This window comes from Heterodontus francisci, unplaced genomic scaffold (genome assembly GCF_036365525.1).
Source record: "Heterodontus francisci isolate sHetFra1 unplaced genomic scaffold, sHetFra1.hap1 HAP1_SCAFFOLD_316, whole genome shotgun sequence".
Taxonomy (NCBI): Eukaryota; Metazoa; Chordata; class Chondrichthyes; order Heterodontiformes; family Heterodontidae; genus Heterodontus; species Heterodontus francisci.
In genome coordinates this window covers 36,094-104,307 of record NW_027141189.1, presented here as the reverse complement: position 1 = coordinate 104,307, position 68,214 = coordinate 36,094, and the positions used below count along the sequence as shown (strand labels likewise).

General features: G+C 48.6%; 2 protein-coding genes and 1 pseudogene across 2 annotated transcripts; 2 read left to right on the top strand and 1 right to left on the bottom strand.

Moving 5' to 3' along the window:
* The first annotated feature begins 21,576 nt into the window (after window positions 1–21,576).
* LOC137362441 (uncharacterized protein PF3D7_1120000-like) lies at window positions 21,577–25,911 on the top strand. The gene is made up of 3 exons (XM_068026832.1): window positions 21,577–21,825; window positions 23,709–23,777; window positions 25,786–25,911. The coding sequence occupies exons 1-3, from the start codon at window positions 21,577–21,579 to the stop codon at window positions 25,909–25,911; spliced, it is 444 nt and encodes a 147-aa protein (XP_067882933.1).
* A 2,045-nt stretch (window positions 25,912–27,956) lies between these two features.
* LOC137362440 (uncharacterized) lies at window positions 27,957–32,929 on the bottom strand (annotated as a pseudogene).
* Window positions 32,930–55,862: 22,933 nt separating this feature from the next.
* Window positions 55,863–58,570, top strand: LOC137362439 (uncharacterized protein PF3D7_1120000-like). The gene is made up of 4 exons (XM_068026831.1): window positions 55,863–56,006; window positions 57,387–57,581; window positions 57,906–58,043; window positions 58,397–58,570. Exons 1-4 carry the CDS (start codon window positions 55,863–55,865, stop codon window positions 58,568–58,570), a joined length of 651 nt encoding a protein of 216 aa, XP_067882932.1.
* Window positions 58,571–68,214: the final 9,644 nt, after the last annotated feature.

The following is a 68,214-nucleotide window of genomic DNA, read 5'->3' as shown; positions in this document are numbered from 1 at the left end:
ATGGAGATGAAGCAGGAGGTGATTAGGTTGAAGCAGGAGGTGATGAAGTTGAAGCAGGAGGTGATGGAGTTGAAGCAGGAGGTGATGAAATTGAAGCAGGAGGTGATGGAGTTGAATCAGGACGTGATGGAGTTGAAGCAGGATGTGATGGAGTTGAAGCCGGAGGTGAAGGAGTTGAAGCAGGAGGTGATGGAGTTGAAGCAGGAGGTGATATAGTTGAAGCAGTAGGTGATGGAGTTGAAGCAGGAGGTAATGCAGTTGAAGCAGAAGGTGATGGAGCAGAAGCAGGAGGTGATGGAGATGAAGCAGGAGGTGAAGAAGTTGAAGCAGGAGATGATGCAGTTGAAGCAGGAGGTGATGGAGTTCAAGCAGGAGGTGAGGGAGTTGAAGCAGGAGGTGATGAAGTTGAAGCAGGATGTGATGGAGTTCAAGCAGTAGGTGATGGAGTTGAAGCAGGAGGTAATGGAGTTGAAGCAGGAGGTGATGGAGTTGAAGCATGAGGTGATGGAGTTGAAGCAGGAGGTGAGGGAGTTGAAGCAGGAGGAGAGGTAGTTGAAGGAGGATGTGATGGATTTCAAGCAGGATGTGATGGAGTTGAAGCAGGAGATAATGCAGTTGAAGCAGGATGTGATGGAGTTGAATCATGAGGTGATGGAGTTGAAGAAGGAGCTGAGGGAGTGGAAGCAGGAGATGATGCAGTTGAAGCAGGAGGTGATGGAGCTGAAGCAGGAGGTGATGGAGTTGAAGCAGGAGTTGATGGAGATGAAGCAGGAGGTGATGAAGCTGAAGCAGGAGGTGATGAAGTTGAAGCAGGATGTGATGGAGTTGAATCAGGAGGTGATGGAGCAGAAGCAGGAGGTAATGGAGATGAAGCAGGAGGTGAAGATGTTGAAGCAGGAGATGATGCAGTTGAAGCAGGAGGAGATGGAGTTCAAGCAGGAGGTGAGGGACTTGAAGCAGGAGGTGATGACGTTGAAGCAGGATGTGATGGAGTTGAAGCAGGAGGTGATGGAGTTGAAGCAGGAGGTAATGGAGTTGAAGCAGGAGGTGATGGAGTTGAAGCATGAGGTGATGGAGTTGAAGCAGGAGGTGAGGGAGCTGAAGCAGGAGGACAGGGAGTTGAAGCAGGATGTGATGGATTTCAAGCAGGATGTGATGGAGTTGAAGCAGGAGGTAATGCAGTTGAAGCAGGAGGTGATGGAGTTGAAGCAGGAGGTGAGGGAGTTGAAGCAGGAGGTGAGGGAGTTGAAGCAGGAGGTGAAGAGGTTGAAGCAGGAGATGATGCAGATGAAGCAGGAGGAGATGGAGTTCAAGCAGGAAGTGAGGGAGTTGTAGCAGGAGGTGATGAAGTTATAGCAGGATGTGCGGATTTCAAGCAGGAGGTGATGGAGTTGAAGCAGGAGGTAATGGAGTTGAAGCAGGAGGTGATGAAGTTGAAGCATGAGTTGATGGAGTTGAAGCAGGAGGTGAGGGAGTTGAAGCAGGAGGAGAGGGAGTTGAAGCAGGATTTGATTGATTTCAAGCAGGATGTGATGGAGTTGAAGCAGGAGGTAATGCAGTTGAAGCAGGAGGAGATGGAGTTGAAGCATGAGGTGATGGAGTTGAAGAAGGAGGTGAGAGAGTGGAAGCAGGAGGTGATGCAGTTGAAGCAGGAGGTGATGGAGTTGAAGCAGGAGGTGATGGAGTTGAAGCAGGAGGTGAAGGAGATGAAGCAGGAGATGATGCAGTTGAAGCAGGAGGTGATGGAGTTGAATCAAGACGTGATGGAGTTGAAGCAGGATGTGATGGAGTTGAAGCCGGAGGTGAAGGAGTTGAATCAGGATGTGATGGAGCTGATGCAGGAGGTGATGGAGGTGAAGCAGGAGGTGATGGAGTTGAAGCAGTAGGTGATGGAGTTGACGCAGGAGGTAATGCAGTTGAAGCAGGAGGTGATGGAGCAGAAGCAGGAGGTGATGGAGATGAAGCAGGAGGTGAAGATGTTGAAGCAGGAGATGATGCAGTTGAAGCAGGAGGTGATGGAGTTCAAGCAGGAGGTGAGGGAGTTGAAGCAGGAGGTGATGACGTTGAAGCAGGACGTGATGGAGTTCAAGCAGCAGGTGATGGAGTTGAAGCAGGAGGTAATGGAGTTGAAGCAGGAGGTGATGGAGTTGAAGCATGAGGTGATGGAGTTGAAGCAGGAGGTGAGGGAGCTGAAGCAGGAGGAGAGGGAGTTGAAGCAGGATGTGATGGATTTCAAGCAGGACGTGATGGAGTTGAAGCAGGAGGTAATGCAGTTGAAGCAGGAGGTGATGGAGTTGAAGCAGGAGGTGAGGGAGTTGAAGCAGGAGGTGAAGAAGTTGAAGCAGGAGATGATGCAGTTGAAGCAGGAGGTGATGGAGTTCAAGCAGGAAGTGAGGGAGTTGTAGCAGGAGGTGATGAAGTTGAAGCAGGATGTGATGGATTTCAAGCAGGAGGTGATGCAGTTGAAGCAGGAGGTAATGGAGTTGAAGCAGGAGGTGATGAAGTTGAAGCATGAGTTGATGGAGTTGAAGCAGGAGGTCAGGGAGTTGAAGCAGGAGGAGAGGGAGTTGAAGCAGGATTTGATTGATTTCAAGCAGGATGTGATGGAGTTGAAGCAGGAGGTAATGCAGTTGAAGCAGGAGGTGATGGAGTTGAAGCATGAGGTGATGGAGTTGAAGAAGGAGGTGAGGGAGTGGAAGCAGGAGGTGATGCAGTTGAAGCAGGAGGTGATGGAGTTGAAGCAGGAGGTGATGGAGTTGAAGCAGGAGGTGATGAAGTTGAAGCAGGAGGTGATGAAGTTGAAGCAGGAGGTTATGAAGTTGAAGCAGGAGGTGATGGAGTTGAAGCAGGAGGTGATGAAGTTGAAGCAGGAGGTGATGGAGTTGAATCACGACGTGATGGAGTTGAAGCAGGACGTGATGGAGTTGAAGCCGGAGGTGATGTAGTTGATGCAGGAGGTGATGGAGTTGAAGCAAGAGGTGATGGAGTTGAAGCAGGAGGTGATGAAGTTGAATCAGGAGGTGATGGAGTTGAAGCAGGATGTAATGGAGTTGAAGCAGGAGGTGAAGAAGTTGAAGCAGGAGATGATGCAGTTGAAGCAGGATGAGATGGATTTCAAGCAGGAGGTGATGGAGTTGAAGCAGGAGGTAATGGAGTTGAAGCAGGATGTGATGGAGTTGAAGCATGAGATGATGGAGTTGAAGCAGGAGGTGAGTGAGTTGAAGCAGGAGGAGAGGGAGTTGAAGCAGGATGTGATGGATTTCAAGCAGGATGTGATGGAGTTGAAACGGAGGTAATGCAGTTGAAGCAGGAGGTGATGGAGTTGAAGCATGAGGTGATGGAGTTGAAGTAGGAGGTGAGGGAGTGGAAGCAGGAGGTGATGCAGTTGAAGCAGGAGGTGATGGAGTTGAAGAAGGAGGTGATGGAGTTGAAGCAGGAGGTGATGGAGTGGAAGAAGGAGGTGAGGGAGTTGAAGCAGGAGGTGATGCAGTTGAAGCAGGAGGTGATGGAGATGAAGCAGGAGGTGAAGAAGTTGAAGCAGGAGGTGATGAAGTTGAAGCAGGAGGTGATGGAGTTGAATCAGGAGGTGATGGAGTTGAAGAAGGAGGTGAGGGAGTGGAAGAAAGAGGTGAGGGAGTGGAAGCAGGAGGTGATGCAGTTGAAGCTGGAGGTGATGGAGTTGAAGCAGGAGGTGATGGAGTTGAAGCAGGAGGTGGTGGAGATGAAGCAGGAGGTGATGAAGTTGAAGCAGGTGGTGATGAAGTTGAAGCAGGAGGTGATGGAGTTGAAGCAGGAGGTGATGAAGTTGAAGCACGAGGTGATGGAGTTGAATCAGGACGTGATGGAGTTGAAGCAGGAGGTGAGGGAGTTGAAGCAGCAGGTGATGGAGTTGAAGCAGGAGGTGATGCAGTTCAAGCAGTAGGTGAGGGAGTTGAAGCAGGAGGTGATGAAGTTGAAGCAGGATGTGATGGATTTCAAGCAGGAGGTGATGGAGTTGAAGCAGGAGGTGAGGGAGTTGAAGCAGGAGGAGAGGGAGTTGAAGCAGGATGTGATGGATTTCAAGCAGGATGTGATGGAGTTGAAGCAGGAGTTAATGCAGTTGAAGCAGGAGGTGATGGAGTTGAAGCATGAGGTGATGGAGGTGAACAAGGAGGTGAGGGAGTGGAAGCAGGAGGTGATGCAGTGGAAGCAGGAGGTGATGGAGTTGAAGCAGGAGGTGATGGAGTTGAAGCAGGAGTTGATGGAGATGAAGCAGGAGGTGATGAAGTTGAAGCAGGAGGTGATGAAGTTGAAGCAGGAGGTGATGGAGTTGAAGCAGGAGGTGATGAAGTTGAAGCAGGAGGTGATGGAGGTGAATAAGGACGTGATAGAATTGAAGCAGGATGTGATGGAGTTGAAGCAGGAGGTGATGCAGTTGAAGCAGGAGGTGATGTAGTTGAAGCAGTAGGTGAGGGAGTTGAAGCAGGAGGTGATGGAGGTGAAGCAGGAGGTTATGGAGTTGAAGCAGGATGTAATGGAGTTGAAGCAGGGGGTGATGGATTTGAAGCAGGAGGTGATGGAGTTGAAGCAGGAGGTGATGCACTTGAAGCAGGAGGTGATGGAGTTGAAGCAGGAGGTGATGGAGTTGAAGCAGGATGTGATGCAGTACAAGCAGTAGGTGAGGGAGTTGAAGCAGGAGGTGATGAAGTTGAAGCAGGATGTGATGGATTTCAAGCAGGAGGTGATGGAGTTGAAGCAGGAGGTAATGATTTGAAGCAGGAGGTGATGGAGTTGATGCATGAGATGATGGAGTTGAAGCAGGAGGTGAGGGAGTTGAAGCAGGAGGTGATGGAGTTGAAGCAGGATGTGATGCAGTACAAGCAGTAGGTGAGGGAGTTGAAGCAGGAGGTGATGAAGTTGAAGCAGGATGTGATGGATTTCAAGCAGGAGGTGATGGAGTTGAAGCAGGATGTAATGGAGTTGAAGCAGGAGGTGAAGAAGTTGAAGCAGGAGATGATGCAGTTGAAGCAGGATGAGATGGATTTCAAGCAGGAGGTGATGGAGTTGAAGCAGGAGGTAATGGAGTTGAAGCAGGATGTGATGGAGTTGAAGCATGAGATGATGGAGTTGAAGCAGGAGGTGAGTGAGTTGAAGCAGGAGGAGAGGGAGTTGAAGCAGGATGTGATGGATTTCAAGCAGGATGTGATGGAGTTGAAACGGAGGTAATGCAGTTGAAGCAGGAGGTGATGGAGTTGAAGCATGAGGTGATGGAGTTGAAGTAGGAGGTGAGGGAGTGGAAGCAGGAGGTGATGCAGTTGAAGCAGGAGGTGATGGAGTTGAAGAAGGAGGTGATGGAGTTGAAGCAGGAGGTGATGGAGTGGAAGAAGGAGGTGAGGGAGTTGAAGCAGGAGGTGATGCAGTTGAAGCAGGAGGTGATGGAGATGAAGCAGGAGGTGAAGAAGTTGAAGCAGGAGGTGATGAAGTTGAAGCAGGAGGTGATGGAGTTGAATCAGGAGGTGATGGAGTTGAAGAAGGAGGTGAGGGAGTGGAAGAAAGAGGTGAGGGAGTGGAAGCAGGAGGTGATGCAGTTGAAGCTGGAGGTGATGGAGTTGAAGCAGGAGGTGATGGAGTTGAAGCAGGAGGTGGTGGAGATGAAGCAGGAGGTGATGAAGTTGAAGCAGGTGGTGATGAAGTTGAAGCAGCAGGTGATGGAGTTGAAGCAGGAGGTGATGCAGTTCAAGCAGTAGGTGAGGGAGTTGAAGCAGGAGGTGATGAAGTTGAAGCAGGATGTGATGGATTTCAAGCAGGAGGTGATGGAGTTGAAGCAGGAGGTGAGGGAGTTGAAGCAGGAGGAGAGGGAGTTGAAGCAGGATGTGATGGATTTCAAGCAGGATGTGATGGAGTTGAAGCAGGAGTTAATGCAGTTGAAGCAGGAGGTGATGGAGTTGAAGCATGAGGTGATGGAGGTGAACAAGGAGGTGAGGGAGTGGAAGCAGGAGGTGATGCAGTTGAAGCAGGAGGTGATGGAGTTGAAGCAGGAGGTGATGGAGTTGAAGCAGGAGTTGATGGAGATGAAGCAGGAGGTGATGAAGTTGAAGCAGGAGGTGATGAAGTTGAAGCAGGAGGTGATGGAGTTGAAGCAGGAGGTGATGAAGTTGAAGCAGGAGGTGATGGAGGTGAATAAGGACGTGATAGAATTGAAGCAGGATGTGATGGAGTTGAAGCAGGAGGTGATGCAGTTGAAGCAGGAGGTGATGTAGTTGAAGCAGTAGGTGAGGGAGTTGAAGCAGGAGGTGATGGAGGTGAAGCAGGAGGTTATGGAGTTGAAGCAGGATGTAATGGAGTTGAAGCAGGGGGTGATGGATTTGAAGCAGGAGGTGATGGAGTTGAAGCAGGAGGTGATGCACTTGAAGCAGGAGGTGATGGAGTTGAAGCAGGAGGTGATGGAGTTGAAGCAGGATGTGATGCAGTACAAGCAGTAGGTGAGGGAGTTGAAGCAGGAGGTGATGAAGTTGAAGCAGGATGTGATGGATTTCAAGCAGGAGGTGATGGAGTTGAAGCAGGAGGTAATGATTTGAAGCAGGAGGTGATGGAGTTGATGCATGAGATGATGGAGTTGAAGCAGGAGGTGAGGGAGTTGAAGCAGGAGGTGATGGAGGTGAAGAAGGAGGTGAGGGAGTGGAAGCAGGCGGTGATGCAGTTGAAGCAGGAGGTGATGGAGTTGAAGCAGGAGGAGATGGAGTTGAAGCAGGAGGTGACAGAGATGAAGCAGGAGGTGATGAAGTTGAAGCAGGAGATGATGAAGTTGAAGCAGGAGGTGATGGAGTTGAAGCAGGAGGTGATGAAGTTGAAGCAGGAGGTGATGGAGGTGAATAAGGACGTGATAGAATTGAAGCAGGATGTGATGGAGTTGAAGCCGGAGGTGATGGAGTTGAAGCAGGGGGTGATGGAGTTGAAGCAGGAGGTGAGGGAGTTGAAGCAGGAGGTGATCGAGGTGAAGCAGGAGGTTATGGAGTTGAAGCAGGATGTAATTGAGTTGAAGCATGAGGTGATGAAGTTGAAGCAGGAGGTTATGGAGTTGAAGCAGGATGTAATGGAGTTGATGCAGGGGGTGATGGAGTTGAAGCAGGAGGTGATGGAGTTGAAGCAGGAGGTGATGCACTTGAAGCAGGAGGTGATGGAGTTGAAGCAGGAGGTGATGCACTTGAAGCAGAGGGTGATGGAGTTGAAGCAGTAGGTGATGGAGTTGAAGCAGGAGATGATGGAGTTAAAGCAGGATGTGATGGAGTTGAAGCATGGGGTGATGGAGTTGAAGCAGGAGGTGATGGAGTTGAAACATGAGGTGATGAATTTGAAGGAGGAGGTTATGGAGTTGAAGCAGGATGTGATGGAGTTGAAGCAGGAGGTGATGGAGTTGAAGCAGGGGGTGATGGAATTGAAGCAGGAGGTGATAAAGTTGAAGCATGATGAGATGGAGTTGAAACATGATGTGATGAAGTTGAAGCAGGAGGTTATGGAGATGAAGCAGGAGGTGATGGAGTTGAAGCAGGGGGTGATGAAGTTGAAGCAGGAGGTGATGAAGTTGAAGCAGGATGTGATGGAGTTGAAGCAGGATGTGATGGAGTTGAAGCAGGAGGTGATGGAGTTGAAGCAGGAGGTGATTAAGTTGAAGCAGGAGGTGATGGAGTTGAAACATGAGGTGATGAAGTTGAAGCAGGAGGTTATGGAGTTGAAGCAGGATGTGATGGAATTGAAGCAGGGGGTGATGGAGTTGAAGCAGGAGGTGATGGAGTTGAAACATGAGGTGATGAATTTGAAGCAGGAGGTTATGGAGTTGAAGCAGGATGTGATGGAGTTGAAGCAGGAGGTGATGGAGTTGAGGCAGGAGGTGATGGAGCTAAGCAGGAGGTGATGGAGCTGAAGCAGGGGGTAATGAAGTTGAAGCAGGACATGATGGAGTTGAAGCAGGAGGTGATTGAGTTGAAGCAGGAGGTGATGGAGTTGAAGCAGGGGGTAATGAAGTTGAAGCAGGATGTGATGCAATTGAAGCAGGAGGTGATGGAGTTGAAGCAGGAGGTGATGGAATTGAAGCAGGATGTGATGCAGCTGAAGCAGGAGGTGATGCAGTTGAAGCAGGAGATGATGGAGTTGAAGCAGGAGGTGAGGGATTTGAAGCAGGAGGTGATGGAGTTGAAGCAGGAGGTAATGCAGTTGAAGCAGGAGGTGATGGAGCAGAAGCAGGAGGTGATGGAGATGAAGCAGGAGGTGAAGATGTTGAAGCAGGAGATGATGCAGTTGAAGCAGGAGGTGATGGAGTTCAAGCAGGAGGTGAGGGAGTTGAAGCAGGAGGTGATGACGTTGAAGCAGGACGTGATGGAGTTCAAGCAGCAGGTGATGGAGTTGAAGCAGGAGGTAATGGAGTTGAAGCAGGAGGTGATGGAGTTGAAGCATGAGGTGATGGAGTTGAAGCAGGAGGTGAGGGAGCTGAAGCAGGAGGAGAGGGAGTTGAAGCAGGATGTGATGGATTTCAAGCAGGACGTGATGGAGTTGAAGCAGGAGGTAATGCAGTTGAAGCAGGAGGTGATGGAGTTGAAGCAGGAGGTGAGGGAGTTGAAGCAGGAGGTGAAGAAGTTGAAGCAGGAGATGATGCAGTTGAAGCAGGAGGTGATGGAGTTCAAGCAGGAAGTGAGGGAGTTGTAGCAGGAGGTGATAAAGTTGAAGCAGGATGTGATGGATTTCAAGCAGGAGGTGATGCAGTTGAAGCAGGAGGTAATGGAGTTGAAGCAGGAGGTGATGAAGTTGAAGCATGAGTTGATGGAGTTGAAGCAGGAGGTCAGGGAGTTGAAGCAGGAGGAGAGGGAGTTGACGCAGGATTTGATTGATTTCAAGCAGGATGTGATGGAGTTGAAGCAGGAGGTAATGCAGTTGAAGCAGGAGGTGATGGAGTTGAAGCATGAGGTGATGGAGTTGAAGAAGGAGGTGAGGGAGTGGAAGCAGGAGGTGATGCAGTTGAAGCAGGATGTGATGGAGTTGAAGCAGGATGTGATGGAGTTCAAGCAGCAGGTGATGGAGTTGAAGCAGGAGGTAATGGAGTTGAAGCAGGAGGTGATGGAGTTGAAGCAGGAGGTGAGGGAGCTGAAGCAGGAGGAGAGGGAGTTGAAGCAGGATGTGATGGATTTCAAGCAGGACGTGATGGAGTTGAAGCAGGAGGTAATGCAGTTGAAGCAGGAGGTGATGGAGTTGAAGCAGGAGGTGAGGGAGTTGAAGCAGGAGGTGAAGAAGTTGAAGCAGGAGATGATGCAGTTGAAGCAGGAGGTGATGGAGTTCAAGCAGGAAGTGTGGGAGTTGTTGCAGGAGGTGATGAAGTTGAAGCAGGATGTGATGGATTTCAAGCATTAGGTGATGCAGTTGAAGCAGGAGGTAATGGAGTTGAAGCAGGAGGTGATGAAGTTGAAGCATGAGTTGATGGAGTTGAAGCAGGAGGTCAGGGAGTTGAAGCAGGAGGAGAGGGAGTTGAAGCAGGATTTGATTGATTTCAAGCAGGATGTGATGGAGTTGAAGCAGGAGGTAATGCAGTTGAAGCAGGAGGTGATGGAGTTGAAGCATGAGGTGATGGAGTTGAAGAAGGAGGTGAGGGAGTGGAAGCAGGAGGTGATGCAGTTGAAGCAGGAGATGATGGAGTTGAAGCAGGAGGTGATGGAGTTGAAGCAGGAGGTGATGAAGTTGAAGCAGGAGGTGATGAAGTTGAAGCAGGAGGTTATGAAGTTGAAGCAGGAGGTGATGGAGTTGAAGCAGGAGGTGATGAAGTTTAAGCAGGAGGTGATGGAGTTGAATCACGACGTGATGGAGTTGAAGCAGGACGTGATGGAGTTGAAGCCGGAGGTGATGTAGTTGATGCAGGAGGTGATGGAGGTGAAGCAGGAGATGAGGGAGTTGAAGCAGGAAGTGATGGAGTTGAAGCAAGAGGTGATGGAGTTGAAGCAGGAGGTGATGAAGTTGAATCAGGAGGTGATGGAGTTGAAGCAGGATGTAATGGAGTTGAAGCAGGAGGTGAAGAAGTTGAAGCAGGAGATGATGCAGTTGAAGCAGGATGAGATGGATTTCAAGCAGGAGGTGATGGAGTTGAAGCAGGAGGTAATGGAGTTGAAGCAGGATGTGATGGAGTTGAAGCATGAGATGATGGAGTTGAAGCAGGAGGTGAGTGAGTTGAAGCAGGAGGAGAGGGAGTTGAAGCAGGATGTGATGGATTTCAAGCAGGATGTGATGGAGTTGAAACGGAGGTAATGCAGTTGAAGCAGGAGGTGATGGAGTTGAAGCATGAGGTGATGGAGTTGAAGTAGGAGGTGAGGGAGTGGAAGCAGGAGGTGATGCAGTTGAAGCAGGAGGTGATGGAGTTGAAGCAGGAGGTGATGGAGTTGAAGCAGGAGGTGATGGAGTGGAAGAAGGAGGTGAGGGAGTTGAAGCAGGAGGTGATGCAGTTGAAGCAGGAGGTGATGGAGATGAAGCAGGAGGTGAAGAAGTTGAAGCAGGAGGTGATGAAGTTGAAGCAGGAGGTGATGGAGTTGAATCAGGAGGTGATGGAGTTGAAGCATGAGGTGATGGAGTTGAAGAAGGAGGTGAGGGAGTGGAAGAAAGAGGTGAGGGAGTGGAAGCAGGAGGTGATGCAGTTGAAGCTGGAGGTGATGGAGTTGAAGCAGGAGGAGATGGAGTTGAAGCAGGAGGTGGTGGAGATGAAGCAGGAGGTGATGAAGTTGAAGCAGGTGGTGATGAAGTTGAAGCAGGAGGTGATGGAGTTGAAGCAGGAGGTGATGAAGTTGAGGCACGAGGTGATGGAGTTGAATCAGGACGTGATGGAGTTGAAGCAGGAGGTGAGGGAGTTGAAGCAGCAGGTGATGGAGTTGAAGCAGGAGGTGATGCAGTTCAAGCAGTAGGTGAGGGAGTTGAAGCAGGAGGTGATGAAGTTGAAGCAGGATGTGATGGATTTCAAGCAGGAGGTGATGGAGTTGAAGCAGGAGGTGATGGAGTTGATGCATGAGATGATGGAGTTGAAGCAGGAGGTGAGGGAGTTGAAGCAGGAGGAGAGGGAGTTGAAGCAGGATGTGATGGATTTCAAGCAGGATGTGATGGAGTTGAAGCAGGAGGTAATGCAGTTGAAGCAGGAGGTGATGGAGTTGAAGCATGAGGTGATGGAGGTGAACAAGGAGGTGAGGGAGTGGAAGCAGGAGGTGATGGAGTTGAAGCAGGAGGTGATGGAGTTGAAGCAGGAGTTGATGGAGATGAAGCAGGAGGTGATGAAGTTGAAGCAGGAGGTGATGAAGTTGAAGCAGGAGGTGATGGAGTTGAAGCAGGAGGTGATGAAGTTGAAGCAGGAGGTGATGGAGGTGAATAAGGACGTGATAGAATTGAAGCAGGAGGTGATGGAGGTGAAGCAGGAGGTTATGGAGTTGAAGCAGGATGTAATGGAGTTGAAGCAGGGGGTGATGGAGTTGAAGCAGGAGGTGATGGAGTGGAAGAAGGAGGTGAGGGAGTTGAAGCAGGAGGTGATGCAGTTGAAGCAGGAGGTGATGGAGATGAAGCAGGAGGTGAAGAAGTTGAAGCAGGAGGTGATGAAGTTGAAGCAGGAGGTGATGGAGTTGAATCAGGAGGTGATGGAGTTGAAGAAGGAGGTGAGGGAGTGGAAGAAAGAGGTGAGGGAGTGGAAGCAGGAGGTGATGCAGTTGAAGCTGGAGGTGATGGAGTTGAAGCAGGAGGTGATGGAGTTGAAGCAGGAGGTGGTGGAGATGAAGCAGGAGGTGATGAAGTTGAAGCAGGTGGTGATGAAGTTGAAGCAGCAGGTGATGGAGTTGAAGCAGGAGGTGATGCAGTTCAAGCAGTAGGTGAGGGAGTTGAAGCAGGAGGTGATGAAGTTGAAGCAGGATGTGATGGATTTCAAGCAGGAGGTGATGGAGTTGAAGCAGGAGGTGAGGGAGTTGAAGCAGGAGGAGAGGGAGTTGAAGCAGGATGTGATGGATTTCAAGCAGGATGTGATGGAGTTGAAGCAGGAGTTAATGCAGTTGAAGCAGGAGGTGATGGAGTTGAAGCATGAGGTGATGGAGGTGAACAAGGAGGTGAGGGAGTGGAAGCAGGAGGTGATGCAGTTGAAGCAGGAGGTGATGGAGTTGAAGCAGGAGGTGATGGAGTTGAAGCAGGAGTTGATGGAGATGAAGCAGGAGGTGATGAAGTTGAAGCAGGAGGTGATGAAGTTGAAGCAGGAGGTGATGGAGTTGAAGCAGGAGGTGATGAAGTTGAAGCAGGAGGTGATGGAGGTGAATAAGGACGTGATAGAATTGAAGCAGGATGTGATGGAGTTGAAGCAGGAGGTGATGCAGTTGAAGCAGGAGGTGATGTAGTTGAAGCAGTAGGTGAGGGAGTTGAAGCAGGAGGTGATGGAGGTGAAGCAGGAGGTTATGGAGTTGAAGCAGGATGTAATGGAGTTGAAGCAGGGGGTGATGGATTTGAAGCAGGAGGTGATGGAGTTGAAGCAGGAGGTGATGCACTTGAAGCAGGAGGTGATGGAGTTGAAGCAGGAGGTGATGGAGTTGAAGCAGGATGTGATGCAGTACAAGCAGTAGGTGAGGGAGTTGAAGCAGGAGGTGATGAAGTTGAAGCAGGATGTGATGGATTTCAAGCAGGAGGTGATGGAGTTGAAGCAGGAGGTAATGATTTGAAGCAGGAGGTGATGGAGTTGATGCATGAGATGATGGAGTTGAAGCAGGAGGTGAGGGAGTTGAAGCAGGAGGTGATGGAGGTGAAGAAGGAGGTGAGGGAGTGGAAGCAGGCGGTGATGCAGTTGAAGCAGGAGGTGATGGAGTTGAAGCAGGAGGTGATGGAGTTGAAGCAGGAGGTGACAGAGATGAAGCAGGAGGTGATGAAGTTGAAGCAGGAGATGATGAAGTTGAAGCAGGAGGTGATGGAGTTGAAGCAGGAGGTGATGAAGTTGAAGCAGGAGGTGATGGAGGTGAATAAGGACGTGATAGAATTGAAGCAGGATGTGATGGAGTTGAAGCCGGAGGTGATGGAGTTGAAGCAGGGGGTGATGGAGTTGAAGCAGGAGGTGAGGGAGTTGAAGCAGGAGGTGATCGAGGTGAAGCAGGAGGTTATGGAGTTGAAGCAGGATGTAATTGAGTTGAAGCATGAGGTGATGAAGTTGAAGCAGGAGGTTATGGAGTTGAAGCAGGATGTAATGGAGTTGATGCAGGGGGTGATGGAGTTGAAGCAGGAGGTGATGGAGTTGAAGCAGGAGGTGATGCACTTGAAGCAGGAGGTGATGGAGTTGAAGCAGGAGGTGATGCACTTGAAGCAGAGGGTGATGGAGTTGAAGCAGTAGGTGATGGAGTTGAAGCAGGAGATGATGGAGTTAAAGCAGGATGTGATGGAGTTGAAGCATGGGGTGATGGAGTTGAAGCAGGAGGTGATGGAGTTGAAACATGAGGTGATGAATTTGAAGGAGGAGGTTATGGAGTTGAAGCAGGATGTGATGGAGTTGAAGCAGGAGGTGATGGAGTTGAAGCAGGGGGTGATGGAATTGAAGCAGGAGGTGATAAAGTTGAAGCATGATGAGATGGAGTTGAAACATGATGTGATGAAGTTGAAGCAGGAGGTTATGGAGATGAAGCAGGAGGTGATGGAGTTGAAGCAGGGGGTGATGAAGTTGAAGCAGGAGGTGATGAAGTTGAAGCAGGATGTGATGGAGTTGAAGCAGGATGTGATGGAGTTGAAGCAGGAGGTGATGGAGTTGAAGCAGGAGGTGATTAAGTTGAAGCAGGAGGTGATGGAGTTGAAACATGAGGTGATGAAGTTGAAGCAGGAGGTTATGGAGTTGAAGCAGGATGTGATGGAATTGAAGCAGGGGGTGATGGAGTTGAAGCAGGAGGTGATGGAGTTGAAACATGAGGTGATGAATTTGAAGCAGGAGGTTATGGAGTTGAAGCAGGATGTGATGGAGTTGAAGCAGGAGGTGATGGAGTTGAGGCAGGAGGTGATGGAGCTAAGCAGGAGGTGATGGAGCTGAAGCAGGGGGTAATGAAGTTGAAGCAGGACATGATGGAGTTGAAGCAGGAGGTGATTGAGTTGAAGCAGGAGGTGATGGAGTTGAAGCAGGGGGTAATGAAGTTGAAGCAGGATGTGATGCAATTGAAGCAGGAGGTGATGGAGTTGAAGCAGGAGGTGATGGAATTGAAGCAGGATGTGATGCAGCTGAAGCAGGAGGTGATGCAGTTGAAGCAGGAGATGATGGAGTTGAAGCAGGAGGTGAGGGATTTGAAGCAGGAGGTGATGGAGTTGAAGCAGGAGGTAATGCAGTTGAAGCAGGAGGTGATGGAGCAGAAGCAGGAGGTGATGGAGATGAAGCAGGAGGTGAAGATGTTGAAGCAGGAGATGATGCAGTTGAAGCAGGAGGTGATGGAGTTCAAGCAGGAGGTGAGGGAGTTGAAGCAGGAGGTGATGACGTTGAAGCAGGACGTGATGGAGTTCAAGCAGCAGGTGATGGAGTTGAAGCAGGAGGTAATGGAGTTGAAGCAGGAGGTGATGGAGTTGAAGCATGAGGTGATGGAGTTGAAGCAGGAGGTGAGGGAGCTGAAGCAGGAGGAGAGGGAGTTGAAGCAGGATGTGATGGATTTCAAGCAGGACGTGATGGAGTTGAAGCAGGAGGTAATGCAGTTGAAGCAGGAGGTGATGGAGTTGAAGCAGGAGGTGAGGGAGTTGAAGCAGGAGGTGAAGAAGTTGAAGCAGGAGATGATGCAGTTGAAGCAGGAGGTGATGGAGTTCAAGCAGGAAGTGAGGGAGTTGTAGCAGGAGGTGATAAAGTTGAAGCAGGATGTGATGGATTTCAAGCAGGAGGTGATGCAGTTGAAGCAGGAGGTAATGGAGTTGAAGCAGGAGGTGATGAAGTTGAAGCATGAGTTGATGGAGTTGAAGCAGGAGGTCAGGGAGTTGAAGCAGGAGGAGAGGGAGTTGACGCAGGATTTGATTGATTTCAAGCAGGATGTGATGGAGTTGAAGCAGGAGGTAATGCAGTTGAAGCAGGAGGTGATGGAGTTGAAGCATGAGGTGATGGAGTTGAAGAAGGAGGTGAGGGAGTGGAAGCAGGAGGTGATGCAGTTGAAGCAGGATGTGATGGAGTTGAAGCAGGATGTGATGGAGTTCAAGCAGCAGGTGATGGAGTTGAAGCAGGAGGTAATGGAGTTGAAGCAGGAGGTGATGGAGTTGAAGCATGAGGTGATGGAGTTGAAGCAGGAGGTGAGGGAGCTGAAGCAGGAGGAGAGGGAGTTGAAGCAGGATGTGATGGATTTCAAGCAGGACGTGATGGAGTTGAAGCAGGAGGTAATGCAGTTGAAGCAGGAGGTGATGGAGTTGAAGCAGGAGGTGAGGGAGTTGAAGCAGGAGGTGAAGAAGTTGAAGCAGGAGATGATGCAGTTGAAGCAGGAGGTGATGGAGTTCAAGCAGGAAGTGTGGGAGTTGTTGCAGGAGGTGATGAAGTTGAAGCAGGATGTGATGGATTTCAAGCAGGAGGTGATGCAGTTGAAGCAGGAGGTAATGGAGTTGAAGCAGGAGGTGATGAAGTTGAAGCATGAGTTGATGGAGTTGAAGCAGGAGGTCAGGGAGTTGAAGCAGGAGGAGAGGGAGTTGAAGCAGGATTTGATTGATTTCAAGCAGGATGTGATGGAGTTGAAGCAGGAGGTAATGCAGTTGAAGCAGGAGGTGATGGAGTTGAAGCATGAGGTGATGGAGTTGAAGAAGGAGGTGAGGGAGTGGAAGCAGGAGGTGATGCAGTTGAAGCAGGAGATGATGGAGTTGAAGCAGGAGGTGATGGAGTTGAAGCAGGAGGTGATGAAGTTGAAGCAGGAGGTGATGAAGTTGAAGCAGGAGGTTATGAAGTTGAAGCAGGAGGTGATGGAGTTGAAGCAGGAGGTGATGAAGTTTAAGCAGGAGGTGATGGAGTTGAATCACGACGTGATGGAGTTGAAGCAGGACGTGATGGAGTTGAAGCCGGAGGTGATGTAGTTGATGCAGGAGGTGATGGAGGTGAAGCAGGAGATGAGGGAGTTGAAGCAGGAAGTGATGGAGTTGAAGCAAGAGGTGATGGAGTTGAAGCAGGAGGTGATGAAGTTGAATCAGGAGGTGATGGAGTTGAAGCAGGATGTAATGGAGTTGAAGCAGGAGGTGAAGAAGTTGAAGCAGGAGATGATGCAGTTGAAGCAGGATGAGATGGATTTCAAGCAGGAGGTGATGGAGTTGAAGCAGGAGGTAATGGAGTTGAAGCAGGATGTGATGGAGTTGAAGCATGAGATGATGGAGTTGAAGCAGGAGGTGAGTGAGTTGAAGCAGGAGGAGAGGGAGTTGAAGCAGGATGTGATGGATTTCAAGCAGGATGTGATGGAGTTGAAACGGAGGTAATGCAGTTGAAGCAGGAGGTGATGGAGTTGAAGCATGAGGTGATGGAGTTGAAGTAGGAGGTGAGGGAGTGGAAGCAGGAGGTGATGCAGTTGAAGCAGGAGGTGATGGAGTTGAAGCAGGAGGTGATGGAGTTGAAGCAGGAGGTGATGGAGTGGAAGAAGGAGGTGAGGGAGTTGAAGCAGGAGGTGATGCAGTTGAAGCAGGAGGTGATGGAGATGAAGCAGGAGGTGAAGAAGTTGAAGCAGGAGGTGATGAAGTTGAAGCAGGAGGTGATGGAGTTGAATCAGGAGGTGATGGAGTTGAAGCATGAGGTGATGGAGTTGAAGAAGGAGGTGAGGGAGTGGAAGAAAGAGGTGAGGGAGTGGAAGCAGGAGGTGATGCAGTTGAAGCTGGAGGTGATGGAGTTGAAGCAGGAGGAGATGGAGTTGAAGCAGGAGGTGGTGGAGATGAAGCAGGAGGTGATGAAGTTGAAGCAGGTGGTGATGAAGTTGAAGCAGGAGGTGATGGAGTTGAAGCAGGAGGTGATGAAGTTGAGGCACGAGGTGATGGAGTTGAATCAGGACGTGATGGAGTTGAAGCAGGAGGTGAGGGAGTTGAAGCAGCAGGTGATGGAGTTGAAGCAGGAGGTGATGCAGTTCAAGCAGTAGGTGAGGGAGTTGAAGCAGGAGGTGATGAAGTTGAAGCAGGATGTGATGGATTTCAAGCAGGAGGTGATGGAGTTGAAGCAGGAGGTGATGGAGTTGATGCATGAGATGATGGAGTTGAAGCAGGAGGTGAGGGAGTTGAAGCAGGAGGAGAGGGAGTTGAAGCAGGATGTGATGGATTTCAAGCAGGATGTGATGGAGTTGAAGCAGGAGGTAATGCAGTTGAAGCAGGAGGTGATGGAGTTGAAGCATGAGGTGATGGAGGTGAACAAGGAGGTGAGGGAGTGGAAGCAGGAGGTGATGGAGTTGAAGCAGGAGGTGATGGAGTTGAAGCAGGAGTTGATGGAGATGAAGCAGGAGGTGATGAAGTTGAAGCAGGAGGTGATGAAGTTGAAGCAGGAGGTGATGGAGTTGAAGCAGGAGGTGATGAAGTTGAAGCAGGAGGTGATGGAGGTGAATAAGGACGTGATAGAATTGAAGCAGGAGGTGATGGAGGTGAAGCAGGAGGTTATGGAGTTGAAGCAGGATGTAATGGAGTTGAAGCAGGGGGTGATGGAGTTGAAGCAGGAGGTGATGGAGTTGAAGCAGGAGGTGATGGAGTTGAAGCAGGGGGTAATGAAGTTGAAGCAGGATGTGATGCAATTGAAGCAGGAGGTGATGGAGTTGAAGCAGGAGGTGATGGAATTGAAGCAGGATGTGATGCAGCTGAAGCAGGAGGTGATGCAGTTGAAGCAGGAGATGATGGAGTTGAAGCAGGAGGTGAGGGATTTGAAGCAGGAGGTGATGGAGTTGAAGAAGTAGGTGATGGAGTTTGAGCAGGAGGTAATGCAGTTGAAGCAGGAGGTGATGGAGCAGAAGCAGGAGGTGATGGAGATGAAGCAGGAGGTGAAGATGTTGAAGCAGGAGATGATGCAGTTGAAGCAGGAGGTGATGGAGTTCAAGCAGGAGGTGAGGGAGTTGAAGCAGGAGGTGATGACGTTGAAGCAGTACGTGATGGAGTTCAAGCAGCAGGTGATGGAGTTGAAGCAGGAGGTAATGGAGTTGAAGCAGGAGGTGATGGAGTTGAAGCATGAGGTGATGGAGTTGAAGCAGGAGGTGAGGGAGCTGAAGCAGGAGGAGAGGGAGTTGAAGCAGGATGTGATGGATTTCAAGCAGGACGTGATGGAGTTGAAGCAGGAGGTAATGCAGTTGAAGCAGGAGGTGATGGAGTTGAAGCAGGAGGTGAGGGAGTTGAAGCAGGAGGTGAAGAAGTTGAAGCAGGAGATGATGCAGTTGAAGCAGGAGGTGATGGAGTTCAAGCAGGAAGTGAGGGAGTTGTAGCAGGAGGTGATGAAGTTGAAGCAGGATGTGATGGATTTCAAGCAGGAGGTGATGCAGTTGAAGCAGGAGGTAATGGAGTTGAAGCAGGAGGTGATGAAGTTGAAGCATGAGTTGATGGAGTTGAAGCAGGAGGTCAGGGAGTTGAAGCAGGAGGAGAGGGAGTTGAAGCAGGATTTGATTGATTTCAAGCAGGATGTGATGGAGTTGAAGCAGGAGGTAATGCAGTTGAAGCAGGAGGTGATGGAGATGAAGCATGAGGTGATGGAGTTGAAGAAGGAGGTGAGGGAGTGGAAGCAGGAGGTGATGCAGTTGAAGCAGGATGTGATGGAGTTGAAGCAGGATGTGATGGAGTTCAAGCAGCAGGTGATGGAGTTGAAGCAGGAGGTAATGGAGTTGAAGCAGGAGGTGATGGAGTTGAAGCATGAGGTGATGGAGTTGAAGCAGGAGGTGAGGGAGCTGAAGCAGGAGGAGAGGGAGTTGAAGCAGGATGTGATGGATTTCAAGCAGGACGTGATGGAGTTGAAGCAGGAGGTAATGCAGTTGAAGCAGGAGGTGATGGAGTTGAAGCAGGAGGTGAGGGAGTTGAAGCAGGAGGTGAAGAAGTTGAAGCAGGAGATGATGCAGTTGAAGCAGGAGGTGATGGAGTTCAAGCAGGAAGTGAGGGAGTTGTTGCAGGAGGTGATGAAGTTGAAGCAGGATGTGATGGATTTCAAGCAGGAGGTGATGGAGTTGAAGCATGAGGTGATGGAGTTGAAGCAGGAGGTGATGAAGTTGAAGCATGAGTTGATGGAGTTGAAGCAGGAGGTCAGGGAGTTGAAGCAGGAGGAGAGGGAGTTGAAGCAGGATTTGATTGATTTCAAGCAGGATGTGATGGAGTTGAAGCAGGAGGTAATGCAGTTGAAGAAGGAGGTGAGGGAGTGGAAGCAGGAGGTGATGCAGTTGAAGCAGGAGGTGATGGAGTTGAAGCAGGAGGTGATGGAGTTGAAGCAGGAGGTGATGAAGTTGAAGCAGGAGGTGATGAAGTTGAAGCAGGAGGTTATGAAGTTGAAGCAGGAGGTGATGGAGTTGAAGCAGGAGGTGATGAAGTTGAAGCAGGAGGTGATGGAGTTGAATCACGACGTGATGGAGTTGAAGCAGGACGTGATGGAGTTGAAGCCGGAGGTGATGTAGTTGATGCAGGAGGTGATGGAGGTGAAGCAGGAGATGAGGGAGTTGAAGCAGGAAGTGATGGAGTTGAAGCAAGAGGTGATGGAGTTGAAGCAGGAGGTGATGAAGTTGAATCAGGAGGTGATGGATTTGAAGCAGGATGTAATGGAGTTGAAGCAGGAGGTGAAGAAGTTGAAGCAGGAGATGATGCAGTTGAAGCAGGATGAGATGGATTTCAAGCAGGAGGTGATGGAGTTGAAGCAGGAGGTAATGGAGTTGAAGCAGGATGTGATGGAGTTGAAGCATGAGATGATGGAGTTGAAGCAGGAGGTGAGTGAGTTGAAGCAGGAGGAGAGGGAGTTGAAGCAGGATGTGATGGATTTCAAGCAGGATGTGATGGAGTTGAAACGGAGGTAATGCAGTTGAAGCAGGAGGTGATGGAGTTGAAGCATGAGGTGATGGAGTTGAAGTAGGAGGTGAGGGAGTGGAAGCAGGAGGTGATGCAGTTGAAGCAGGAGGTGATGGAGTTGAAGCAGGAGGTGATGGAGTTGAAGCAGGAGGTGATGGAGTGGAAGAAGGAGGTGAGGGAGTTGAAGCAGGAGGTGATGCAGTTGAAGCAGGAGGTGATGGAGATGAAGCAGGAGGTGAAGAAGTTGAAGCAGGAGGTGATGAAGTTGAAGCAGGAGGTGATGGAGTTGAATCAGGAGGTGATGGAGTTGAAGCATGAGGTGATGGAGTTGAAGAAGGAGGTGAGGGAGTGGAAGAAAGAGGTGAGGGAGTGGAAGCAGGAGGTGATGCAGTTGAAGCTGGAGGTGATGGAGTTGAAGCAGGAGGAGATGGAGTTGAAGCAGGAGGTGGTGGAGATGAAGCAGGAGGTGATGAAGTTGAAGCAGGTGGTGATGAAGTTGAAGCAGGAGGTGATGGAGTTGAAGCAGGAGGTGATGAAGTTGAGGCACGAGGTGATGGAGTTGAATCAGGACGTGATGGAGTTGAAGCAGGAGGTGAGGGAGTTGAAGCAGCAGGTGATGGAGTTGAAGCAGGAGGTGATGCAGTTCAAGCAGTAGGTGAGGGAATTGAAGCAGGAGGTGATGAAGTTGAAGCAGGATGTGATGGATTTCAAGCAGGAGGTGATGGAGTTGAAGCAGGAGGTGATGGAGTTGATGCATGAGATGATGGAGTTGAAGCAGGAGGTGAGGGAGTTGAAGCAGGAGGAGAGGGAGTTGAAGCAGGATGTGATGGATTTCAAGCAGGATGTGATGGAGTTGAAGCAGGAGGTAATGCAGTTGAAGCAGGAGGTGATGGAGTTGAAGCATGAGGTGATGGAGGTGAACAAGGAGGTGAGGGAGTGGAAGCAGGAGGTGATGGAGTTGAAGCAGGAGGTGATGGAGTTGAAGCAGGAGTTGATGGAGATGAAGCAGGAGGTGATGAAGTTGAAGCAGGAGGTGATGAAGTTGAAGCAGGAGGTGATGGAGTTGAAGCAGGAGGTGATGAAGTTGAAGCAGGAGGTGATGGAGGTGAATAAGGACGTGATAGAATTGAAGCAGGAGGTGATGGAGGTGAAGCAGGAGGTTATGGAGTTGAAGCAGGATGTAATGGAGTTGAAGCAGGGGGTGATGGAGTTGAAGCAGGAGGTGATGGAGTTGAAGCAGGAGGTGATGCACTTGAAGCAGGAGGTGATCGAGTTGAAGCAGGAGGTGATGGAGTTGAAGCAGGATGTGATGCAGTTCAAGCAGTAGGTGAGGGAGTTGAAGCAGGAGGTGATGAAGTTGAAGCAGGATGTGATGGATTTCAAGCAGGAGGTGATGGAGTTGAAGCAGGAGGTAATGATTTGAAGCAGGAGGTGATGGAGTTGATGCATGAGATGATGGAGTTGAAGCAGGAGGTGAGGGAGTTGAAGCAGGAGGTGATGGAGTTGCAGCATGAGGTGATGGAGGTGAAGCGGGAGGTGATGCAGTTGAAGCAGGAGGTGATGGAGTTGAAGCAGGAGGTGATGGAGTTGAAGCAGGAGGTGACAGAGATGAAGCAGGAGGTGATGAAGTTGAAGCAGGAGATGATGAAGTTGAAGCAGGAGGTGATGGAGTTGAAGCAGGAGGTGATGAAGTTGAAGCAGGAGGTGATGGAGGTGAATAAGGACGTGATAGAATTGAAGCAGGATGTGATGGAGTTGAAGCAGGGGGTGATGGAGTTGAAGCAGGGGGTGAGGGAGTTGAAGCAGGAGGTGATCGAGGTGATGCAGGAGGTTATGGAGTTGAAGCAGGACGTAATGGAGTTGAAGCATGAGGTGATGAAGTTGAAGCAGGAGGTTATGGAGTTGAAGCAGGATGTAATGGAGTTGATGCAGGGGGTGATGGAGTTGAAGCAGGAGGTGATGGAGTTGAAGCAGGAGGTGATTAAGTTGAAGCAGGAGGTGATGGAGTTGAAGCAGGAGGTGATCCACTTGAAGCAGAGGGTGATGGAGTTGAAGCAGTAGGTGATGGAGTTGAAGCAGGAGATGATGGAGTTAAAGCAGGATGTGATGGAGTTGAAGCATGGGGTGATGGATTTGAAGCAGGAGGTGATGGAGTTGAAACATGAGGTGATGAATTTGAAGGAGGAGGTTATGGAGTTGAAGCAGGATGTGATGGAGTTGAAGCAGGGGGTGATGGAATTGAAGCAGGAGGTGATAAAGTTGAAGCATGATGAGATGGAGTTGAAACATGATGTGATGAAGTTGAAGCAGGAGGTTATGGAGATGAAGCAGGAGGTGATGGAGTTGAAGCAGGGGGTGATGGAGTTGAAGCAGGAGGTGACGGAGTTGAAGCAGGAGGTGATGAAGTTGAAGCAGGAGGTGATGAAGTTGAAGCAGGATGTGATGGAGTTGAAGCAGGATGTGATGGAGTTGAAGCAGGAGGTGATGGAGTTGAAGCAGGAGGTGATTAAGTTGAAGCAGGAGGTGATGGAGTTGAAACATGAGGTGATGAAGTTGAAGCAGGAGGTTATGGAGTTGAAGCAGGATGTGATGGAATTGAAGCAGGGGGTGATGGAGTTGAAGCAGGAGGTGATGGAGTTGAAACATGAGGTGATGAATTTGAAGCAGGAGGTTATGGAGTTGAAGCAGGATGTGATGGAGTTGAAGCAGGAGGTGATGGAGTTGAAGCAGGAGGTGATGGAGTTGAGGCAGGAGGTGATGGAGCTAAGCAGGAGGTGATGGAGTTGAAGCAGGAGGTGATGGAGTTGAAGCAGGAGGTGATGGAGTTGAAGCAGGGGGTAATGAAGTTGAAGCAGGATGTGATGCAATTGAAGCAGGAGGTGATGGAGCTGAAGGAGGAGGTGATGGAATTGAAGCAGGATGTGATGCAGCTGAAGCAGGAGGTGATGCAGTTGAAGCAGGAGATGATGGAGTTGAAGCAGGAGGTGAGGGATTTGAAGCAGGAGGTGATGGAGTTGAAGCAGGAGATGATGCAGTTGAAGCAGGAGATGATGCAGTTGAAGCAGGATGTGATGGAGTTGAAGCAGGAGGTGATGGAGTTGAAGAAGCAGGTGATGTAGTTGAAGCAGGAGGTGATGGAGTTGAAGCAGGAGGTGATGGAGTTGAAGCAGGAGGTGATGAAGCGGAAGCAGGAGGTGATGGAGTTGAAGCAGGAGGTTATGGAGTTGAAGCAGGAAGTGATGGAGTTGAAACAGGAGGTGATGGAGTTGAAGCAGCAGGTGATGTAGCTGAAGCAGGAGGTGATGGAGTTGAAGCAGGAGGTGATGGAGTTGAAGCAGGAGGTGAAGTAGCTGAAGCAGGTGGTGATGGAGTTGAAGCAGGAGGTGATGGAGTTGATGCAGGAGGTGATGGAGTTGAAGCAGGAGGTGATAAAGTTGAAGAAGGATGTGATGGAGTTGAATCAGGAGGTTATGGAGTTGAACCAGGAGGTGATTGAGTTGTCGCAGGAGGTGATGAAGCTGAAGCAGGAGGTGATGGAGTTGAAGCCGGAGGTGATGGAGTTGAAGCAGGAGGTGATGGAGTTGAAGCAGGAGGTAATGGAGTTGAAGCAGGAGGTGATGAAGTTGAAGCAGGAGGTGATGAAGTTGAAGCTGGAGATGATGGAGTTGAAGCAGGAGGTGATTGAGTAGTAGCAGGAGGTGATGAAGCTGAAGCAGGAGGTGATGTAGTTGAAGCAGGCGGTGATGGAGTTGAACCAGGACGTGATTGAGTTGTAGAAGGAGGAGATGAAGCTGAAGCAGGAGCTGATGGAGTTGAAGCCGGAGGTGATGGAGTTGAAGCAGGAGGTGATGGAGTTGAAGCAGGAGGTAATGGAGTTGTAGCAGGAGGTGATGAATTTGAAGCAGGAGGTGATGAAGTTCAAGCAGGAGGTGATGGAGTTGAAGCAGGATGTGATGGAGTTGAAGCAGGGGGTGATGGAGTTGAGGCAGGAGGTGATGGAGTTGAAACATGAGGTGATGAAGTTGAAGCAGGAGGTTATGGAGTTGAAGAAGGATGTGATGGAGTTGAAGAAGGGGGTGATGGAGTTGAAGCATGAGGTCATGGAGTTGAAACATGAGGTGATGAAGTTGAAGCAGGAGGTCATGGAGTTGAAGCAGGATCTGATGGAGTTGAAGCAGGAGGTGATGGAGTAGAAGTAGGAGGTGATGGAGTTGAGGCAGGAGGTGATGGAATTGAAGCAGGAGGTGATGCACTTGAAGCAGGGGGTAATGAATCTGAAGCAGGATGTGATGGATTTGAAGCAGGAGGTGATGGAGTTGAAGCAGGATGTGAGGCAGTTGAAGAAGGAGTTGATGCAGTTGAAGCAGGAGGTGATGGAGTTGAAGCCGGAGGTGATGGAGTTGAGGCATGAGGTGATGGAGCTAAGCAGGAGGTGATGGAGCTGAAGCAGGGGGTAATGAAGTTGAAGCAGGACATGATGGAGTTGAAGCAGGAGGTGATGGAGTTGAAGCAGGAGGTGATGGTGTTGAAGCAGGGGGTAATGAAGTTGAAGCAGGATGTGATGCAATTGAAGCAGGAGGTTATGGAGTTGAAGCAGGAGGTGATGGAGTTGAAGCAGGAGGTGATGAAGTTGAAGCAGGATGTGATGCACCTGAAGCAGGAGTTGATGCAGTTGAAGCAGGAGATGATGGAGTTGATGCAGGAGGTGAGGGAGTTGAAGCAGGAGGTGATGGAGTTGAAGCAGGAGATGATGCAGTTGAAGCAGGAGGTGATGAAACTGAAGCAGGAGGTGATGGAGTTGAAGCAGGATGTGATTGAGTTGTAGCAGGAGGTGATGAAGCTGAAGAAGGAGGTGATGGAGTTGAAGCCGGAGGTGATGGAGTTGAAGCAGGAGGTGATGGAGTTGAAGCAGGAGGTAATGGAGTTGAAGCAGGAGGTGATGAAGTTGAAGCAGGATGTGATGAAGTTGAAGCAGGAGGTGATGGAGTTGAAGCAGGAGGTGATGGAGTTGAACTAGGAGGTGATTGAGTTGTAGCAGGAGGTGATGAAGCTCAAGCAGGAGGTGATGGAGTTGAAGCCGGAGGTGATGGAGTTGAAGCAGGAGGTGATGGAGTTGAAGCAGGAGGTAATGGAGTTGAAGCAGGAGGTGATGAAGTTGAAGCAGGAGGTGATGAAGTTGAAGCAGGAGGTGATGGAGTTGAAGCAGGATGTGATGGAGTTGAAGCAGGGGGTGATGGAGTTGAAGCAGGAGGTGATGGAGTTGAAACATGAGGTGATGAAGTTGAAGCAGGAGGTTATGGAGTTGAAGCAGGATGTGATGGAGTTGAAGAAGGGGGTGATGGAGTTGAAGCATGAGGTCATGGAGTTGAAATATGAGGTGATGAAGTTGAAGCAGGAGGTCATGGAGTTGAAGCAGGCTGTGATGGAGTTGAAGCAGGAGGTGATGGAGTTGAAGTAGGAGGTGATGGAGTTGAGGCAGGAGGTGATGGAATTGAAGCAGGAGGTGATGGAGTTGAAGCAGGGGGTAATGAATTTGAAGCAGGAGGTGATGGATTTGAAGCAGGAGGTGATGGAGTTGAAGCAGGAGGTGATGGAGTTGAAGCAGGATGTGAGGCAGCTGAAGCAGGAGGTGTTGGAGTTGAAGCAGGAGGTGAAGGGGTTAAAGCAGGAGGTGATGGAGTTGAGGCAGGAGGTGATGGAGCTAAGCAGGAGGTGATGGAGCTGAAGCAGGGGGTAATGAAGTTGAAGCAGGACATGATGGAGTTGAAGCAGGAGGTGATGGAGTTGAAGCAGGAGGTGATGGAGTTGAAGCAGGGGGTAATGAAGTTGAAGCAGGATGTGATGCAATTGAAGCACGAGGTGATGGAGTTGAAGCAGGAGGTGACGGAATTGAAGCAGGATGTGATGCAGCTGAAGCAGGAGTTGATGAAACTGAAGCAGGAGGTGATGGAGTTGAAGCAGGAGGTGATTGAGTTGTAGCAGGAAGTGATGAAGCTGAAGAAGGAGGTGATGGAGTTGAAGCCGGAGGTGATGGAGTTGAAGCAGGAGGTGATGGAGTTGAAGCAGGAGGTAATGGAGTTGAAGCAGGAGGTGATGAAGTTGAAGCAGGATGTGATGAAGTTGAAGCAGGAGGTGATGGAGTTGAAGCAGGAGATGATGGAGTTGATGCAGGAGGTGAGGGAGTTGAAGCAGGAGGTGATGGAGTTGAAGCAGGAGATGATGCAGTTGAAGCAGGAGATGATGCATTTGAAGCAGCAGGTGATGGAGTTGAAGCAGGCGGGGATGGAGTTGAAGCAGCAGGTGATGTAGTTGAAGCAGGAGGTGATGGAGTTGAAGCAGGAGCTACTGGAGTTGAAGCAGGAGGTGATGGAGCTGATGCAGGAGGTGATGGAGTTGAAGCAGGATGTGATAACGTTGAAGAAGGATGTGATTTAGTTGAAGCAGGAGGTGATGGAGTTGAAGCAGGAAGTGATGGAGTTGAAGCAGGAGGTGATGGAGTTGAAGCAGGAGGTGATTGAGTTGAAGCAGCAGGTGATGTAGTTGAAGCAGGATGTGATGGAGTTGAAGCAGGAGGTGATGAAGCTGAAGCAGGAGGTGATGGAGTTGAAGCAGGAGGTGATGGAGTTGAGGCAGGAGGTGATGGAGTTGAAGCAGGAGGTGATAAAGTTGAAGAAGGATGTGATGGAGTTGAAGCAGGAGGTGATAAAGTTGAAGCAGGAGGTGATTGAGTTGAAGTAGGAGGTGATGGAGTTGAGGCAGGAGGTGATGGAATTGAAGCAGGAGGTGATGGAGTTGAAGCAGGGGGTAATGAATTTGAAGCAGGAGGTGATGGATTTGAAGCAGGAGGTGATGGAGTTGAAGCAGGAGGTGATGGAGTTGAAGCAGGATGTGAGGCAGCTGAAGCAGGAGGTGATGGAGTTGAAGCAGGAGGTGAAGGGGTTAAAGCAGGAGGTGATGAAGTTGAAGCAGGACATGATGGAGTTGAAGCAGGAGGTGATGGAGTTGAAGCAGGAGGTGATGGAGTTGAAGCAGGGGGTAATGAAGTTGAAGCAGGATGTGATGCAATTGAAGCACGAGGTGATGGAGTTGAAGCAGGAGGTGACGGAATTGAAGCAGGATGTGATGCAGCTGAAGCAGGAGTTGATGAAACTGAAGCAGGAGGTGATGGAGTTGAAGCAGGAGGTGATTGAGTTGCAGCAGGAAGTGATGAAGCTGAAGAAGGAGGTGATGGAGTTGAAGCCGGAGGTGATGGAGTTGAAGCAGGAGGTGATGGAGTTGAAGCAGGAGGTAATGGAGTTGAAGCAGAAGGTGATGAAGTTGAAGCAGGATGTGATGAAGTTGAAGCAGGAGGTGATGGAGTTGAAGCAGGAGATGATGGAGTTGATGCAGGAGGTGAGGGAGTTGAAGCAGGAGGTGATGGAGTTGAAGCAGGAGATGATGCAGTTGAAGCAGGAGATGATGCATTTGAAGCAGCAGGTGATGGATTTGAAGCAGGCGGGGATGGAGTTGAAGCAGCAGGTGATGTCGTTGAAGCAGGAGGTGATGGAGTTGAAGCAGGAGCTAATGGAGTTGAAGCAGGAGGTGATGGAGCTGATGCAGGAGGTGATGGAGTTGAAGCAGGAGGTGATAACGTTGAAGAAGGATGTGATTTAGTTGAAGCAGGAGGTGATGGAGTTGAAGCAGGAAGTGATGGAGTTGAAGCAGGAGGTGATGGAGTTGAAGCAGGAGGTGATGGAGTTGAAGCAGGAGGTGAAGGGGTTAAAGCAGGAGGTGATGAAGTTGAAGCAGGACATGATGGAGTTGAAGCAGGAGGTGATGGAGTTGAAGCAGGAGGTGATGGAGTTGAAGCAGGGGGTAATGAAGTTGAAGCAGGATGTGATGCAATTGAAGCACGAGGTGATGGAGTTGAAGCAGGAGGTGACGGAATTGAAGCAGGATGTGATGCAGCTGAAGCAGGAGTTGATGAAACTGAAGCAGGAGGTGATGGAGTTGAAGCAGGAGGTGATTGAGTTGTAGCAGGAAGTGATGAAGCTGAAGAAGGAGGTGATGGAGTTGAAGCCGGAGGTGATGGAGTTGAAGCAGGAGGTGATGGAGTTGAAGCAGGAGGTAATGGAGTTGAAGCAGGAGGTGATGAAGTTGAAGCAGGATGTGATGAAGTTGAAGCAGGAGGTGATGGAGTTGAAGCAGGAGATGATGGAGTTGATGCAGGAGGTGAGGGAGTTGAAGCAGGAGGTGATGGAGTTGAAGCAGGACATGATGCAGTTGAAGCAGGAGATGATGCATTTGAAGCAGCAGGTGATGGATTTGAAGCAGGCGGGGATGGAGTTGAAGCAGCAGGTGATGTAGTTGAAGCAGGAGGTGATGGAGTTGAAGCAGGAGCTAATGGAGTTGAAGCAGGAGGTGATGGAGCTGATGCAGGAGGTGATGGAGTTGAAGCAGGAGGTGATAACGTTGAAGAAGGATGTGATTTAGTTGAAGCAGGAGGTGATGGAGTTGAAGCAGGAAGTGATGGAGTTGAAGCAGGAGGTGATGGAGTTGAAGCAGGAGGTGATTGAGTTGAAGCAGCAGGTGATGTAGTTGAAGCAGGATGTGATGGAGTTGAAGCAGGAGGTGATGAATCTGAAGCAGGAGGTGATGGAGTTGAAGCAGGAGGTGATGGAGTTGAGGCAGGAGGTGATGGAGTTGAGGCAGGAGGTGATAAAGTTGAAGAAGGATGTGATGTAGTTGAAGCAGGAGGTGATGGAGTTGAAGCAGGAGGTGATGGAGTTGAAGCAGGAGGTGAGGGAGTTGAAGCAGGAGGTGATGGAGTTGAAGCAGGAGATGATGCAGTTGAAGCAGGAGATGGTGCAGTTGAAGCAGGAGGTGATGGAGTTGAAGCAGGAGGTGATGGAGTTGAAGCAGCAGGTGATGCAGATGAAGCAGGAGGTGATGGAGCTGAAGCAGGAGGTGATGCAGTTGAAGCAGGAGGTGATGAAGCTGAAGCAGGAGGTGATGGAGTTGAAGCAGGAGGTGATGGAGTTGAAGCCGGAAGTGATGGAGTTCAAGCAGTGGGTGATGGAGTTGAAGCTGAAGGTGATGTAGTTGAAGCAGGAGGTGATGGAATTGAAGCAGGAGGTGATGGAGTTGAAGCAGGAGGTGATGTAGTTGAAGCAGGATGTGATGGAGTTGAAGCAGGAGGTGATGAAGCTGAAGCAGGAGGTGATGGAGTTGAAGCAGGAGGTAATGGAGTTGAAGCAGGAGGTAATGGAGTTGAAGCAGGAGGTGATGAAGTTGAAGCAGGAGGTGATGAAGTTGAAGCAGCAGGTGATGGAGTTGAAGCAGGATGTGATGGAGTTGAAGCATGAGGTGATGAAGTTGAAGCAGGAGGTTATGGAGTAGAAGCAGGATGTGATGGAGTTGAAGAAGGGGGTGATGGAGTTGAAGCATGAGGTCATGGAGTTGAAGCAGGATGTGATGGAGTTGAAGCAGGAGGTGATGGAGTTGAAGTAGGAGGTGATGGAGTTGAGGCAGGAGGTGATGGAATTGAAGCAGCAGGTGATGGAGTTGAAGCAGGGGGTAATGAATTTGAAGCAGGCGGTGATGGATTTGAAGCAGGAGGTGATGGAGTTGAAGCAGGAGGTGATGGAGTTGAAGCAGGATGTGAGGCAGTTGAAGCAGGAGGTGATGGAGTTGAAGCAGGAGGTGAAGGGGTTAAAGCAGGAGGTGATGGAGTTGAGGCAGGAGGTGATGGAGCTAAGCAGGAGGTGATGGAGCTGAAGCAGGGGGTAATGAAGTTGAAGCAGGACATGATGGAGTTGAAGCAGGAGGTGATGGAGTTGAAGCAGGAGGTGATGGAGTTGAAGCAGGGGGTAATGAAGTTGAAGCAGGATGTGACGCAATTGAAGCAGGAGATGATGCATTTGAAGTAGCAGGTGATGGAGTTGAAGCAGGAGGGGATGGAGTTGAAGCAGCAGGTGATGTAGTTGAAGCAGGAGGTGATGGAGTTGAAGCAGGAGCTAATGGAGTTGAAGCAGGAGGTGATGGAGCTGATGCAGGAGGTGATGGAGTTGAAGCAGGAGGTGATAACGTTGAAGAAGGATGTGATTTAGTTGAAGCAGGAGGTTATGGAGTTGAAGCAGGAAGTGATGGAGTTGAAGCAGGAGGTGATGGAGTTGAAGCAGGAGGTGATTGAGTTGAAGCAGCAGGTGATGTAGTTGAAGCAGGATGTGATGGAGTTGAAGCAGGAGGTGATGAAGCTGAAGCAGGAGGTGATGGAGTTGAAGCAGGAGGTGATGGAGTTGAGGCAGGAGGTGATGGAGTTGAAGCAGGAGGTGATAAAGTTGAAGAAGGATGTGATGGAGTTGAAGCAGGAGGTGATAAAGTTGAAGCAGGAGGTAAATTGAGTTGAAGCAGCAGGTGATGTAGTTGAAGCAGGAGGTTATGGAGTTGAATCAGGAAGTGATGGAGTTCAAGCAGTGGGTGATGGAGTTGAAGCTGAAGGTGATGTAGTTGAAGCAGGAGGTGATGGAGTGGAAGCAGGAGGTGATGGAGTTGAAGCAGGAGGTGAGGGAGTTGAAGCTGGAGGTGATGGAGTTGAAGCAGGAGGTGATGTAGTTGAAGCAGGATGTGATGGAGTTGAAGCATGAGGTGATGAAGCTGAAGCAGGAGGTGATGGAGTTGAAGCAGGAAGTGATGGAGTTGAGGCAGGAGGTGATGTTGTTGAAGCAGGAGGTGATAAAGTTGAAGAAGGATGTGATGGAGTTCAAGCATTGGGTGATGGAGTTGAAGCTGAAGGTGATGTAGTTGAACCAGGAGGTGATGGAGTTGAAGCAGGAGGTGATGGAGTTGAAGCAGGAGGTGAGGGAGTTGAAGCAGGAGGTAATGGAGTTGAAGCAGGAGATGATGCAGTTGAAGCAGGAGATGGTGCAGTTGAAGCAGGAGGTGATGGAGTTGAAGCAGGAGGTGATGGAGTTGAAGCAGCAGGTGATGTAGATGACGCAGGAGGTGATGGAGTTGAAGCAGGAGGTGATGGAGTTGAAGCAGCAGGTGATGTAGATGAAGCAGGAGGTGATGGAGTTGAAGCAGGAGGTGATGGAGTTGAAGCAGGAGGTGATGGAGTTGAAGCAGCAGGTGATGTAGATGAAGCAGGAAATGATGGATTTGAAGCAGGGGGTGATGGAGTTGAAGCAGCAGGTGATGTAGTTGAAGCAGGATGTGATGCAGCTGAGGCAGGAGTTGATGCAGTTGAAGCAGGAGATGATGGAGTTGAAGCAGGAGGTGATGGAGTTGAAGCAGTAGATGATGCAGTTGAAGCAGGAGATGGTGCAGTTGAAGCAGGAGGTGATGGAGTTGAAGCAGGAGGTGATGGAGTTGAAGCAGCAGGTGATGTAGATGAAGCAGGAGGTGATGGAGTTGAAGCAGGAGGTGATGCAGTTCAAGCAGGAGGTGATGAAGCTGAAGCAGGAGGTGATGGAGTTGAAGCAGGATGTGATGGAGTTGATGCAGGAGGTGCTGGAGTTGCAGCAGGAGGTGATAAAGTTGAAGTAGGATGTGATGGAGTTGAAGCAGGAGGTTATGGTGTTGAAGCAGGATGTGATGGAGTTGAAGAAGGGGGTGATGGAGTTGAAGCATGAGGTCATGGAGTTGAAACATGAGGTGATGAAGTTGAAGCAGGAGGTTATGGAGTTGAAGCAGGATGAGATGGAGTTGAAGAAGGGGGTGATGGAGTTGAAACATGAGGTGATGGAGTTGAGGCAGGAGGTGATGGAATTGAAGCAGGAGGTGATGGAGTTGAAGCAGGGGGTAATGAATTTGAAGCAGGAGGTGATGGATTTGAAGCAGGAGGTGATGGAGTTGAAGCAGGAGGTGATGGAGTTGATGCAGGATGTGAGGCAGTTGAAGCAGGAGGTGATGGAGTTGAAGCAGGAGGTGATGGAGTTAAAGCAGGAGGTGATGGAGTTGAGGCACGAGGTGATGGAGCTAAGCAGGAGGTGACGGAGCTGAAGCAGGGGGTAATGAAGTTGAAGCAGGACATGACGGAGTTGAAGCAGGAGGTGATGAATTTGAAGCAGGAGGTGATGGAGTTGAAGCATGGGGTATTGAAGTTGAAGCAGGATGTGATGCAATTGAAGCAGGAGGTGATGGAGTTGAAGCAGGAGGTGACGGAATTGAAGCAGGATGTGATGCAGCTGAAGCAGGAGTTGATGCAGTTGAAGCAGGAGATGATGGAGTTGATGCAGGAGGTGAGGGAGTTGAAGCAGGAGGTGATGGAGTTGAAGCAGGAGATGATGCAGTTGAAGCAGGAGATGATGCATTTGAAGCAGCAGGTGATGGAGTTGAAGCAGGAGGGGATGGAGTTGAAGCAGCAGGTGATGTAGTTGAAGCAGGAGGTGATGGAGTTGAAGCAGGAGCTAATGGAGTTGAAGCAGGAGGTGATGAAGCTGAAGCAGGACGTGATGGTGTTGAAGCAGGATGTGATAAAGTTGAAGAAGGATGTGATGGAGTTGAAGCAGGAGGTCATGGAGTTGAAGCCGGATGTGATGGAGTTGAAGCAGGAGGTGATGGAGTTGAAGCAGGAGGTGATGGAGTTGAAGCAGCAGGTGATGTAGTTGAAGCAGGATGTGATGGAGTTGAAACAGGAGGTGATGAAGCTGAAGCAGGAGGTGATGGAGTTGAATCAGGAGGTGATGGAGTTGAGGCAGGTGGTGATGAAGTTGAAGCAGGAGGTGATGGAGCTGATGCAGGAGGTGATGGAGTTGAAGCAGGAGGTGATAAAGGTGAAGAAGGATGTGATGGAGTTGAAGCAGGAGCTTATGGAGTTGAAGCAGGAAGTGATGGAGTTGAAGCAGGAGGTGATGGAGTTGAAGCAGGAGGTGATTGAGTTGAAGCAGGAGGTGATGTAGTTCAAGCAGGATGTGATGGAGTTGAAGCAGGAGGTGATGAAGCTGAAGCAGGAGGTGATGGAGTTGAAGCAGGAGGTGATGGAGTTGAGGCAGGAGGTGATGGAGCTGAAGCAGGAGGTGATAAAGTTGAAGAAGGATGTGATGGAGTTGAAGCAGGAGGTTATGGAGTTGAATCAGGAAGTGATGGAGTTCAAGCAGTGGGTGATGGAGTTGAAGCTGAAGGTGATGTAGTTGAAGCAGGAGGTGATGGAGTTGAAGCAGGAGGTGATGGAGTTGAAGCAGGAGATGGTGCAGTTGAAGCAGGAGGTGATGGAGTTGAAGCAGGAGGTGATGGAGTTGAAGCAGCAGGTGATGTAGATGAAGCAGGAGGTGATGGAGTTGAAGCAGGACGTGATGCAGTTGAAGCAGGAGGTGATGACGCTGAAGCAGGAGGTGATGGAGTTGAAGCAGGAAGTGATGGAGTTGAAGCAGGAGGTGATGGAGTTGAAGCAGGAGGTGATTGAGTTGAAGCAGCAGGTGATGTAGTTGAAGCAGGATGTGATGGAGTTGAAGCAGGAGGTGATGAAGCTGAAGCAGGAGGTGATGGAGTTGAAGCAGGAGGTGATGGAGTTGAGGCAGGAGGTGATGGAGTTGAAGCAGGAGGTGATAAAGTTGAAGAAGGATGTGATGGAGTTGAAGCAGGAGGTGATAAAGTTGAAGCAGGAGGTGATTGAGTTGAAGCAGCAGGTGATGTAGTTGAAGCAGGAGGTTATGGAGTTGAATCAGGAAGTGATGGAGTTCAAGCAGTGGGTGATGGAGTTGAAGCTGAAGGTGATGTAGTTGAAGCAGGAGGTGATGGAGTTGAAGCAGGAGGTGATGGAGTTGAAGCAGGAGGTGAGGGAGTTGAAGCTGGAGGTGATGGAGTTGAAGCAGGAGGTGATGTAGTTGAAGCAGGATGTGATGGAGTTGAAGCATGAGGTGATGAAGCTGAAGCAGGAGGTGATGGAGTTGAAGCAGGAGGTGATGGAGTTGAGGCAGGAGGTGATGGTGTTGAAGCAGGAGGTGATAAAGTTGAAGAAGGATGTGATGGAGTTCAAGCATTGGGTGATGGAGTTGAAGCTGAAGGTGATGTAGTTGAAGCAGGAGGTGATGGAGTTGAAGCAGGAGGTGATGGAGTTGAAGCAGGAGGTGAGGGAGTTGAAGCAGGGGGTGATGGAGTTGAAGCAGGAGATGATGCAGTTGAAGCAGGAGATGGTGCAGTTGAAGCAGGAGGTGATGGAGTTGAAGCAGGAGGTGATGGAGTTGAAGCAGCAGGTGATGTAGATGACGCAGGAGGTGATGGAGTTGAAGCAGGAGTTGATGGAATTGAAGCAGCAGGTGATGTAGATGAAGCAGGAGGTGATGGAGTTGAAGCAGGAGGTGATGGAGTTGAAGCAGGAGGTGATGGAGTTGAAGCAGCAGGTGATGTAGATGAAGCAGGAAATGATGGATTTGAAGCAGGGGGTGATGGAGTTGAAGCAGGATGTGATGCAGCTGAGGCAGGAGTTGATGCAGTTGAAGCAGGAGATGATGGAGTTGAAGCAGGAGGTGATGGAGTTGAAGCAGTAGATGATGCAGTTGAAGCAGGAGATGGTGCAGTTGAAGCAGGAGGTGATGGAGTTGAAGCAGGAGGTGATGGAGTTGAAGCAGCAGGTGATGTAGATGAAGCAGGAGGTGATGGAGCTGAAGCAGGAGGTGATGCAGTTCAAGCAGGAGGTGATGAAGCTGAAGCAGGAGGTGATGGAGTTGAAGCAGGATGTGATGGAGTTGATGCAGGAGGTGCTGGAGTTGAAGCAGGAGGTGATAAAGTTGAAGAAGGATGTGATGGAGTTGAAGCAGGAGGTTATGGTATTGAAGCAGGATGTGATGGAGTTGAAGAAGGGGGTGATGGAGTTGAAGCATGAGGTCATGGAGTTGAAACATGAGGTGATGAAGTTGAAGCAGGAGGTTATGGAGTTGAAGCAGGATGAGATGGAGTTGAAGAAGGGGGTGATGGAGTTGAAACATGAGGTGATGGAGTTGAGGCAGGAGGTGATGGAATTGAAGCAGGAGGTGATGGAGTTGAAGCAGGGGGTAATGAATTTGAAGCAGGAGGTGATGGATTTGAAGCAGGAGGTGATGGAGTTGAAGCAGGAGGTGATGGAGTTGAAGCAGGATGTGAGGCAGTTGAAGCAGGAGGTGATGGAGTTGAAGCAGGAGGTGATGGAGTTAAAGCAGGAGGTGATGGAGTTGAGGCACGAGGTGATGGAGCTAAGCAGGAGGTGATGGAGCTGAAGCAGGGGGTAATGAAGTTGAAGCAGGACATGATGGAGTTGAAGCAGGAGGTGATGAATTTGAAGCAGGAGGTGATGGAGTTGAAGCATGGGGTAATGAAGTTGAAGCAGGATGTGATGCAATTGAAGCAGGAGGTGATGGAGTTGAAGCAGGAGGTGACGGAATTGAAGCAGGATGTGATGCAGCTGAAGCAGGAGTTGATGCAGTTGAAGCAGGAGATGATGGAGTTGATGCAGGAGGTGAGGGAGTTGAAGCAGGAGGTGATGGAGTTGAAGCAGGAGATGATGCAGTTGAAGCAGGAGATGATGCATTTGAAGCAGCAGGTGATGGAGTTGAAGCAGGAGGGGATGGAGTTGAAGCAGCAGGTGATGTAGTTGAAGCAGGAGGTGATGGAGTTGAAGCAGGAGCTAATGGAGTTGAAGCAGGAGGTGATGAAGCTGAAGCAGGACGTGATGGTGTTGAAGCAGGAGGTGATAAAGTTGAAGAAGGATGTGATGGAGTTGAAGCAGAAGGTCATGGAGTTGAAGCCGGATGTGATGGAGTTGAAGCAGGGAGTGATGGAGTTGAAACAGGAGGTGATGGAGTTGAAGCAGCAGGTGATGTAGTTGAAGCAGGATGTGATGGAGTTGAAACAGGAGGTGATGAAGCTGAAGCAGGAGGTGATGGAGTTGAATCAGGAGGTGATGGAGTTGAGGCAGGAGGTGATGAAGTTGAAGCAGGAGGTGATGGAGTTGAGGCAGGAGGTGATGAAGTTGAAGCAGGAGTTGATAAAGTTGAAGAAGGATGTGATGGAGTTGAAGCAGGAGGTTATGGAGTTGAAGCAGGAAGTGATGGAGTTGAAGCAGGAGGTGATGGAGTTGAAGCAGGAGGTGATTGAGTTGAAGCAGGAGGTGATGTAGTTCAAGCAGGATGTGATGGAGTTGAAGCAGGAGGTGATGAAGCTGAAGCAGGAGGTGATGGAGTTGAAGCAGGAGGTGATGGAGTTGAGGCAGGAGGTGATGGAGCTGAAGCAGGAGGTGATAAAGTTGAAGCAGGAGGTGATGGAGTTGAAGCAGGAGGTGATGGAGTTGAAGCAGGAGGTGATGGAGTTGAAGCAGCAGGTGATGTAGATGAAGCAGGAGGTGATGGAGTTGAAGCAGGACGTGATGCAGTTGAAGCAGGAGGTGATGACGCTGAAGCAGGAGGTGATGGAGTTGAAGCAGGAGGTGATGGAGTTGAAGCAGGAAGTGATGGAGTTCAAGCAGTGGGTGATGGAGGTGAAGCTGAAGGTGATGTAGTTGAAGCAGGAGGTGATGGAGTTGAAGCAGGAGGTGATGGAGTTGAAGCAGGAGGTGATGGAGTTGAAGCAGGAGGTTATGGTGTTGAAGCAGGAGGTGATGTAGTTGAAGCAGGATGTGATGGAGTTGAAGCAGGAGGTGATGAAGCTGAAGCAGGAGGTGATGGAGTTGAAGCAGGAGGTGATGGAGTTGAAGCAGGAGGTGATGGAGTTGTAGCAGGAGGTGATGGAGTTGAAGCAGGAGGTGATGGAGTTGAAGCAGGAGGTGATGGAGTTGAAGGAGGAGGTGATAAAGTTGAAGAAGGATGTGATAGAGTTGAAGCAGGAGGTTATGGTGTTGAAGCAGGAAGTGATGAAGTTGAAGCAGGAGGTTATGGAGTTGAAGCAGGATGTAATGGAGTTGAAGCAGGGGGTGATGGAGTTGAAGCAGGAGGTGATGGAGTTGAAGCAGGAGGTGCTGCACTTGAAGCAGGAGGTGATGGAGCTGAAGCAGGGGGTAATGAAGTTGAAGCAGGATGTGATGCAGTTGAAGCAGGAGGTGATGGAGTTGAAGCAGGAGGTGATGGAATTGAAGCAGGATGTGATGGAGTTGAAGCAGGGGGTAATGAAGTTGAAGCAGGACATGATGGAGTTGAAGCAGGAGGTGATGGAGTTGAAGCAGGAGGTGATGGAGTTGAAGCAGGGGGTAATGAAGTTGAAGCAGGATGTGATGCAGTTGAAGCAGGAGGTGATGGAGTTGAAGCAGGAGCTGATGGAATTGAAGCAGGATGTGATGCAGCTGAAGCAGGAGGTGATGCAGTTGAAGCAGGAGATGATGGAGTTGAAGCAGGAGGTGATGGAGTTGAAGCAGGGGGTAATGAAGTTGAAGCAGGATGTGAGGCAGTTGAAGCAGGAGGTGATAGAGTTGAAGCCGGAGGTGAAGGAATTAAAGCAGGATGTGATGCAGCTGAGGCAGGAGTTGATGCAGTTGAAGCAGGAGATGATGGAGTTGAACAGGAGGTGAGGGAGTTGAAGCAGGAGGTGATGGAGTTGAAGCAGGAGATGATGCAGTTGAAGCAGAAGATGGTGCAGTTGAAGCAGGAGGTGATGGAGTTGAAGCAGGAGGTGATGGAGTTGAAGCTGCAGGTGATGGAGTTGAAGCAGGAGGTGATGGAGTTGAAGCAGGAGGTGATGGAGTTGTAGCAGGAGGTGATGGAGTTGAAGCAGGAGGTGATGAAGCTGAAGCAGGAGGTGATGGAGTTGAAGCAGGAGGTGATGGAGTTGAAGCAGGAGGTGATGGAGTTGTAGCAGGAGTTGATGCAGTTGAAGCAGGAGGTGATGAAGCTGAAGCAGGAGGTGATGGAGTTGTAGCAGGAGGTGATGGAGTTGAAGCAGGAGGTGATGGAGTTGAAGCAGGAGGTGATAAAGTTGAAGAAGGATGTGATGGAGTTGAAGCAGCAGGTTATGGTGTTGAAGCAGGAAGTGATGGAGTTGAAGCAGGAGGTTATGGTGTTGAAGCAGGATGTAATGGAGTTGAAGCAGGGGGTGATGGAGTTGAAGCAGGAGGTGATGGAGTTGAAGCTGCAGGTGATGGAGTTGAAGCAGGAGGTGATGGAGTTGAAGCAGGAGGTGATGGAGTTGTAGCAGGAGGTTATGGAGTTGAAGCAGGATGTAATGGAGTTGAAGCAGGGGGTGATGGAGTTGAAGCAGGAGGTGATGGAGTTGAAGCAGGAGGTGCTGCACTTGAAGCAGGAGGTGATGGAGCTGAAGCAGGGGGTAATGAAGTTGAAGCAGGATGTGATGCAGTTGAAGCAGGAGGTGATGGAGTTGAAGCAGGAGGTGATGGAATTGAAGCAGGATGTGATGGAGTTGAAGCAGGGGGTAATGAAGTTGAAGCAGGACATGATGGAGTTGAAGCAGGAGGTGATGGAGTTGAAGCAGGAGGTGATGGAGTTGAAGCAGGGGGTAATGAAGTTGAAGCAGGATGTGATGCAGTTGAAGCAGGAGGTGATGGAGTTGAAGCAGGAGCTGATGGAATTGAAGCAGGATGTGATGCAGCTGAAGCAGGAGGTGATGCAGTTGAAGCAGGAGATGATGGAGTTGAAGCAGGAGGTGATGGAGTTGAAGCAGGGGGTAATGAAGTTGAAGCAGGATGTGAGGCAGTTGAAGCAGGAGGTGATAGAGTTGAAGCCGGAGGTGAAGGAATTAAAGCAGGATGTGATGCAGCTGAGGCAGGAGTTGATGCAGTTGAAGCAGGAGATGATGGAGTTGAACAGGAGGTGAGGGAGTTGAAGCAGGAGGTGATGGAGTTGAAGCAGGAGATGATGCAGTTGAAGCAGAAGATGGTGCAGTTGAAGCAGGAGGTGATGGAGTTGAAGCAGGAGGTGATGGAGTTGAAGCTGCAGGTGATGGAGTTGAAGCAGGAGGTGATGGAGTTGAAGCAGGAGGTGATGGAGTTGTAGCAGGAGGTGATGGAGTTGAAGCAGGAGGTGATGAAGCTGAAGCAGGAGGTGATGGAGTTGAAGCAGGAGGTGATGGAGTTGAAGCAGGAGGTGATGGAGTTGTAGCAGGAGTTGATGCAGTTGAAGCAGGAGGTGATGAAGCTGAAGCAGGAGGTGATGGAGTTGAAGCAGGAGGTGATGGAGTTGAAGCAGGAGGTGATGGAGTTGAAGCAGGAGGTGATAAAGTTGAAGAAGGATGTGATGGAGTTGAAGCAGCAGGTTATGGTGTTGAAGCAGGAAGTGATGGAGTTGAAGCAGGAGGTTATGGTGTTGAAGCAGGATGTAATGGAGTTGAAGCAGGGGGTGATGGAGTTGAAGCAGGAGGTGATAGAGTTGAAGCTGCAGGTGATGGAGTTGAAGCAGGAGGTGATGGAGTTGAAGCAGGAGGTGATGGAGTTGTAGCAGGAGGTGATGGAGTTGAAGCAGGAGGTGATGAAGCTGAAGCAGGAGGTGATGGAGTTGAAGCAGGAGGTGATGGAGTTGAAGCAGGAGGTGATGGAGTTGTAGCAGGAGGTGATGCAGTTGAAGCAGGAGGTGATGAAGCTGAAGCAGGAGGTGATGGAGTTGAAGCAGGAGGTGATGGAGTTGAAGCAGGAGGTGATGGAGTTGAAGCAGGAGGTGATAAAGTTGAAGAAGGATGTGATAGAGTTGAAGCAGGAGGTTATGGTGTTGAAGCAGGAAGTGATGAAGTTGAAGCAGGAGGTTATGGAGTTGAAGCAGGATGTAATGGAGTTGAAGCAGGGGGTGATGGAGTTGAAGCAGGAGGTGATGGAGTTGAAGCAGGAGGTGCTACACTTGAAGCAGGAGGTGATGGAGCTGAAGCAGGGGGTAATGAAGTTGAAGCAGGATGTGATGCAGTTGAAGCAGGAGGTGATGGAGTTGAAGCAGGAGGTGATGGAATTGAAGCAGGATGTGATGGAGTTGAAGCAGGGGGTAATGAAGTTGAAGCAGGACATGATGGAGTTGAAGCAGGAGGTGATGGAGTTGAAGCAGGAGGTGATGGAGTTGAAGCAGGGGGTAATGAAGTTGAAGCAGGATGTGATGCAGTTGAAGCAGGAGGTGATGGAGTTGGAGCAGGAGCTGATGGAATTGAAGCAGGATGTGATGCAGCTGAAGCAGGAGGTGATGCAGTTGAAGCAGGAGATGATGGAGTTGAAGCAGGAGGTGAGGGATTTGAAGCAGGAGGTGATGGAGGTGAAGCAGGAGGTGATGCAGTTGAAGCAGGAGATGATGCAGTTGAAGCAGGAGGTGATGGAGTTGAAGCAGGAGGTGATGGAGTTGAAGCAGGAGGTGATGGATTTGAAGCAGGAGGAGATGAAGCTGAAGCAGGAGGTGATGGAGTTGAAGCAGGAGGTTATGGAGTTGAAGCAGGAAGTGATGGAGTTGAAGCAGGAGGTGACGGAGTTGATGCAGGAGTTGATGTTGCTGAAGCTGGTGGTGACGGATTTGAAACAGGAGGTGATGGAGTTGATGCAGGAGGTGATGTAGCTGAAGCAGGAGGTGATGGAGTTGAAGCAGGAGGTGATGGAGTTGATGCAGGAGGTGATGGAGTTGAAGCAGAAGGTGATAAAGTTGAAGAAGGATGTGATGGAGTTGAAGCAGGAGGTTATGGAGTTGAAGCAGGAAGTGATGGATTTCAAGCAGTGGCTGTTGGGATTGAAGCTGAAGGTGATGTAGTTGAAGCAGGAGGTGATGGAGTTGAACCAGGAGGTGATTGACTTGTAGCAGGAGGTGATGAATCTGAAGCAGGAGGTGATGGAGTTGAAGTCGGAGGTGATGGAGTTGAAGAAGGAGGTGATGGAGTTGAAGCAGGAGGTAATGGAGTTCAAGCAGGAGGTGATGAAGTTGAAGCAGGAGGTGATGAAGTTGAAGCAGGAGGTGATGGAGTTGAAGCAGGATGTGATGGAGTTGAAGCAGGGGGTGATGGAGTTGAAGCAGGAGGTGATGGAGTTGAAGCTGCAGGTGATGGAGTTGAAGCAGGAGGTGATGGAGTTGAAGCAGGAGGTGATGGAGTTGTAGCAGGAGGTGATGGAGTTGAAGCAGGAGGTGATGAAGCTGAAGCAGGAGGTGATGGAGTTGAAGCAGGAGGTGATGGAGTTGAAGCAGGAGGTGATGGAGTTGTAGCAGGAGGTGATGCAGTTGAAGCAGGAGGTGATGAAGCTGAAGCAGGAGGTGATGGAGTTGAAGCAGGAGGTGATGGAGTTGAAGCAGGAGGTGATAAAGTTGAAGAAGGATGTGATAGAGTTGAAGCAGGAGGTTATGGTGTTGAAGCAGTAAGTGATGAAGTTGAAGCAGGAGGTTATGGAGTTGAAGCAGGATGTAATGGAGTTGAAGCAGGAGGTGATGGATTTGAAGCAGGAGGAGATGAAACTGAAGCAGGAGGTGATGGAGTTGAAGCAGGAGGTTATGGAGTTGAAGCAGGAAGTGATGGAGTTGAAGCAGGAGGTGACGGAGTTGATGCAGGAGTTGATGTTGCTGAAGCAGGTGGTGACGGATTTGAAACAGGAGGTGATGGAGTTGATGCAGGAGGTGATGTAGCTGAAGCAGGAGGTGATGGAGTTGAAGCAGGAGGTGATGGAGTTGATGCAGGAGGTGATGGAGTTGAAGCAGAAGGTGATAAAGTTGAAGAAGGATGTGATGGAGTTGAAGCAGGAGGTTATGGAGTTGAAGCAGGAAGTGATGGATTTCAAGCAGTGGCTGTTGGGATTGAAGCTGAAGGTGATGTAGTTGAAGCAGGAGGTGATGGAGTTGAACCAGGAGGTGATTGACTTGTAGCAGGAGGTGATGAAGCTGAAGCAGGAGGTGATGGAGTTGAAGTCGGAGGTGATGGAGTTGAAGAAGGAGGTGATGGAGTTGAAGCAGGAGGTAATGGAGTTCAAGCAGGAGGTGATGAAGTTGAAGCAGGAGGTGATGGAGTTGAAGCAGGAGGTGATGGAGTTGAAGCAGGGGGTGATGGAGTTGAAGCAGGAGGTGATGGAGTTGAAGCTGCAGGTGATGGAGTTGAAGCAGGAGGTGATGGAGTTGAAGCAGGAGGTGATGGAGTTGTAGCAGGAGGTGATGGAGTTGAAGCAGGAGGTGATGAAGCTGAAGCAGGAGGTGATGGAGTTGAAGCAGGAGGTGATGGAGTTGAAGCAGGAGGTGATGGAGTTGTAGCAGGAGGTGATGGAGTTGAAGCTGCAGGTGATGGAGTTGAAGCAGGAGGTGATGGAGTTGAAGCAGGAGGTGATGGAGTTGTAGCAGGAGGTGATGGAGTTGAAGCAGGAGGTGATGAAGCTGAAGCAGGAGGTGATGGAGTTGAAGCAGGAGGTGATGGAGTTGAAGCAGGAGGTGATGGAGTTGTAGCAGGAGGTGATGCAGTTGAAGCAGGAGGTGATGAAGCTGAAGCAGGAGGTGATGGAGTTGAAGCAGGAGGTGATGCAGTTGAAGCAGGAGGTGATGGAGTTGAAGCAGGAGGTGATAAAGTTGAAGAAGGATGTGATAGAGTTGAAGCAGGAGGTTATGGTGTTGAAGCAGGAAGTGATGAAGTTGAAGCAGGAGGTTATGGAGTTGAAGCAGGATGTAATGGAGTTGAAGCAGGGGGTGATGGAGTTGAAGCAGGAGGTAATGGAGTTGAAGCAGGAGGTGCTGCACTTGAAGCAGGAGGTGATGGAGCTGAAGCAGGGGGTAATGAAGTTGAAGCAGGATGTGATGCAGTTGAAGCAGGAGGTGATGGAGTTGAAGCAGGAGGTGATGGAATTGAAGCAGGATGTGATGGAGTTGAAGCAGGGGGTAATGAAGTTGAAGCAGGACATGATGGAGTTGAAGCAGGAGGTGATGGAGTTGAAGCAGGAGGTGATGGAGTTGAAGCAGGGGGTAATGAAGTTGAAGCAGGATGTGATGCAGATGAAGCAGGAGGTGATGGAGTTGAAGCAGGAGCTGATGGAATTGAAGCAGGATGTGATGGAGTTGAAGCAGGGGGTAATGAAGTTGAAGCAGGACATGATGGAGTTGAAGCAGGAGGTGATGGAGTTGAAGCAGGAGGTGATGGAGTTGAAGCAGGGGGTAATGAAGTTGAAGCAGGATGTGATGCAGTTGAAGCAGGAGGTGATGGAGTTGAAGCAGGAGCTGATGAAATTGAAGCAGGATGTGATGCAGCTGAAGCAGGAGGTGATGCAGTTGAAGCAGGGGATGATGCAGTTGAAGCAGGAGGTGAGGGATTTGAAGCAGGAGGTGATGGAGTTGAAGCAGGAGATGATGCAGTTGAAGCAGGAGATGATGCAGTTGAAGCAGGAGGTGATGGAGTTGAAGCAGGAGGTGATGGAGTTGAAGCAGGAGGTGATGGATTTGAAGCAGGAGGAGATGAAGCTGAAGCAGGAGGTGATGGAGTTGAAGCAGGAGGTTATGGAGTTGAAGCAGGAAGTGATGGAGTTGAAGCAGGAGGTGACGGAGTTGATGCAGGAGTTGATGTTGCTGAAGCAGGTGGTGACGGATTTGAAACAGGAGGTGATGGAGTTGATGCAGGAGGTGATGTAGCTGAAGCAGGAGGTGATGGCGTTGAAGCAGGAGGTGATGGAGTTGATGCAGGAGGTGATGGAGTTGAAGCAGGAGGTGATGGAGTTGATGCAGGAGGTGATGGAGTTGAAGCAGAAGGTGATAAAGTTGAAGAAGGATGTGATGGAGTTGAAGCAGGAGGTTATGGAGTTGAAGCAGGAAGTGATGGATTTCAAGCAGTGGCTGTTGGGATTGAAGCTGAAGGTGATGTAGTTGAAGCAGGAGGTGATGGAGTTGAACCAGGAGGTGATTGACTTGTAGCAGGAGGTGATGAAGCTGAAGCAGGAGGTGATGGAGTTGAAGTCGGAGGTGATGGAGTTGAAGAAGGAGGTGATGGAGTTGAAGCAGGAGGTAATGGAGTTCAAGCAGGAGGTGATGAAGTTGAAGCAGGAGGTGATGAAGTTGAAGCAGGAGGTGATGGAGTTGAAGCAGGATGTGATGGAGTTGAAGCAGGGGGTGATGGAGTTGAAGCAGGAGGTGATGGAGTTGAAACATGAGGTGATGAAGTTGAAGCAGGAGGTTATGGAGTTGAAGTAGGATGTGATGGAGTTGAAGAAGGGGGTGATGGGGTTGAAGCATTTTGGTCATGGTGTTGAAACATGAGGTGATGAAGTTGAAGCAGGAGGTGATGGAGTTGAAGGAGGATGTGATTGAGTTGAAGCAGGAGGTGATGGAGTTGAAGTAGGAGGTGATGGAGTTGAGGCAGGAGGTGATGGAATTGAAGCAGGAGGTGATGGAGTTGAAGCAGGGGGTAATGAATTTGAAGCAGGAGGTGATGAAGTTGAAGCAGGAGGTGATGGAGTTGAAGCAGGATGTGATGGAGTTGAAGCAGGGGGTGATGGAGTTGAAGCAGGAAGTGATGGAGTTGAAACATGAGGTGATGAAGTTGAAGCAGGAGGTTATGGAGTTGAAACATGAGGTGATGAAGTTGAAGCAGGAGGTTATGGAGTTGAAGGAGGATGTGATGGAGTTGAAGAAGGGGGTGAAAGAGTTGAAGCATGAGCTCATGGAGTTGAAACATGAGGTGATGAAGTTGAAGCAGGATGTGATGGAGTTGAAACATGAGGTGATGAAGTTGAAGCAGGAGGGGATGGAGTTGAAGCAGGATGTGATGGAGTTGAAGCAGGAGGTGATGGAGTTGAAGTAGGAGGTGATGGAGTTGAGGCAGGAGGTGATGGATTTGAAGCAGGAGGTGATGGAGTTGAAGCAGGGGGTAATGAATTTGAAGCAGGAGGTGATGGATTTGAAGCAGGAGGTGATGGAGTTGAAGCAGGAGGTGAGGCAGTTGAAGCAGGAGGTGATGGAGTTGAAGCAGGAGGAGATGGAATTGAAGCAGGATGTGATGCAGCTGAAGCAGGAGTTGATGCAGTTGAAGCAGGAGGTGATGGAGTTGATGCAGGAGGTGAGGGAGTTGAAGCAGGAGGTGATGGAGTTGAAGCAGGAGATGATGCAGTTGAAGCAGGAGATGAATCATTTGAAGCAGCAGGTGATGGAGTTGAAGCAGGAGGGGATGGAGTTGAAGCAGCAGGTGATGTAGTTGAAGCAGGAGGTGATGGAGTTCAAGCAGGAGGTGATGGAGTTAAAGCAGGAGGTGATGATGCTGAAGCAGGACGTGATGGAGTTGAGGCAGGAGGTGATGGAGTTGATGCAGGAGGTGATGGAGTTGAAGCAGGAGGTGATGGAGTTGAAGCAGGAGGTGATGGAGTTGTAGCAGGAGGTGATAGAGTTGAAGCACGAGGTGATGAAGCTGAAGCAGGAGGTGATGGAGTTGAAGCAGGAGGTGATGGAGTTGAAGCAGGAGGTGATGGAGTTGTAGCAGGAGGTGATGCAGTTGAAGCAGGAGGTGATGAAGCTGAAGCAGGATGTGATGGAGTTGAAGCAGGAGGTGATGGAGTTGAAGCAGGAGGTGATGGAGTTGAAGCAGGAGGTGATAAAGTTGAAGAAGGATGTGATAGAGTTGAAGCAGGAGGTTATGGTGTTGAAGCAGGAAGTGATGAAGTTGAAGCAGGAGGTTATGGAGTTGAAGCAGGATGTAATGGAGATGAAGCAGGGGGTGATGGAGTTGAAGCAGGAGGTGATGGAGTTGAAGCAGGAGGTGCTGCACTTGAAGCAGGAGATGATGGAGCTGAAGCAGGGGGTAATGAAGTTGAAGCAGGATGTGATGCAGTTGAAGCAGGAGGTGATGGAATTGAAGCAGGATGTGATGGAGTTGAAGCAGGGGGTAATGAAGTTGAAGCAGGACATGATGGAGTTGAAGCAGGAGGTGATGGAGTTGAAGCAGGAGGTGATGGAGTTGAAGCAGGGGGTAATGAAGTTGAAGCAGGATGTGATGGAGTTGAAGCAGGAGGTGATGGAATTGAAGCAGGATGTGATGGAGTTGAAGCAGGGGGTAATGAAGTTGAAGCAGGACATGATGGAGTTGAAGCAGGAGGTGATGGAGTTGAAGCAGGAGGTGATGGAGTTGAAGCAGGGGGTAATGAAGTTGAAGCAGGATGTGATGCAGTTGAAGCAGGAGGTGATGGAGTTGAAGCAGGAGCTGATGGAATTGAAGCAGGATGTGATGCAGCTGAAGCAGGAGGTGATGCAGTTGAAGCAGGAGATGATGGAGTTGAAGCAGGAGGTGATGGAGTTGAAGCAGGGGGTAATGAAGTTGAAGCAGGATGTGAGGCAGTTGAAGCAGGAGGTGATAGAGCTGAAGCCGGAGGTGAAGGAATTAAAGCAGGATGTGATGCAGCTGAGGCAGGAGTTGATGCAGTTGAAGCAGGAGATGATGGAGTTGAACAGGAGGTGAGGGAGTTGAAGCAGGAGGTGATGGAGTTGAAGCAGGAGATGATGCATTTGAAGCAGAAGATGGTGCAGTTGAAGCAGGAGGTGATGGAGTTGAAGCAGGAGGTGATGGAGTTGAAGCTGCAGGTGATGGAGTTGAAGCAGGAGGTGATGGAGTTGAAGCAGGAGGTGATGGAGTTGTAGCAGGAGGTGATGGAGTTGAAGCAGGAGGTGATGAAGCTGAAGCAGGAGGTGATGGAGTTGAAGCAGGAGGTGATGGAGTTGAAGCAGGAGGTGATGGAGTTGTAGCAGGAGTTGATGCAGTTGAAGCAGGAGGTGATGAAGCTGAAGCAGGAGGTGATGGAGTTGAAGCAGGAGGTGATGGAGTTGAAGCAGGAGGTGATGGAGTTGAAGCAGGAGGTGATAAAGTTGAAGAAGGATGTGATGGAGTTGAAGCAGCAGGTTATGGTGTTGAAGCAGGAAGTGATGGAGTTGAAGCAGGAGGTTATGGTGTTGAAGCAGGATGTAATGGAGTTGAAGCAGGGGGTGATGGAGTTGAAGCAGGAGGTGATGGAGTTGAAGCTGCAGGTGATGGAGTTGAAGCAGGAGGTGATGGAGTTGAAGCAGGAGGTGATGGAGTTGTAGCAGGATGTGATGGAGTTGAAGCAGGAGGTGATGAAGCTGAAGCAGGAGGTGATGGAGTTGAAGCAGGAGGTGATGGAGTTGAAGCAGGAGGTGATGGAGTTGTAGCAGGAGGTGATGCAGTTGAAGCAGGAGGTGATGAAGCTGAAGCAGGAGGTGATGGAGTTGAATCAGGAGGTGATGGAGTTGAAGCAGGAGGTGATGGAGTTGAAGCAGGAGGTGATAAAGTTGAAGAAGGATGTGAAAGAGTTGAAGCAGGAGGTTATGGTGTTGAAGCAGTAAGTGATGAAGTTGAAGCAGGAGGTTATGGAGTTGAAGCAGGATGTAATGGAGTTGAAGCAGGTGGTGATGGAGTTGAAGCAGGAGGTGATGGAGTTGAAGCAGGTTGTGCTGCACTTGAAGCAGGAGGTGATGGAGCTGAAGCAGGGGGTAATGAAGTTGAAGCAGGATGTGATGCAGTTGAAGCAGGAGGTGATGGAGTTGAAGCAGGAGGTGATGGAGTTGAAGCAGGAGGTGATGGAGTTGAAGCAGGAGGTGATAAAGTTGAAGAAGGATGTGAAAGAGTTGAAGCAGGAGGTTATGGTGTTGAAGCAGTAAGTGATGAAGTTGAAGCAGGAGGTTATGGAGTTGAAGCAGGATGTAATGGAGTTGAAGCAGGTGGTGATGGAGTTGAAGCAGGAGGTGATGGAGTTGAAGCAGGAGGTGCTGCACTTGAAGCAGGAGGTGATGGAGCTGAAGCAGGGGGGAATGAAGTTGAAGCAGAATGTGATGGAGTTGAAGCAGGAGGTGATGGAATTGAAGCAGGATGTGATGGAGTTGAAGCAGGGGGTAATGAAGTTGAAGCAGGACATGATGGAGTTGAAGCAGGAGGTGATGGAGTTGAAGCTGGAGGTGATGGAGTTGAAGCAGGGGGTAATGAAGTTGAAGCAGGATGTGATGCAGTTGAAGTCGGAGGTGATGGAGTTGGAGCAGGAGCTGATGGAATTGAAGCAGAATGTGATGCAGCTGAAGCAGGAGGTGATGCAGTTGAAGCAGGAGATGATGCAGTTGAAGCAGGAGGTGATGGAGTTGAAGCAGGAGGTGATGGAGTTGAAGCAGGAGGTGATGGATTTGAAGCAGGAGGAGATGAAGCTGAAGCAGGAGGTGATGGAGTTGAAGCAGGAGGTTATGGAGTTGAAGCAGGAAGTGATGGAGTTGAAGCAGGAGGTGACGGAGTTGATGCAGGAGTTGATGTTGCTGAAGCAGGTGGTGACGGATTTGAAACAGGAGGTGATGGAGTTGATGCAGGAGGTGATGTAGCTGAAGCAGGAGGTGATGGAGTTGAAGCAGGAGGTGATGGAGTTGATGCAGGAGGTGATGGAGTTGAAGCAGAAGGTGATAAAGTTGAAGAAGGATGTGATGGAGTTGAAGCAGGAGGTTATGGAGTTGAAGCAGGAAGTGATGGATTTCAAGCAGTGGCTGTTGGGATTGAAGCTGAAGGTGATGTAGTTGAAGCAGGAGGTGATGGAGTTGAACCAGGAGGTGATTGACTTGTAGCAGGAGGTGATGAAGCTGAAGCAGGAGGTGATGGAGTTGAAGTCGGAGGTGATGGTGTTGAAGAAGGAGGTGATGGAGTTGAAGCAGGAGGTAATGGAGTTCAAGCAGGAGGTGATGAAGTTGAAGCAGGAGGTGATGAAGTTGAAGCAGGAGGTGATGGAGTTGAAGCAGGAGGTGATGGAGTTGAAGCTGCAGGTGATGGAGTTGAAGCAGGAGGTGATGGAGTTGAAGCAGGAGGTGATGGAGTTGCAGCAGGAGGTGATGGAGTTGAAGCAGGAGGTGATGAAGCTGAAGCAGGAGGTGATGGAGTTGAAGCAGGAGGTGATGGAGTTGAAGCAGGAGGTGATGGAGTTGAAGCAGGAGGTTATGGAGTTGAAGCAGGAAGTGATGGATTTCAAGCAGTGGCTGTTGGGATTGAAGCTGAAGGTGATGTAGTTGAAGCAGGAGGTGATGGAGTTGAACCAGGAGGTGATTGACTTGTAGCAGGAGGTGATGAAGCTGAAGCAGGAGGTGATGGAGTTGAAGCAGGAGGTGATGGAGTTGAAGCAGGAGGTGATGGAGTTGAAGCAGGAGGTGATAAAGTTGAAGAAGGATGTGATAGAGTTGAAGCAGGAGGTTATGGTGTTGAAGCAGGAAGTGATGAACTTGAAGCAGGAGGTTATGGAGTTGAAGCAGGATGTAATGGAGTTGAAGCAGGGGGTGATGGAGTTGAAGCAGGAGGTGATGGAGTTGAAGCAGGAGGTGCTGCACTTGAAGCAGGAGGTGATGGAGCTGAAGCAGGGGGTAATGAAGTTGAAGCAGGATGTGATGCAGTTGAAGCAGGAGGTGATGGAGTTGAAGCAGGAGGTGATGGAATTGAAGCAGGATGTGATGGAGTTGAAGCAGGGGGTAATGAAGTTGAAGCAGGACATGATGGAGTTGAAGCAGGAGGTGATGGAGTTGAAGCAGGAGGTGATGGAGTTGAAGCAGGGGGTAATGAAGTTGAAGCAGGATGTGATGCAGTTGAAGCAGGAGGTGATGGAGTTGAAGCAGGAGCTGATGGAATTGAAGCAGGATGTGATGCAGCTGAAGCGGGAGGTGATGCAGTTGAAGCAGGAGATGATGCAGTTGAAGCAGGAGGTGAGGGATTTGAAGCAGGAGGTGATGGAGTTGAAGCAGGAGATGATGCAGTTGAAGCAGGAGATGATGCAGTTGAAGCAGGAGGTGATGGAGTTGAAGCAGGAGGTGATGGAGTTGAAGCAGGAGGTGATGGATTTGAAGCAGGAGGAGATGAAGCTGAAGCAGGAGGTGATGGAGTTGAAGCAGGAGGTTATGGAGTTGAAGCAGGAAGTGATGGAGTTGAAGCAGGAGGTGACGGAGTTGATGCAGGAGTTGATGTTGCTGAAGCAGGTGGTGACGGATTTGAAACAGGAGGTGATGGAGTTGATGCAGGAGGTGATGTAGCTGAAGCAGGAGGTGATGGAGTTGAAGCAGGAGGTGATGGAGTTGATGCAGGAGGTGATGGAGTTGAAGCAGAAGGTGATAAAGTTGAAGAAGGATGTGATGGTGTTGAAGCAGGAGGTTATGGAGTTGAAGCAGGAAGTGATGGATTTCAAGCAGTGGCTGTTGGGATTGAAGCTGAAGGTGATGTAGTTGAAGCAGGAGGTGATGGAGTTGAACCAGGAGGTGATTGACTTGTAGCAGGAGGTGATGAAGCTGAAGCAGGAGGTGATGGAGTTGAAGTCGGAGGTGATGGAGTTGAAGAAGGAGGTGATGGAGTTGAAGCAGGAGGTAATGGAGTTCAAGCAGGAGGTGATGAAGTTGAAGCAGGAGGTGATGAAGTTGAAGCAGGAGGTGATGGAGTTGAAGCAGGATGTGATGGAGTTGAAGCAGGGGGTGATGGAGTTGAAGCAGGAGGTGATGGAGTTGAAACATGAGGTGATGAAGTTGAAGCAGGAGGTTATGGAGTTGAAGTAGGAGGTGATGGAGTTGAAGAAGGGGGTGATGGGGTTGAAGCATTTTGGTCATGTTGTTGAAACATGAGGTGATGAAGTTGAAGCAGGAGGTCATGGAGTTGAAGCAGGATGTGATTGAGTTGAAGCAGGAGGTGATGGAGTTGAAGTAGGACGTGATGGAGTTGAGGCAGGAGGTGACGGAATTGAAGCAGGAGGTGATGGAGTTGAAGCAGGGGGTAATGAATTTGAAGCAGGAGGTGATGAAGTTGAAGCAGGAGGTGATGGAGTTGAAGCAGGATGTGATGGAGTTGAAGCAGGGGGTGATGGAGTTGAAGCAGGAAGTGATGGAGTTGAAACATGAGGTGATGAAGTTGAAGCAGGAGGTTATGGAGTTGAAACATGAGGTGATGAAGTTGAAGCAGGAGGTTATGGAGTTGAAGCAGGATGTGATGGAGTTGAAGAAGGGGGTGAATGAGTTGAAGCATGAGCTCATGGAGTTGAAACATGAGGTGATGAAGTTGAAGCAGGATGTGATGGAGTTGAAACATGAGGTGATGAAGTTGAAGCAGGAGGTGATGGAGTTGAAGCAGGATGTGATGGAGTTGAAGCAGGAGGTGATGGAGTTGAAGTAGGAGGTGATGGAGTTGAGGCAGGAGGTGATGGATTTGAAGCAGGAGGTGATGGAGTTGAAGCAGGGGGTAATGAATTTGAAGCAGGAGGTGATGGATTTGAAGCAGGAGGTGATGGAGTTGAAGCAGGAGGTGAGGCGGTTGAAGCAGGAGGTGATGGAGTTGAAGCAGGAGGAGATGGAATTGAAGCAGGATGTGATGCAGCTGAAGCAGGAGTTGATGCAGTTGAAGCAGGAGATGATGGAGTTGATGCAGGAGGTGAGGGAGTTGAAGCAGGAGGTGATGGAGTTGAAGCAGGAGATGATGCAGTTGAAGAAGGAGATGATGCATTTGAAGCAGCAGGTGATGGAGTTGAAGCAGGAGGGGATGGAGTTGAAGCAGCAGGTGATGTAGTTGAAGCAGGAGGTGATGGAGTTCAAGCAGGAGGTGATGGAGTTAAAGCAGGAGGTGATGATGCTGAAGCAGGACGTGATGGAGTTGAGGCAGGAGGTGATGGAGTTGATGCAGGAGGTGATGGAGTTGAAGCAGGAGGTGATAAAGTTGAAGAAGGATGTGATGGAGTTGAAGCAGGAGGTTATGGAGTTGAAGCAGGAAGTGATGGAGTTGAAGCAGGAGGTGATGGAGTTGAAGCAGGAGGTGATGGAGTTGAAGCAGCAGTGATGTAGTTGAAGCAGGATGTGATGGCGTTGAAGCAGGAGGTGATGAAGCTGAAGCAGGAGGTGATGGAGTTGAAGCAGGAGGTGATGGAGTTGAGGCAGGAGGTGATGGAGTTGAAGCAGGAGGTGATAAAGTTGAAGAAGGATGTGATGGAGTTGAAGCAGGAGGTTATGGAGTTGAAGCAGGAAGTGATGGAGTTCAAGCATTGGGTGATGGAGTTGAAGCTGAAGGTGATGTAGTTGAAGCAGGAGATGATGGAGTTGAAGCAGGAGGTGATGGAGTTGAAGCAGGATGTGAGGCAGTTGAAGCAGGAGGTGAAAGAGTTGAAGCAGGAGGTGAAGGAGTTGAAGCAGGATGTGATGCAGCTGAGGCAGTAGTTGATGCAGTTGAAGCAGGAGATGATGGAGTTGAAGCAGGAAGTGAGGGAGTTGAAGCAGGAGGTGATGGAGTTGAAGCAGGAGGTGATGGAGTTGAAGCAGGAGGTGATGGAGTTGATGCAGGAGGTGATGGAGTTGAAGCAGGAGGTGATAAAGTTGAAGAAGGATGTGATGGAGTTGAAGCAGGAGGTGATGGAGTTGATCCAGGAGGAGATTGAGTTTAAGCAGGAGGTGATGACGCTGAAGCAGGAGGTGATGGAGTTGAAGCCAGAGGTGATGGAGTTGAAGCAGGAGGTGATGGAGCTGAAGCAGGAGGTGATAAAGTTGAAGCAGGGGGTGATGAAGTTGAAGCAGGAGGTGACCAAGTTGAAGCAGGAGGTGATGGAGTTGAAGCAGGAGGTGATGGAGTTGAAGCAGGAGGTGATGGAGTTGTCGCAGGAGGTGATGCAGTTGAAGCAGGAGGTGATGAAGCTGAAGCAGGAGGTGATGGAGTTGAAGCAGGAGGTGATGGAGTTGAAGCAGGAGGTGATGGAGTTGAAGCAGGAGGTGATAAAGTTGAAGAAGGATGTGATAGAGTTGAAGCAGGAGGTTATGGTGTTGAAGCAGGAAGTGATGAAGTTGAAGCAGGAGGTTATGGAGTTGAAGCAGGATGTAATGGAGTTGACGCAGGGGGTGATGGAGTTGAAGCAGGAGGTGATGGAGTTGAAGCAGGAGGTGCTGCACTTGAAGCAGGAGGTGATGGAGCTGAAGCAGGGGGTAATGAAGTTGAAGCAGGATGTGATGCAGTTGAAGCAGGAGGTGATGGAGTTGAAGCAGGAGGTGATGGAATTGAAGCAGGATGTGATGGAGTTGAAGCAGGGGGTAATGAAGTTGAAGCAGGACATGATGGAGTTGAAGCAGGAGGTGATGGAGTTGAAGCAGGAGGTGATGGAGTTGAAGCAGGGGGTAATGAAGTTGAAGCAGGATGTGATGCAGTTGAAGCAGGAGGTGATGGAGTTGAAGCAGGAGCTGATGGAATTGAAGCAGGATGTGATGCAGCTGAAGCAGGAGGTGATGCAGTTGAAGCAGGAGATGATGGAGTTGAAGCAGGAGGTGAGGGATTTGAAGCAGGTGGTGATGGAGTTGAAGCAGGAGATGATGCAGTTGAAGCAGGAGATGATGCAGTTGAAGCAGGAGGTGATGGAGTTGAAGCAGGAGGTGATGGAGTTGAAGCAGGAGGTGATGGATTTGAAGCAGGAGGAGATGAAGCTGAAGCAGGAGGTGATGGAGTTGAAGCAGGAGGTTATGGAGTTGAAGCAGGAAGTGATGGAGTTGAAGCAGGAGGTGACGGAGTTGATGCAGGAGTTGATGTTGCTGAAGCAGGTGGTGACGGATTTGAAACAGGAGGTGATGGAGTTGATGCAGGAGGTGATGTAGCTGAAGCAGGAGGTGATGGAGTTGAAGCAGGAGGTGATGGAGTTGATGCAGGAGGTGATGGAGTTGAAGCAGAAGGTGATAAAGATGAAGAAGGATGTGATGGAGTTGAAGCAGGAGGTTATGGAGTTGAAGCAGGAAGTGATGGATTTCAAGCAGTGGCTGTTGGGATTGAAGCTGAAGGTGATGTAGTTGAAGCAGGAGGTGATGGAGTTGAACCAGGAGGTGATTGACTTGTAGCAGGAGGTGATGAAGCTGAAGCAGGAGGTGATGGAGTTGAAGTCGGAGGTGATGGAGTTGAAGAAGGAGGTGATGGAGTTGAAGCAGGAGGTAATGGAGTTCAAGCAGGAGGTGATGAAGTTGAAGCAGGAGGTGATGAAGTTGAAGCAGGAGGTGATGGAGTTGAAGCAGGATGTGATGGAGTTGAAGCAGGGGGTGATGGAGTTGAAGCAGGAGGTGATGGAGTTGAAACATGAGGTGATGAAGTTGAAGCAGGAGGTTATGGAGTTGAAGTAGGATGTGATGGAGTTGAAGAAGGGGGTGATGGGGTTGAAGCATTTTGGTCATGGTGTTGAAACATGAGGTGATGAAGTTGAAGCAGGAGGTCATGGAGTTGAAGCAGGATGTGATTGAGTTGAAGCAGGAGGTGATGGAGTTGAAGTAGGAGGTGATGGAGTTGAGGCAGGAGGTGATGGAGTTGAAGCAGGAGGTGATGGAGTTGAAGCAGGAGGTCATGGAGTTGAAGCAGGATGTGATTGAGTTGAAGCAGGAGGTGATGGAGTTGAAGCAGGAGGTCATGGAGTTGAAGCAGGATGTGATTGAGTTGAAGCAGGAGGTGATGGAGTTGAAGTAGGAGGTGATGGAATTGAAGCAGGAGGTGATGGAGTTGAAGCAGGGGGTAATGAATTTGAAGCAGGAGGTGATGAAGTTGAAGCAGGAGGTGATGGAGTTGAAGCAGGGGGTGATGGAGTTGAAACATGAGGTGATGAAGTTGAAGCAGGAGGTTATGGAGTTGAAACATGAGGTGATGAAGTTGAAGCAGGAGGTTATGGAGTTGAAGCAGGATGTGATGGAGTTGAAACATGAGGTGATGAAGTTGAAGCAGGAGGTTATGGAGTTGAAACATGAGGTGATGAAGTTGAAGCAGGAGGTTATGGAGTTGAAGCAGGATGTGATGGAGTTGAAGAAGGGGATGAATGAGTTGAAGCATGAGCTCATGGAGTTGAAACATGAGGTGATGAAGTTGAAGCAGGATGTGATGGAGTTGAAACATGAGGTGATGAAGTTGAAGCAGGAGGTGATGGAGTTGAAGCAGGATGTGATGGAGTTGAAGCAGGAGGTGATGGAGTTGAAGTAGGAGGTGATGGAGTTGAGGCAGGAGGTGATGGATTTGAAGCAGGAGGTGATGGAGTTGAAGCAGGGGGTAATGAATTTGAAGCAGGAGGTGATGGATTTGAAGCAGGAGGTGATGGAGTTGAAGCAGGAGGTGAGGCAGTTGAAGCAGGAGGTGATGGAGTTGAAGCAGGAGGAGATGGAATTGAAGCAGGATGTGATGCAGCTGAAGCAGGAGTTGATACAGTTGAAGCAGGAGATGATGGAGTTGATGCAGGAGGTGAGGGAGTTGAAGCAGGAGGTGATGGAGTTGAAGCAGGAGATGATGCAGTTGAAGCAGGAGATGATGCATTTGAAGCAGCAGGTGATGGAGTTGAAGCAGGAGGGGATGGAGTTGAAGCAGCAGGTGATGTAGTTGAAGCAGGAGGTGATGGAGTTGAAGCAGGAGGTGATGGAGTTAAAGCAGGAGGTGATGATGCTGAAGCAGGACGTGATGGAGTTGAGGCAGGAGGTGATGGAGTTGATGCAGGAGGTGATGGAGTTGAAGCAGGAGGTGATAAAGTTGAAGAAGGATGTGATGGAGTTGAAGCAGGAGGTTATGGAGTTGAAGCAGGAAGTGATGGAGTTGAAGCAGGAGGTGATGGAGTTGAAGCAGGAGGTGATGGAGTTGAAGCAGCAGTGATGTAGTTGAAGCAGGATGTGATGGCGTTGAAGCAGGAGGTGATGAAGCTGAAGCAGGAGGTGATGGAGTTGAAGCAGGAGGTGATGGAGTTGAGGCAGGAGGTGATGGAGTTGAAGCAGGAGGTGGTAAAGTTGAAGAAGGATGTGATGGAGTTGAAGCAGGAGGTTATGGAGTTGAAGCAGGAAGTGATGGAGTTCAAGCAGTGGGTGATGGAGTTGAAGCTGAAGGTGATGTAGTTGAAGCAGGAGATGATGGAGTTGAAGCAGGAGGTGATGGAGTTGAAGCAGGATGTGAGGCAGTTGAAGCAGGAGGTGATAGAGTTGAAGCAGGAGGTGAAGGAGTTGAAGCAGGATGTGATGCAGCTGAGGCAGTAGTTGATGCAGTTGAAGCAGGAGATGATGGAGTTGAAGCAGGAAGTGAGGGAGTTGAAGCAGGAGGTGATGGAGTTGAAGCAGGAGGTGATGGAGTTGAAGCAGGAGGTGATGGAGTTGATGCAGGAGGTGATGGAGTTGAAACAGGAGGTGATAAAGTTGAAGAAGGATGTGATGGAGTTGAAGCAGGAGGTGATGGAGTTGATCCAGGAGGAGATTGAGTTGAAGCAGGAGGTGATGACGCTGAAGCAGGAGGTGATGGAGTTGAAGCCAGAGGTGATGGAGTTGAAGCAGGAGGTGATGGAGCTGAAGCAGGAGGTGATAAAGTTGAAGCAGGGGGTGATGAAGTTGAAGCAGGAGGTGACCAAGTTGAAGCAGGAGGTGATGGAGTTGAAGCAGGATGTGATGGAGTTGAAGCAGGGGGTGATGGAGTTGAAGCAGGAGTTGATAAAGTTGAAGCAGGATGAGATGGAGTTGAAACATGAGGTGATGAAGTTGAAGCAGGAGGTTATGGAGATGAAGCAGGAGGTGATGGAGTTGAATCAGGAGGTGATGGAGTTGAAGCAGGAGGTGATGAAGTTGAAGCAGGAGGTGATGAAGTTGAAGCAGGATGTGATGGAGTTGAAGCAGGATGTGATGGAGTTGAAGCAGGAGGTGATGGAGTTGAAGCAGGAGGTGATTAAGTTGAAGCAGGAGGTGATGGAGTTGAAACATGAGGTGATGAAGTTGAAGCAGGAGGTTATGGAGTTGAAGCAGGATGTGATTGAGTTGAAGCAGGGGGTGATGGAGTTGAAGCAGGAGGTGATGGAGTTGAAACTTGAGGTGATGAAGTTGAAGCAGGAGGTCATGGAGTTGAAGCAGGATGTGATGGAGTTGAAGCAGGAGGTGATGGAGTTGAAGCAGGTGGTGATGGAGTTGAAGCAGGAGGTGATGGAGTTGAAACATGAGGTGATGAAGTTGAAGCAGGAGGTCATGGAGTTGAAGCAGGATGTGATGGAGTTAAAGCAGGAGGTGATGGAGTTGAAGCAGGAGGTGATGGAGTTGAAGCAGGGGGTAATGAAGTTGAAGCAGGATGTGATGCAGTTGAAGCAGGAGGTGATGGAGTTGAAGCAGGAGGTGATGGAATTGAAGGAGGATGTGATGCAGCTGAAGCATGAGGTGATGCAGTTGAAGCAGGAGATGATGGAGATGAAGCAGGAGGTGAGGGAGTTGAAGCAGGAGGTGATGGAGTTGAAGCAGGAGATGATGCAGTTCAAGCAGGAGATGATGCAGTTGAAGCAGAAGGTGATGGCGTTGAAGCAGGAGGTGATGGAGTTGAAGCAGCAGGTGATGTAGTTGAAGCAGGAGGTGATGGAGTTGAAGCAGGAGGTGATGGAGTTGAAGCAGGAGGTGATGTAGCTGAAGCGGGAGGTGATGGAGTTGAAGCAGGAGGTGATGGAGTTGATGCAGGAGGTGATGGAGTTGAGGCAGGAGATGATAAATTTGAAGAAGGATGTGATGGAGTTGAAGGAGGAGGTTATGGAGTTGAAGCAGGAAGTGATGAAGCTGAAGCAGGAAGTGATGGTGTTGAAGCAGGAGGTGATGGAGTTGATGCAGGTGGTGATGGAGTTGAAGCAGGAGGTGATAAAGTTGAAGAAGGATGTGATGGAGTTGAAGCAGGAGGTGATGGAGTTGATGCAGGAGGTGATGGAGTTGAAGCAGGAGGTGATAAAGTTGAAGAATGATGTGATGGACTTGAACCACGAGGTGATTGAGTTGAAGCAGGAGGTGATGACGCCGAAGCAGGAATTGATGGAGTTGAAGCCGGAGGTGATGGAGTTGAAACAGGAAGTGATGAAGCTGAAGCAGGAAGTGATGGTGTTGAAGCAGGAGGTGATGGAGTTGATGCAGGAGGTGATGGAGTTGAAGCAGGAGGTGATAAAGTTGAAGAAGGATGTGATGGAGTTGAAGCAGGAGGTTATGGAATTGAAGCAGGAAGTGATGGAGTTGAAGCAGCGGGTGATGGAGTTGAAGCTGAAGGTGATGTAGTTGAAGCAGGAGGTGATGGAGTTGATGCAGGAGGTGATGGAGTTGAAGCAGGAGGTGATAAAGTTGAAGAATGATGTGATTGAGTTGAAGCAGGAGGTGATGGAGTTCAAGCAGTGGGTGATGGTGTTGAAGCTGAAGGTGATGTAGCTGAAGCAGGAGGTGATGGACTTGAACCAGGAGGTGATTGAGTTGAAGCAGGAGGTGATGACGCAGAAGCAGGAATTGATGGAGTTGAAGCCGGAGGTGATGGAGTTGAATCATGAGGTGATGAAGCTGAAGCAGGAGGTTATGGAGTTGAAGCAGGATGTGATGGAGTTGAAGCAGGTGGTGATGGAGTTGAAGCAGGAGGTGATGGAGTTGAAACATGAGGTGATGAAGTTGAAGCAGGAGGTCATGGAGTTGAAGCAGGATGTGATGGAGTTAAAGCAGGAGGTGATGGAGTTGAAGCAGGAGGTGATGGAGTTGAAGCAGGATGTGATGGAGTTGAAGCAGGAGGTGATGGAGTTGAAACAGGAGGTGATGACGCTGAAGCAGGAGGTGATGGATTTGAAGCCGGAGGTGATGGAGTTGAAGCAGGAGGTGATGGAGTTGAAGCAGGAGGTGATAAAGTTGAAGCAGGAGGTGATGGAGTTGAACAGGAGATGATGGAGTTGAAGCAGGAGGTGATGGAGTTGAAGCAGGAGGTGATGGAGATTAATCAGGTGGTGATGGAGGTGAAGCAGAAGATGAAGGAGTTGATGCCAGAGGTGACGGAGTTGAGGCAGGAGATGATGGATTTGAAGTGGGAAGTGATGGAGTTGTACAGGAGGTGATGAAGTTGAAGCAGGAGTTGATGGAGTTGAAGCCGGAGGTGATGGAGATGATCAGAAGATGATGGAGTTGAAGCAGGAGGTGATGGAGTTGAAGCAAGAGGTGATGGAGTTGTATCAGGAGGTGTTGTAGTTGAAGCAGGAGATGATGGAGTTGAAGCAGGGGGTGATGGAGTTGAAGTCGGAGGTGATGGCGTTGAAGCAGGAGATGATGTATTTGAAGTGGGAGGTTAGGGCGGAACGCAGCACCTTGTCAGCAGCTGACACTTCCTACATATGTTTTGAATGATGCATTAACTGCTGAAATGCGTACAGATCTGAATCAGAATGCTGCAAATTACCTTGAGGCTGCACCAATATATATGTCTGCTTTGGCACGAATGATTCAGTTTCAAGTGGAACCGCTCCTGGGAGCTACAGGTGCCTAGAAGCTGCAGGCCCATGAGCCAGCAACGTTACTTTTGCTGGATACAGATTCTGGCGAGTCGAACTCCAACGACGAGTAGTCTGCTGCTCGTGTTGCCTCTGCTGCAGGACTGCTGAAGACGCAGGAGACATTCAGTAAACCCACTCAGCCCCATCCATTTTGTGATATCGAACCACAGGCATAGATGTCAAGGCGAATTCTTTTGGTGTTTTGTTTTTGAGGACTAGTTTGTGTGGTATTAGTTGTTATGACTTATATCTGTAATTTACTGTTTGTGCCGCATTCGAGTCTGCTATTCCTGTTGTGCATTCACCTGTAGTCATTGTAAACTGTTCCAAATAATTCGATTAACATGAAACAATTCAGCGATGAAACTTCTACGAGGTAGAACAATAGATAATTAACACAATTTGTACTAAAGTGATTTGCACTAAGCAACTGAAGTTGACATTCAGCACTTACTACCTCATTTGTCTTTCAAATAGTATTTCCTGATAAAAAGAAATGTCAACATTTGTACTTTCAGAAAACACTTTTATCTTATTTCTGTGGAAGGGAGAGGGATTTCCCCATTTTCAATCCTCAAATGCATCAGCCACTAGCTGCTTTCCAGCCATCCTGTTGTTTGCAGCCAGAGATTCCTCAACTGTTCCATGAGGCATGACTGCAACTCCATTCATGTTGCAATCTACGAATTCATTGATTTCTGGAACAATCTCGTCTTTGGGATGAATGGCCAGTACTTCTCACAGGCAAAGTTGTTCATCCACAACAAACCACCACACTATTCGATACATTAGCAAGAGAATACTGTAACCTGTTCAGGCACGGTAAAATGATCTCTCAATCCCGATTGTCTTCTCCACCACTTCGACGTGTTAACACAAGTGCAGGATTGTACCTTTGTCTTGCTGTTCCATTACTCCTGTGGTTATGTGTGATCAGCCACTTGTTTAGCAGATAACACTTGTCACCTAATAGCAGTTCTAATCTACGAATTAATGTACTGATAGACTTCTGCAAACTTGAGATACCGAGAAGGCAGGCATCATGAGCACTTGCCAGTGATCTGCATTCAGATTCAGGATCCTTAGTTGGGTATCACAAATGACCATGACATTCGATGGTTTGAATTGGTCCCTGTTAGTGCGTGAGGCAGCTTCATCGTTCAGTGCCTTCAATGTAATATGTGTCTTATCGCCGGCCCTGTGCACTTTGTGAAGGCAGCGATTCTGCGAAATGCGACAGATCTCTCCTTCACTTGCGCTGGGGGTATGGCAAAGTCAATGAAATCAGAAGCTCTGTGGAAAATGGCTTCGGTGACATGGTGAATGGAGGGCCTCACGGAGCTCTGGGAAATGTTTCACATGTCATCATTATCTGACTGAAACGTCCCGCATGTATTAAAATATTTGTAGTGCTGACCTTAATTGCCAGTGACAAGGCAGTGAAATTTGCTTCAGGACCCCTTAAAGGTCTCACAGAGGTAGCCGATTGCCTCCTCACTGAAGTGCAGTTGCCTCACCCACAATTCCTCTCGCATTACATCGATTGACATCCTCTCCTTAGGTAGACTCTGGAGTGGGGCATAGATCCTTCTGAACTGCCGACGGGAATCATAGAATCATAGCAAATTCAAGGCACAGAAAGATTCCACTTGGTTCATTGTGTCTGTGCCGGCCGAAAAACGTTCCACCAATTCTAATCCCACCTTGCAGCATTTAGTCTGTGGCCCTGCAGATTACGGCACTTGAGGTACATACCCATTTTATTTTGAAGGAGTTGAGGGTTTCTGCCTCAACTATCCTTTCAGGCAGTGAGTTCCAGACCCCCACCAGCCTCTCAGTGAAGGAACCTTTCCTCATCTACCCTCCAATCTCTCTACCAATCACTTTAAATCTGTGCCCCCTAATCACTGAGCTCTCTGCTAAGGCAAATAGCCCTTTCACCGACACATAATCCAGGCCCCTAAAAATGTTGTACATTTCAATCAGATCTCTCCTCAGCCTTCTCTGTTCCAAGGAGAACAACCCCAGCCTATCCAATCTTTACACACAGCTGTATTGTTCCAGTCCCAGCAACATCGTCGTAAATCTCCTTATACTCTCTCTAGTGCAATTACATCCTTTCTGTAATGAGGTGACCAGAACTGCACACAGTACTCAAATTGTGGCCTAACATTCATACAGTTCCAGCATACCCTAACTGCTCTATAGCTGGACTGGGAATGTAGGTTGTTTCTGTCTGTGTGGTGACCTCTTATGAAAGAATGCATAACAACAGCCAAATAGAAGAGATATGTTTCCACCTCACATTTTTAAATCTGTTTCAGCACCTGTTATCAGGATAGCTTATGTTATTTTGAATTTATCCCACAGTGCCGTATGCATTAAAGCACGCTTTTAAAAGTCCTGATACAGTCCTGAAAATTAAAGTTACTCGGAATTCTGAGTTTCGTTCAACCTCCATATTGATTATCATTAAAGAGAATACACATCATTCAGGATAAAATGTTAAATTACATTGAAAGTTCTTTTAAATGCCTCTGCAGCATTGCAATAAACGTTTTTTTTTAATGGAAAAAGCCACACGAATATTGATTAGCAATCAAATTACATGGTAAACTTCCCTTCAAACTTGTGCAGACTGACCAAACAGAAAAGTCACATAAACACAGGTGTACTGTACTCAGTGACAATCAATGACTTGAAGTAGAAGTTGTATGGCCACTTGAGGGAAATAGGCTTGTGGGACGACAGGGATGAAGCGGGGGAATGGGACTGACAGGACAGCTCCCTGGAATGCCATAAAGGTCTCAATGGGATGAAAAGCCTCCTTCTGTGCCGTAAATGATTCTATGGCTGTTGGGGATTGTATAAACTTGAAAACAAGTGAAACTGCTTTTTAGGAAATAGAGAGAGGAAAAAACACCAATAGCTGCTAGATCTTGGAGGCAGTAAGACCTGAGAGTGTAGGAAACATTAGCTCAGGTGAACATAGAACACAGAACAGTACAGCACAGTCCAGGCCCTTCGGCCCACGATGTTGTACCTAACCTTTAACCTACTCTAAGATCAAACTACCTACATACCCTTCATTCTACTATCGTCCATGTACCTATCAAAGAGTCGCTTAAATGTCCCTAATGTATCTGCTTCTACTACCACCGCTGGCAGTGCATTAAACGCACCCACCACTCTCTGTGTAAAGAACCTACCTCTGACATCTCCCATAAACCTTCCTCCAATCACCTTAAAATTATGCCCCCTGGTGACAGACCAATCCGCCCTGGGAAAAAGTCTCTGGTTATCCACTCTATCTCTGCCTCTCATCATCTTGTACACCTCTATCAAGTCACCTCTCATCCTTCTTCGCTCCAATGAGAAAAGCCCTAGCTCCCTCAACCTTTTTTCATGAGACATGCCCTCCAGTCCAGGCAGCATCCTGGTAAATCTCCTCTGCACCCTCTCTAAAGCTTTCACATCCTTCCTACAATGAGGCGACCAGAACTGAACACAATATTCCAAGTGTCGTCTAACCAGGGCTTTATCGAGCTTCAGCATAACCTCGCTGCTCTTAAACTGAATCCCCCTGTTAATGAAAGCCAACACCCCATACGCCTTCTTAACAACCCAGTCAACTTGGGTGGCAGCTTTGAGGGATCTATGGACGTGGACCCCAAGAATCCTCTGTTCCTCCACACCACCAAGAATCCTGTCTTTAAGCCTGTATTCTGCATTCAAATTCGACCTTCCAAAATGAATCACTTCACACTTCTCCAGGTTGAACTCCATCTGCCACTTCTCAGCCCAGCTCTGCATCCTTTCAATGTCCCGTTGCAACCTACAACAGCCTTCCACACTATCCACAACTCCAGCAACCTTTGTGTCATCGGCAAACATACCAACCCAGCCTTCCACTTCCTCATCCAAGTCATTTATAAAAATCACAAAGAGCAGAGGTCCCAGAACAGATCCCTGCGGAACACCACTGGTCACTGAGCTCCATGCTGAATACATTCCATCTACTACCACCCTCTGTCTTCTATGGGCCAGCCAATTCTGCATCCAGACAGCCAACTTTCCCTGTATCCCATGCCTCCTTACTTCCTGAATGAGCCTACCATGGGGAACCTTATCAAACGCCTTGCTAAAATCCGAACAAAAAATAATTAAAACAAAAAAAAAAAATCAGTACAGATTTTCTTATGGTTTTCATTGCTGGAGTACTAAAATGTCCACATTCGAGACCGGTACCTTCCTAGAACAAAGTGAAGTAACTTGTGCCAGGTTGAAAGCCCTATCTGTTGATGAGTTGAGGAATGTAGCTGGACTTTTGGAGAGTACTATCTGTCCAAAAGCTAGGAAGCCAGATATCCTAAAACCCGAGGCATATATATATATATAGATGTGTAGATGTAAATATATGGGATCTAAGCTGGTTCGAGGTGTTCAGCTTCAAGACAAGTTTAGAACATTTGTACATATATATATATATACACACATACACATCACATCCTACCCATTTGTTTCTGTCCCATGAATGAATTCGCTATCCAAAAGCAGAAGGCCACTGATCTAGTATGTTCGACAGAGCTGCGTGAGATACACCTTCAGGAAGAATTGGGCAGAATTCCACATTCATAACTGTGTGGATTTTGTGTGCATCATCAAGGCATCACTGTTAGCACCGTCAAATTTAAAATACAGAACATCACTACTTGGCCCATTTGGTTCCACTGCTGAAGTTCTGCTGGCCTGCACACAGATTCTAGGCATTGTTTCAAATTAATTCTTAGTGCTTCATGTTTTCTACATCATTCCCATTATTAACGCCTTTCGGATTTTTAATATGACTGTCCTTCATTGCCTCTGTCTCTCTGCTGTAGGTCCCCTATTTTTCAGTCTTTTTTATCTGTAAAATTTTCTGTCTTATTAGTTCACGTTTCTTCCAATGACTCTCTATATGCTGCTGTGTTCTATGCTACCCATTGCTTTGATCTCTCTGCATTTCAATGTAGATCCATATTGTTTTGCCAACTATCTCTTTGTCTCTCTGTTCCTTTCTCTTCTGGTTGCATTACCATTGTTTGAGGTTGTTTCTCCTAATTCTCTTTTTTCTCATTTTCTCTATTATTTTGTGCCTTTCCCTCTCCCTCTCCCTTTCTGTCTGTACATTTATCCCATTCCATCTAGCTCATTCTTCTGACTATGGTTTCCAACATTTATAGGTCTGTTATTCCTCACTTTATCCATTTTCAAATTTGTCATCTTCACGACTCCCATTATTTAAGGCGCTGTTTACGCTGTGTCGGTATTTTTTTAATTCAAATATTATCTTTTGTACAATTTAAATGGATCATCGAATATTTCAAAATGTAAAAACACTCTCTTCAGTTAAGGAAATGTGAGAGGTATGGAATGGGTATGAAAACAGACAGAGTTAAAACAAAAAGAAGCACAAGTCGTCTACAGCTATAGAAATAATAGAATGGCACTAAAAGGAGGGCAGGTTGGGAAGAAAATGAAGAAGTACTCATCGATGCTAACAACGTGGTGAAATATTAAGTAAGTAACTTGATCTGTATTTATAAAAGAAAGAAGATGCTGGCGAGGTCATAACAGAGTTATAGAGGTAGACAGAAACAGGCCCTTCGGCCCACAGTGTCTGCGTCGGCCATCCAGCCTATCTATTCTAATCCCATTTTCCAGCACTTCGCCCCTGATGTATAAGTGGTGCCAGAGAACTGGAGAACAGCAAATGTTACGCCCTTGTTCAAAAAGAGTCCAACGGTACACCGACCAGATGCAGAACAGTCAGTTGACCCTCTGTGATTGGAATGCTGAATAGAAACAATAATCCAGCACAACATTAAGCCCCTTGGACCAGTTTTGATTGAGTAAGGAATCCAGCACGAATTTTATAATTGCAAATCGTTTTTATCTAACTTGATTGAGTTATCTTGGTGAGATTATAAAGAGGATTAATAAGGGTAATGTAAATAGTGTGGTGTACATGGACTTCGAAAAGGCATTTGATAAACTCCCACATAATACACTTGCCATAATACACTTGCCGAAGGGCCTGTTTCTGTCTACCTCTATAACTCTGTTATGACCTTGCCAGCAAAATTGAAGCCTATTGAATATAAGGGATAGTGGCAACATTGAGATGAAGTTGGCTGAGTGACAGGAAGCAGAGCAACTAGTGAAAGGTTATTTTTCAGACTAGAACATTTAAATAGTGGATGTATATATGTCACAAAAGCTGGAAGTATTGTTTACTGTGAAGAGGATAGTGATAGACTTCAAAAAGGAAGTAGAAAAGCTGGTGGAGCGGGCAGACTCGTGGCAAACGAAAGTTAATGCACAGGGGTATGAAATGATACATTTTTGCGAAAATGAACGAGGGAAGGCAATATAAAATAAGAGAGAAAATCTAAACGTGGTGCAGGAGAAGAGAGAACTTGATGTATAGGTACACATATACGTGAAGGTGCTAGGGAAGATGGAGGAACTGATTGCAATGGCTTATCCAATCCTGGCCTTTATAAATAGAGCCATTCAGTACAAAAGAAAGTACCTTTCATGAATCTTTATGAAACACAGATTCGGCCTCAACTGGAATATTGTCAGGGAATCAGATTATAAGAAGGATGTAAAGGCATGTGACAGGGTGCAGCAAAGATTTACAAGAATGGTTAAAGGGATGAGGGACCTCAGTTACATTGATAGATAGGAAACGCTACGATATTTCTCCTCAGGTGGAGAGGTGATTTGATCGAGGTATTGAAAATCCCGAAGGTTCTCGGCAGATTAGAAAGAAATGAAGTGTGCGCATTGGTGGAAGGCCCATGAATTTTAGGAGACCAATATTAAATGAAAGGCAAAAAAAAAAACCACACCAGCGACAAGAGGTAGATATACTTTTTTCGTTTTTGCACTGCATGGCTAAGATCCAGAAGACATTGATTGAGAGTGTTGCGGAGGCAAATTTGACCATTACTTTCAGATGAAATTGGATAAGCACCAGAAAAGAAAAGATGCATGGCTATGAGACAGGTTTGATAATGACATCGAACAGCAATCAGTGAGTTAACACTCATTGAAGCAGAGAATTAAATATGCAAGAAACAACAGCAATCTCATTTCAGTAGCTAGATCTCCAGAGATGCATCAGACACACGCAGAATAGAATTATGTGTCATAACTGGAATAGCCCATAAATGCATCGAACTCCCAGTTAAAGTGAAATTTGTTATTGGGTGTAGAGGTCATTGCGCTGCCTCCTTATGACACTGAGACCTTGATATATCTCCTTATCAATCATTGAAAATACATTCTTAAATTAATATTTCAGAACGGTTGATTCCTGAACATGAAACTATTATTATTCTGATGGTCCGATACCTACCCGTTGGCCAGTTATCTGGATCCAGTACTTCCAGTACAGAGAATCATCCATTTATATTTTTAGGGTTGGGTACACAAAGATCATCCACTATACAATGCAGCAAATAGAGGACAGAAAGTGCAGAGGCTTAAGTTAGTCCCTCATTCAACCGACAGAACAAAGAAATGCAGTTACTGATATATTGTCAACTACACAGTTAATACTGATTAACATCATTAATAGGTAAGATAAAGGCTCACCAGGTACTCCAACTACAGCAAGAATCGGATAGTAAACGTGTTCTATCAGAAGAATGGCAGAAGATCCCTTTTTATGAGAAGCCGTAAGATTTGTTTGTTCTAAAAACAGCAGCTCCAGCATGCACTCTAAGGTAATGCTTTCAAATGAGCCCTGATTTATACAGGCAATGATTCTCCACTGACATGCTTATACCCCTGATCATTGTTATTACTTACACTCACTTGAACAAAGAGATTACATTATCAGCATTGACTGCAAAGTAAATAATATGGTGCAAAAGCGCAAAACTAGGCTATGAGCATAATTCGGCCATTGTCAAGAATAGTGTTGAAAGTGGTAAGCTGCAGAAATGACGCGATAATAACTGGCTTCCTTTGCAGTTCTCACATAAGTGAGCATGCCCAATCCTGCCCATTTATTTGTCAATGTTAACGATTGTTTCGCAATATACATTGAACCCAGAGTCACAAGCAGATCCGTTTTGCTTAGTCTGCGCAATTTCCGAGTCAAAGTATGAAGTTTCACTATTTGACAAAGGACTATTAAAGTACATGTTCAGGATTGCAGTCGATAAATTATTGTGCTTGATATTAGGGGACGGAGACTGACCCGACGCCACTGACATCCTTCCCTCTGTTGTTTTACTGCAGATGTTCACCTGTTTTTTCCTCTATGGTTAAAGGCTCCAGTACAATTGCAACTGTGTCACCTCCTGACTTGATTCCTCCCGTTCACACGGAGCCAGTCACACAATATCCACCTTCTATCAATGTCAACCGATGCAAAACTCTGCTGTCCATGCCCAACCCTCGCCAAGAACTTGCTCAGCCGCCACACTCACCTTCAATTAATCTCAATAGCTCTTAATCACCTCAATAGCCTTAAATTTTAAATTCTTATCCATGGGTTTATATCCCTCACTGGCCTCACTCCTCCCCATCTCCAGTATCTCCTCCAAACGTAAAGAAAACTAATTCTTGAGTGTTGCAAACCTCTAACAATGGTCTCGATCAGCGGCACCACCCTGTTCTGGTTCCAGTCTCTCCTATCTGATTGTAGTCAGAGTAACTGCAGTAATGGCTTCTCTTCACTCCCTTATAGATTAACTATGGAGTACCTGAACATTCCATTTTAGCTCCCTACTCTTCCTCAGCTGCATGTTTCCTTCGGGTGACATCCATCAAAGGTATTAGTTTAATTTGTACATGTAAGCTGTCAAAACCCAGCTTCAGGTAGTCACCGTCTCACACCACCATCATTTGCCTCAATCGTTTAAGACTGCAGCAGTCGTATTTTGCGTGAGGTGCAGTTCCAACAATTAGAAATTGGAAAGGCTGAAACCTCAATCTTGTGATTAACTAGTATAATATTGCCACCAATCGCATCCCTCTTCCTGGCTGATGTTTCAGGCGGAAAAGACTTTTTGTAACCACTTAACCATAGTGATCCCATACCTGAGATTTTGAACTTATAGCCCCTCCATCATCTATGTCCAAACCCATAACATCTCTGGCCTCTTCCACTGAAGCTGTCAGTCAAGCAGTTGTAATCTCCAGTCTCTACCCCT

Coding starts and splice junctions, on each gene's coding strand:
- LOC137362439 (XM_068026831.1), top strand. CDS start 55,863: ATGGAGTTGAAACAGGAGGTGATAAAGTTGAAGAAGGATGTGATGGAG. Junction 57,582..57,905: donor TGATGAAGCTGAAGCAGGAA/GTGATGGTGTTG, acceptor AAGGTGATGTAG/CTGAAGCAGGAGGTGATGGA. Junction 58,044..58,396: donor TGATGAAGCTGAAGCAGGAG/GTTATGGAGTTG, acceptor GGAGTTGAACAG/GAGATGATGGAGTTGAAGCA.
- LOC137362441 (XM_068026832.1), top strand. CDS start 21,577: ATGAAGTTGAAGCAGGAGGTGATGGAGTTGAAGCAGGAGGTGATGAAG. Junction 21,826..23,708: donor TGATGAAGTTGAAGCAGGAG/GTTATGGAGTTG, acceptor ATTGAGTTGTAG/AAGGAGGAGATGAAGCTGAA. Junction 23,778..25,785: donor TGATGGAGTTGAAGCAGGAG/GTGATGGAGTTG, acceptor ATGCAATTGAAG/CACGAGGTGATGGAGTTGAA.